Raw genomic sequence first — 70,931 nt, 5'->3', positions numbered from 1 at the left:
AGTCCCTTTCCTGGCTATATCGTTGGTGTCAAATGATCTGGTTTTCACAGCCTTCTGTGGTCAGGAATTCCACAATGTCACCACTCTCTAGTTAAAGACGTTTCATTTTATCTCCGTTCTGATGGGTTTTCACTTTGCTCTAAGCTTGTATCCTCCTGTGCAAACGTCCTCACAATTCTGTCTTATCCAGGTAATTCAGTATTCTGTAAGTTTCAATTTGGATCCCCCCTCATCCTTCTAATCTCCATCGAGTATAAACTCAGAGTCCTCCAACGTTCCTCGTGTTAAGCTTTTCATTTCTGGTGAACCTTCTCTTGACACACACCAAGGCTAATACATCCTTCCTGAGGTATGAGGCACAAAATACTGGAAATGTGGTCTGACCAGAGCCTTAGAAAGCCTCAGAAACCACACCATTATATCCTACTCCTCTCAAGATGAATGACAACATTGTATCTGTCTTCTTAACTACTGACTCAACCTGCAAGTTTATGTAAGGCGAATCCTGCACTTGGAATCCCAAGTCACTTTGTTGCTCAGATTTCTGAATTTTTTCCCATTTAGTAAATAGTCCATGCCTGTATTCTTCATACCAAAGTGCATGACCTCACACTGCCCCACATTGTATTCCATCTGCTACTCCTTTTCCCACTCTCTTAAACTGTCGAATTCTTTCTGCAGGCTCCCTGCCTCCTCAATACTATATGCCCGTCCACCTATCTTTGCATCATCTGTAAACGTAGTCAGAATGCCTTCTGTCCTCCCACTCAGATCATTAACCTATAAGGTGAAATGTTGTGGTCTCAACATTGGCTCTTGTGGAACACTGGTAGTCACCGGCTGCTATCCTGACAGGGACAATTTTATCCTCACTATGCCTCCTGCCAGACAGCCAACCTTTTATCCATGCTAGTACCTGGCCTCTGACACCATGGGTCCTTATCTTACTCAGCAGCCGCCTGTGCAGTACCATATCAGAGGCCTTCTGGAAGTTCAGATAGGTAACTGTCTCTGGTTCAACGCGTCGTTACCTCCTCAAAGAATTCTCATTATCCTGACAGAAATGTAGGTTATTGAAATGAGGAGCAATCAGAAGGAAATGATCATTCCTACAGATAAAGTGGAGATGTTCCTCAAAGCAGTTTCTGTTTGGCTCACTAATGTAAAGGAGACTGCACTGTGAGCAGCAATGACAGGAAACTGGATTGAAAGAGTACAACTGTAATGCTAATTTACCTTAAAGGTGTGTTTAGGGTCTTTGACAGTGAGGAGGGAAGAGGTGAATGGGCAAATGTTGCAGCTTCTGCATTTAAATGGGAATGTGCCATGGGGTTGTGAGGAAATGTTCGGGGTGATGGAGCGTGCCACAGAAGGAATACTCTCTGTGAAATACTGAAAGTGGATGGGAGTGGAAAATATGTTTGATAGTGCTGTCCTGCTGGAGGTGGTGGAAGTGGCAGAGGATGATTCTGTAAATGCAGCTTCTAGTGCAGTTGGAAGTGAGGGCAAGGGGAGATCTATCATTGTTCTGGGAAGGAGGGGATGGAGTGAGGGCAGAAGTGAGGGAGACGGCACAGTCACAGCTGAAGGCTCAGTCCATCAGAGTGAGGGCATTTCTAGTTTGAGAGTAAAGGATGTCATGTAGGAAGCTTCCCACTGGAATGTGACATCATTGAACAGAAATCACAGAGCCAGAAAAACTGACACAATGGAGTCACTCTCCATGTGTTCAGCCACATATGTAGGTTCCCCCTGAATGACTGAAAAGAGCCAGGCGTTTCAAATGCAGATTTATGTAATATATCTGGTCAAATACGGAGTGTGGAAATAGACACAGGTAAAGGTCAGCAGATGTGTTGGGGGGTGGGGGAACATTTAAGCAGGTACTGCTTAATAACGCTCAGCTATTATTGACTCTGGTCAAAACGAAGATGATGTGAAGATGTGAAGATGAACCACCCATGATACACAAAGGCTGTGAAGATACTAATCAATCACAAACTAAAGAATTCATATTGGTGAGTTCTAGCGTTGGCCACATTTGGAAAGTTTGCTTTTGGAACCAGAGCAGATTGTACAAAACAAAATACAAAGAAAAATATTCCAAAACTGGTAAGAAATATGAAAAAAAACTAACCACAAGAGTTTTCCCATATCGAATAAAAAACGTTCATGATGTGCGTGTGACCCTTAGAAGAAAGGCAGTAAAGAATATGTGGGACACCTGGAGGATGTGACTGGGGAACTGGTTTCAGGGAACAGGCAGAGAATTTAAAACAGTATTTTACATCGTTCCTCACAGGGGAAGGTACAAAGTGTTTCAATATTATAAACAAAATTGTAGTCAGATGAAGGTTTTGCACTGTCTCTAACAAAACGAACAAGGCTTTTCTCAAACAGAAAAGACCAAGGGTAAACACCTCATCAGTAATTCATAGCTTGCTTTTATAGAAGTGGTTACAGAGTGACTGGTAGCACTGTGTGAAATATTCCATCACTCTTGGGATTACAGGAGTGCTGCAGTGAAACTGGCGAAACTCCAAATTGGCGCCTGTCTTCAAGAAGAGAGTGAGTCTTCAAGTGTTTAGGTGCTCCCTTTGCCTGAATAGTGGAGCATATTTGAGAGGCTTAATGGCCTCATGATGCACTTTCGTTCTGAGTGATTTTTTTAAAAAAAGTAAAACTCTGCTCCTTCCTCTGATGCGTTACATACTGGGGGATGAATATTTTTCTCAAGTTGAATTGTTTTTAAAATTATCTGGAACATTGTACAAACGATATCATCCAGAGAATTATAGAAACTGTACTCATAACAACATTTTATAACCATGTGGGGGTATTGCGTAGGTGAGAGAGAGAGAGAGAGAAGGTGCTGGATTGCGGTGGTGAGAGTGATGGAGCCTTATTCTGGGGAAGGCTCTAACAGATATACAGTGAGTGTGAGAGAGTAGAGAGAATACGGTGACCCTTATCCTGACAGAGCGGGGAAGGTGCTTTTCCGGTGTTGCTGGACTTTTCTTCGGACCGTAGATACTTCACTGAGCTGGGTGGTGTGCTCAGACCATGCTCGGTGAGTCTGGTGGTGTGGCTCCCTCTGGGAAGAGAATTGTCCCCCTCTGTACTAGACCATTCACCAGGACTTCCGTGCCCCTGTCGACAAGCTGTGGTGTAATTTCCCAATCTGCCATGCTCGGGGTAAACTGTGCAGGGCAGCTCCAAACTGAGAAAGGTCAACCGTGTGCCCCTTGGCCTTTTAATGATGGCAGCAGTACCAGGGATCACTGAATATCCAGGGGCATCCGGGACATGGTGTGTACCTCCAGCCATGATGTGTGGGAGAATAGGGCTGGCATTGAATGAGAGGGACACCATGGCGTGATGTGGATAGTTAATGAGGTGAGTTCGATAAGATAACACCAGGAAACTAGCTCTGCCTTGTGCGGACATTCCTTCTGTCACACTCAATGAAAATGGCACTGAGACAAATTATTGTCAGATTCTGCCCAATGAGTCGAAGACTCTTCTGACCCTACTCCCAAATACAAAGCTGCAGGACAAATGCTTTTCCAAAACACTCCATCATCTTAACTTACACCAATATCCTGCTCACCCACCATTCCTGTAAACAGTGGCCGATATTGCAAGCTGCTATCGAAATGTTTTCCTTTCACAATTTTTAAACCTACCATCAGATCCTTCTCTGAAATTCTCTCTCAATCTCCCCCTGTCTTGTAACCAAGCTCCTCCCATTTGTTGGTATTTAAACTGATTCCCCCGCCATCTCTCTCTGGCAGTGAGTTTCACACCCACAGCACTCCCGTGTCATGCCACAATGGAGATATGGACCTGTAAATGGAGAGCTGCTGCACATCCTGTCACTTCCAGCATGAGCTGCAAGTTTCCCCTCGCTGGGCAGTGATCTAACACAGTGTTACTCAGCAATGCTGTGATTGGTGTACACTGCTGTGTATGCTGGGAAGGTAACTGCTCCACATTAATAGATAAATTCACTGCTATTCACTGCACAGCTCCCCATACTGCACAGATATCCAGTCCGTGTGTATAGAACAATGCCTTTGTATGTTCTGCACAGCACCCTGTGCTGAACAGATCATCTAGTACAAGTTTATAGATCAGTGCACTGTTGAACAGATAAGTCGTGAACTGGTGAGCTCTAAATAATGTTCGATCCTCGACGGATTGCTGAGTAGGACACTAGCCTGGTCTACGCAGTGCTTCATGCTGAGCAGGTATCTCATCTGGGCTTATACATGTCCGGGCTGGATCTGAGAGATGGATTAAGTATCTGACATAATTCCTGACATGATTATCACTCCTCCAGCTCGGCCCATTCCCCTGGTATATATGAGGTGCTGTGTTTGAGATAGAATTTACTTGATCAAATTATTCGTCATTAAGCAAAACACAATTTATTCGAAAACTGTTGATAAAAGACAACAACAAAAGGAAGAGGAACTTGCAATAACATAATTCTGTTGGAAGACTTAGCAGAATAATAGTTTATTTAACTACTATACAGTAACTGCTCCAATATGGCATCATCCAATAGCACACAAATGTCAAAAAACATATGCAGGAAACTGACATGCAGTTCCCCAATCCAGGAGGAAAGAACATTAAAAGACAGTTCCAAGAGAAATCACAGAGTCAATGTGTAGCACCCGGGAGAGATTTCCTGCCTTCCAACCCTGCTGAGACCCCAGGTAAAAAGGTAAAACTAAGAATCCTGGTTCTGTGAGAGTTTGACCATCACTCCACAGGACCAGTCCGCGGCTGCAAGAACACAAGGAATGGACTGTATCTACATCGTCTATGGCTCTGTAGGTGTCTCTCAAAAATGCATAAACCCACCTGAGCCGTTAAATGCTGGACAGACAAAAGTCAAAGTTAAACATAAATAAATAAAATGAAAAGATGCAGCAGGCCTGGTGATCAGATACAGACGGCCTCGGGAGACCAGCAATTCCTACACTACCAAAACACAGCAGAATCATCGAGCTTGTGATGGGAAAGAATCATCTCGCTCCCTCACCTCTAAGTTTACAACTGGAGATATGCCATTACACCAATAATCAGTGATATCAAAATCCCACCCAAACCAAGTATTATTGTGACATATCAGAGTTGCCGTGAAATGGGTTAACTGGAGCTGTTTGTTCAGTGACTGTGATTAATATCAGTCTTGCTGGACCTAACTGGGTCACTGGAGGATTTCCCTCGTTCCATAATGAGGGACTTATTTCACCTTGTTATGCCATAGTATTCGGGGTAGAGTCAACCTCAACAGGATTGGGATCAGCAGCTACAGAGAAAGAGAGAGAGAGATCAGAATCTGAGAACATTAGAATGTTCCAACAATGGATCAAAATCTGAGAACATTAGGCTGGAATGTTCCAACAATGAACAGGAGTTTATTCTCGGGTCTTTACTATCTTTCTCAGGATTGGCCGGAGTTATCTTTGCGGATACGATCAGTACTGTACATTATTCAAGCTGGGTACTATCCCATCCTCGCTATTATTGGTGTTCCTGGTAAGATTATCTCTGTCAATTCTATAAATGATGCTGAATGTTATTGCTATTCTGGTTGATTATATTTAACAAATACATAAACTTTCCGTCACAAACACCACTTCCTTCTCATGCATTTCCAAACTACGTACTCATAAACATCTGAGAAGGAATAAGACTGTTCGGAACCTTGACTCTCCTTTTTACCGTGAACTGTTTTATGTCTCCATATTCTCTCTGTCATCAAACCTGCCGACACCCACCTTCATAATATCCCCAATCTCCAGCTCTGCCTGAGTTCTGTTGCTGACTTCGCCATCATCTACCCCTCCATTAACGACAAATTTTATGGCTTCAGTTCTCTTCTGACCTCTCTTCCAGTTCCAAATAGTTTGACCACAAACATGTTCTTGTCTCTACAGTTACTTCACAACAGGGACTCTTAAATAGAGTAATAATGTCACATACGGTGTAATTCAGTGACACAGGATATGAATCCAGAAGCATTGCCTGAAATCCTACCACAGTCGATGACTAAATTTAAATTCCAATGGCAAAAATTGGAATGAAACCTAATTTCACACATGGTAACCATAAAACATCAGGATTTCTTTTCTTATTTTATTGATAACCTTCGGTAAAGAAACCCAACATGTTTGCCCTGTCTGAATTTAGTGTCACCTCAGACCCACAACAATATGGTTGCCTCCATATTGCCTTGACAAATGGCCGCGTGGTCAAGGGCAGTTGTGATGAACAACAAATGTTGCCCTTACCAGTGATGCTGGCATCCCGCGAAACAACATTAAAGGTGAAATAACCAAGGAAATGTGATTGCTGGCGATCTGAAATAAAATTCTCCACCGTCTGAAAGAATGTTGGAGAATCTCAGCAGGTATGGCAGTCTGTCGGAAGAAACACAAATACCGTTTCGAGTTCAGTAAACCTATAAAAACTGAATGCAACTGAGAAATAACATTATGATATCAGGGATGTTTGGAAGGGTGAGCGGGAGGTTTGTGTTGAGTGGATGATGTCCAGTGAGAGAGAGAGAAAGAGAGAGAGAAAGAGTGCGTGTGTGTGTGTGAGAGAGAGAGAAAGGTAAAACAAACAAAAGGATTGCTGACGATGGACTAGAAGGAAAACACAACGGGAAGTTATTCTAATATTTCCCCTTTTCACATATTCCTGAATATCTAATTTATTCTGGGATGTCCCTGCTTACTGTGAGTTATGTTCCCTCTATCTCTCGTCTCTGAGTGTGGTGATCAACTCCATCAGTAATACTTGTAGTTGCTGAGATATAGATAAACATAATGTTCCATTGTCAACTGCTTCTTTGGAGAGAGGAACTATTATTGTACGACTGTATGGAGATGTAAGAGCTTTCTCAGCCCGGAAGCGAAACTGAGGAGCCCGAGGCATTTTCAACACTGAGTGAATGCACTGTGGGTGTGGGGAATTGACTTGTTGCTGTCATCTAGAAAGTCAGTGGAGGTTCTGTGGATGGTGTTCTCAGGATTGTGATGTCAGCTACTGGGTTCATTCAGGGAGCCCCGAAGGTCTGTGGACCCCACTCTGAATACTGCATTTGCAGTGTGTCTGGGTCCATGGTAAACAAGTGGAGCTACGACTACAAAGAATGGAAGCTGTGTAAACAGGGAGGAGCAGGGCACTGTACTATACTCTCTGGGATTTCCAGGAACATTTGTCTAAGCTGCACCCATTCAGGTGAAAAGTGTAATACCAGCTTGTCTCAAAATTGAGGTTGTCACTGAGCTGTATCCCCTCCTTCATTATAACCTGTCGTCTCATACCAGGGACAGGAATGTGCTGGCACTCACGATGAATTAAACTGGATTGATACTGGAACTTTGCAGGCAGCAGTGGGTAATATATCCACCATCTCTGAAGTGCAGTCCTCCAATATATTCACGAGCTGACTGCAGCCATCTACCTGCTGAGAGGAATGCATTGTTTCCATTTCCACAGAGGAAGGTACAGAAACTAATTTCTAGAAATATTGGGGAAAAGAGTGACTGGTAAAAATGGGAAACTACAGGAAATCAGAATTAATTCAGAGTATGTTATTGAAAATCTAATTGAATTGAAGTTTCATAAGTTGCTGCATCTGATGAGCTCCATCCCAGAGTGATTGAGATGAGATCAGAGCTAGTGAAAGAATTACTGATTATTGGATGTAATTTTTTTTCAGATATTTGAGTTGTGTTGTTATTGGTTTATTATAATATTAAAAATCTCTTTTTAAATATTTTTTAAAATTAAAATGCTAACATTGATAGAATACCGTCCCAAAAAACTCTCATTAGAGAGATCATTCATGGTGGTTTATCCTGAGGATCACCACATCTCGGGTGATGGGGTGAGGCTGAGAGAATGTCCCCTTCATGGTTATCTCTGTCAGTGTGAGGAACTAAACCTGCGCTGTGGCCCTCCCTCTACATCACAAACCGGCCGTCCAGCCAACTGAGTGGGAGACTGTGTAACTGTTACAGACAGAAACAGTCACAGACAAAGGGAAAAAGAAATATTCATAATAAGGAAAGTGGTACAGTTCAGATAACGGTCAAGATAACGCCTGAGGGTAAAAATGTTCTCTGCTCGAATTTGTATTTGTAACAAGACGTGTTTAGAAGTTGTTTTTGGTTTAATATTATTAAGGTGAGTCAAGTGACTCTTATGTGTTGCACACTGGGACACTAACATTTTCCTGAAACTGGGAAATATTTGGTACATTATCTAGAACATTCTATAATCGGCATTCACCAGAATGTTCTATGACTGTGTGGGAGGTATTGCAAAGGACGGAGAGAGAGAGAGAGAAAGAGGGAGAGAGAGAAGGTGTTGTATGCAGTAGTGAGAGTGGGGGACCATGAGCCTTATTCGGGAGTAGTCGCAATCACAGATATACAGTGATTGTGAGGGAGCAGACAGAATACGGTGACCCTTATCCTGACAGAGCGGAGAAGGTTATTGATGCTTGTCCTGTATTGCTGGGCATTTCTTCAGAACTCAAATACTGCACTGAATTTGGTAGTGAGCACAGACCATGCTCGGTGGGGCTGGTTGTGTGGTACCCTCTGGGATGGAAACCCCCTCTGTACTCACCCATCCAATACACCCACCGTGCTCCGTCAACACACCATGGTGTAATTGCCCCTCATCTACCAATCTGCCATTTCCCTGCCTTTGCTCTGTATACATCTAATCCTTTCCTATCTGTGTATTTGTCCAATTGCCTTTTCAATGTTGTTAGTGTGCCCACTTCAACCACTTCCACTGGCAGCTCAGTCTAATTTGCCAGTTCACCTTGGATTCCATGCGATCTAACCTTCTAGAGCGGCCTATTATGTGGAACCTTATCAAAGGCCTTACTGAAATCCATATAGAATATGTCTACAACCCTGATCTCATCAACTTTCCTGGCCACTTCCTCAAAAATCTCGAACAAAATTTGTAAGGCATGATCTGCCACTCACAAAGCCATGCTGACTGCTCCAAGTCAAACTCTGTCTTTCCAAATGCATGCACATCTGATCTCTCAGAACCTTCTCAAGTGGTTTACCGAAAACAGGTGTGAAGCTTACTGGTCTATATTTCCTAGGCTTTTTTTTTTTGCAGCCCTTCTTGAATAAGGGCACAACATTTGCTACAGCCCAGGTTTCCGGGATCTTGGTCCCTAAGCTTTTTCTCTCGCCTCTTACAGTGCTCTCAGATTTATCTGGACAGAACCAAGAGATTTGTCTGACTTTGTGCGTTCTAATATGTCCAACAGCATCTCTATTGTGATATGGACTGTACCAAGATATCACAACTAACCTCCCAAAGGTCACAGGTCTTCATATATTTCTTCATGATAAACACAGAGGGGAAATTGAGGACTTCACCCATCTCTTGAGGTTTTATGCATGCATGCCGGTTTTGGATTTTAAAGCATCCTATTCTCTCTCTAGTTGCTCTTTATTTTTACTATACTGAATTTGGACTCACTCTAATCTTCTCAGCCAAGACTACCTCAGACCCCCTTATGGCCTTGCTGATATCCTTCTTCAGTAAACTCCTCTATCCCCTGTATACCTCCAGGGATTCCCTTGGTCCCAGCTGCCTGAACATGAGCCACGCCTCCTTTTTTCTGTTCAAAGCCTCAATATCTCTTGCCATCCAGAGTTCTCTCTTCCCGTCTCACATAACCTTCACCCTCACAGGAAAATGGAAACCTTGAACTCGAGCTATCTCACTTGTAAAGCCCTCCCACTTGCACGGAATCATTTTACCTGGAATCAACCAACTCCAATCATCCCCTGCAATCCCCTGTCTAACTCCAACCACATATGCCTTGCCCCAATTTAGAACTTGAAACTGTGGACCAGTTTTGTCCCTCCCATAACTATTTTAAAATTAATACAATTCTAAACACTTTTACCAAAATGCTCCCCCTACTTTATCTCCTTCACCTATCCTGCCCTATTTCCCAACAGTAGGTCGTGTTTGTCCCTTCCCGAGTACGATACTCTATATATTGATTGTGAAAACTTTGCTGAACACACTTAACAAATTACATTCCATCTAAGTTCTTAACCATCTGGAAGTCCCAGTCTATGTTAGGAAAATTAAAATCCAAATTGGGCAGTGATCTAACACAGTGTTACACAACAATGCAACAGCCTGGGTTTGTATATGAATGAACCAGTGGGGTCTGCACAGCTCCCCACGCTGGACATTTAGCCCAGGATTATAGATCCTGCATTGGTGTGGGCTGCACAGAGTTCCATTCTGGACATTGCTGGGTTGTATTCTGCAGTACGCCAGCCATATCTACACAGTGCTCCATCCTGAAAGTATAATGGACTGGCTGGTTATGTGAGTTGGATTGCGAATGTGAGAGTACTAAACATCTGGCTATATCTTTATTTTGTGTTTTCATTCTTGTTATTGGACCCATCAAATCCAGACTCATCCGGTTCGACCCGACCCTCTGGATGAGTCATGGTGACTGTTGTTGCAGCATCTGTGTCGGCAACATGACCAACAAATGGAGCAGAGGCTGTAGAGAGGACAGTCTCCGTAAAATGGGATGAGGGAATCACCATCAGATCAGCCGTGGTCTTAGTGAATGTTGGGGCAGGATTGTGTGGACCACGAATGCAACTTATTCATATATTTGTGTTTGTTCCAAGCAAACTCCCCTTCTCTCCCAGTGTCCCATACTGGTGGGGAGTGAGTACCCTCCTCCTGTTCCTGCGTAACAGGATCTTCAGTCCTCACTAGCCTCGAGATTTCCCTGTGTCCCAGTTTCGAGTGGTTGAGTGACTCCCTCCTGTTCCTGTGTCCCAATCTTGAGCAGTTGAGTGACTCCCTCCTGTCCCTGTGTCCCAATCTTGAGCAGTTGAGTGACTCCCTCCTGTTCCTCTGTCCCAATTTTGAGCAGTTGAGTGACTCCCTCCTGTTCCTCTGTCCCAATCTTGAGCAGTTGAGTGACTCCCTCCTGTTGCTGTGTCCCAATCTTGAGCAGTTGAGTGACTCCCTCCTGTTCCTCTGTCCCAATCTTGAGCAGTTGAGTGACTCCCTCCTGTTCCTCTCTCCCAATCTCGAGCAGTTGAGTGACTCCCTCCTGTTCCTCTGTCCCAATCTTGAGCAGTTGAGTGACTCCCTCCTGTTCCTCTGTCCCAATCTTGAGCAGTTGAGTGACTCCCTCCTGTTCCTCTGTACCAGTCTCGAGCAGTTGAGTGACTCCCTCCTGTTCCTCTGTCCCAATCTTGAGCAGTTGAGTGACTCCCTCCTGTTCCTCTGTCCCAATCTTGAGCAGTTGAGTGACTCCCTCCTGTTCCTCTGTACCAGTCTCGAGCAGTTGAGACTCCCTCCTGTTCCTCTGTCCCGATCTTGAGCAGTTGATTGACTCCCTCCTGTTCCTGTGTCCCAATATTGAGCAGTTGAGTGACTCCCTCCTGTTCCTGTGTCCCAATCTCGAGCAGTTCAGTGAGTCCCTCCTGTTCCTGTGTCCCAATCTCGAACAGTTGAGTGACTCCCTCCTATCCATGTGTCCCAGTCTCGAGCAGTTGAGTGACTGCCTCCTGTGGCTTTGTCCCAGTCTCGAGCAGTTGAGTGACTCCCTCCTTATCTTGTGTCCCAGTCTCGAGCAGGAGAATAACTGACTCCTGTTCCTGTGTCCCAGTCTTCAGCAGCTGAGTGACTACCCCCTGTGCCTGTGTCCCAATCTCGAGCAATTAAATGACTCCCTCCTGTTCCTGTGTCCCAGTCACGAGCAGTTGAGTGACTGCCTCCTAATCGAAGTTTTGTGAAAGTAGATGTCCTCCTCCTGCTTCTGAGTAACAGGCTCCAATAGCTCTGTACTCACCTGCTGCTCCCGTAGAATGGAGGTGAGGGACTGAATGGCCTCTTCACATTCTTTACAGCTTCTCTTGTCTAAAAGCTTTTCTCCTGTTTCTGTAAAACACCATCAAAATCTCAATGATTCATTTTTGTATTTGACTGTCAGTAGTTGAGCAAACCAGCTGACTGACAGAATTCAGAAGCTGAATAGCCCCCTCCTGTTCCCGTGTTAAACTCTCAAGAATCAATAGACTCTCAGAGATGTATAGCAAGGAAAAAGATCCTTCGGTCTGGTCATCTATACTAACCAAATATCCTAAATTAATCTCGTCTCCCTTGCCAGCGCTTGGCCCATCTCTCTCTAAACCCTTCCCATGCATGTATCCATCCAAATGCCTTTTTGAATGGTGTAACTGTACCTGCCCCCACCACCTCTTTTGGCTGTTCCATCCATACACACAGCAGACTCTGTGTGAAAATGTTGTCCCTCACGTTCCTTTTTAAATCTTTCTCCTCTCACCTTAAGCCATTATATTCTATATTTGGAATTGTCTATCCTGGGAAAATACATTGACTTTTTACTTTTTCTATGCCCCTCCTGATTTTATAAACTTCTTTAAGGTCCACCCTCAGCCTCAACACTTGAAAATAGCCCCAGCTTATTCAAACTCTCTCTTTAACTCTAACCCCCCAACACCTGCAACATTCTTTTAAATCTCTTCTGCATCCTTTCAAGTTTGATAACATCTTTCCGACAGCAGGTTGACCAGAATTAAAGGCAATATTACAAAAGTAGGCAAACCAATGTCCTGGACAGATGCAATATGTCATGCAAACGCATAGACACAAAGCACGCACCAATAAACTGAAGAACACCGAGTGCCTTCTTCACTGCGCTGCCGACCTGTGACAGCAATTTCAAGGAACGGAGAACCTGCACCACAAGGTGCCTCACAGTGCAGCGATCTGGGTTTAATTCCATCCTTGAATGACTGGCTGTGTGGAGTTTGCACATTTTCCCCGTGACTGTGTGAGTTTCCTCCGGATGCTATGTTTCCCTCCGACAGTATAACGATATACAGATAAGGGTAGGTTGGCAATCCTAAATTGTGCATAGTACCCTTGGATGTGAGGGCAAGGTGCATTAGCCATGGGAAATGCAAGCTGAGAGGGATAGGGTAGGGCTTTGTCCAGTGGGATACCGTTTCGAGGGACGGTGTGGCCTCGATGGGCCGAAGATCCTGTTTCCTAATTGTAGGGATTCTATAATTTCTATGGAGTTCTCCTTGATTGGCAATTTTCAACAGGATCCTACCTATATGTCTGGTCCTGATTTGTCTTGCCAAAATGCAACACCTCACATTTATCTAAAATAAACTCCATCTGCCACTCGTCAGCTCACCTAATTAAGTTCCCATTATATTCTGAGAGATCAGTCCTCACTGTCGACTACACCACCAAATTTGGAATTATCTACAACCTTACTGACAATACTTCATATACTCAAGTGCAAATGATTTGTATAAGTAACAAAAAGCAGTGGACCCACTATTGATCTTTGCGAGCAGTGCCACTGGTCACAGGTCTCCAAGTTTAATGAATAAATGCCAACTGTCACATCCTGACTCCGATATTCAAGAAAAGTTTGGATCTAAATGGCGAGCTGTCCCTGGATCCGAGGAAGTCTAACCTTGGTAACCAGTCTACCATGTAGAACATTTTGGTTTTCTTACTGAATTCCATGAAGACAACATCCACTGTCCTGCCTTCATCAATCATCTTCATCACTTCCTCAAAAGATTACACCGAGTCAGTTAGACGTGATCTCCAATGTACAAAGCCCTCTTCAGTCCTTGTCTTTCTAAATGCATACACATCGTTTCCTTCAAAATCTCCTCCAACAATTTAGTCACCATTGACGTCAGGCTCACCGATCTATAGTTACCTGGGTTTTCCTTAATTTCTGAAATAATGACACTATGTTAGCAAATCTCCACTCTTTTGCCACCTCACCTGTGGAAATCAATATTCCACATATATCAGCAAAAGGCTGAGCAATTTCTTTCCTAGCTTCCCACAATATTCTGGGATACAACTGATCAGGTCCCAGGGATTTGTTCACCTTTATGTGTTTTAAAATGTCCAACATCTCCTTGTAATATAGATACTTTTCAAGATATCACTATGTATTTCTTCATTCTCTCACTCTTGTAACCTCTTCTACATTAAATACTAGGAAACATACTTGTTTAGTATCCCTTCCATCTCCTATGGTTCCACACATACGTAGCCTTACTGATCTTTAAGGTGCCCTATTCTCTCCCCAGTTAATAATTTGCAATTAAAGGATGTGTAGAGTTGCTTCAATGCCTCGTTAACCCTATTTCTAAAGCCACCTCATGTCCACCTTTTTCTGGCCCAATTTCCACATTGACTATACACTTATTGCCCTTATACTCCTCTCGGGATTCACTTAATCTCAGCTCTGTTTACCTGACATATGCCTCCTTCCTTACCTTGACCAGAGCATCAATATATCTGGTCATCCAGCACTCCCTGCACCCACCAGACTTGCCCCTCTCACTGATGGGAACACGTTGGCTCTGGACTCACTGGATCCAAGTTTTGATGGCCTTGCATTTTCCAACCATCCCTTTACCTGTGAATAGGGTATTCCAATCAGCCTTTCACAGGGCTCGCCTAACACTTTCAAAATTGGCCTTGTTCAAAGTTAGAACTTTAATGTTTACATCAGGTCTTTCCTATTCCACAACTCGTTTAAAACTAATATTTATGTGTAACAGACTTGAAATGATAAATAAACATTTCCTCCCCTCTGGAATAGGCTCGAGAGGCTGAATGACCTCCTCCTGTCCCTCTGTAATAGACTGGACAGGCTGAATGACCTCCTCTTGTCCCTCTGTAATAGACTCAAGAGGATTCATGGCCTCCTCCTGTCCCTGTGTCGCAGATCCGAGACATTAAATGAGACAGCAACCCGTGGATTATTAGCAGCCGGTAAACTGGATCTGATGGAGGTCTATTCCTTCTCAGTTACAGAAACACAAACAACACTATTAACTCCAGGTGCCCTCTCAGTAACACTTCATACAGCTGCAGCGATGTATCTCATCGTTTTGAATTATTCTTTCGGCAAAATGGGCCAATATTCCAGCTTTCCACCTTTTCAAGTAGCAACAGGCTAGTATGGACTAAATGGCCTTCTCTTATCCCTCTGTAAGAGGCCCATAGGGACAGAATTACCTCGGCCTGTTCCTGAGCAGCAGTCTCAATGCTCTGTCTCAAGGTTATGAAAGGATTTGGCAACAGGCCATTAAAACCAGGAGTGTCCGCACACTGGTCAATAAGTACCGTACTTTGGGTTCAGGTATCGAGAAACTTGCCCACCCGATTTTCTTTTATGCAACCGATCTGTTATTTTATAACTGCCTCCTTTCATAAACAGAGTGGAACACATATAGACCCCTGCAGTGTCCTATTAATACTCTCATATACAAGTTAATAAAAAGATTTAAAAGATTTAAAGATTTATGGTCCATCCCTCAGCAACCCTCATCCATTCCATCCAAAACCAGTATAGGAAAAGTGTTGTTTTTAACAGGTTAACTGAGCCTATTTGTTCAGTAAGTGCGATTAATGCCAATCTCCATGGATTCTAATTATCCCAGTGGAGGGTTTCCATCTTTTAATGATAAATGTGCTCCGTTCAATGTGTTATCCCATAACATGAGCGGGAGCATCAAAGACAGCACTGATAGGGATCAGCAGATCTCGAGACAGGGGGAGGAGAGATCAGAATCTGAGAACATCAGACTGGAATGTTCCAAACATGGATCAGAATCTGGGAACATTAGACTGGAATATTCCAAACATGGATCAGAATCTGAGAACATTACACTGGAATGTGCCAACAATGGATCAGAATCTGGGAACATTAGACAGGAATATTCCAACAATATACAGGAGCTTATCCGATTATGTTTGGTATCTTTCTGCATTTGATTGGTCGTCATTATCATCGCAGATCTATTACGCTCTTCTCGTTATTCAATATTTTTATTATCCCTTCCTGGCTATCGTTGGTGTTCCTGGTGAGTGTCACTGTCCAGATTTTGTTTTCTATAAACCAGTTATGACTGTATTATTGTTCTTTCACATAGTCTACACATCTTGCCACTATTATTGTTCCTGTTGAATCTCTCAATCCAGATATTCACTCTACAGACCACACCACTACTAACTACATTAATGAACGTGTTCAATTATTGTCTCACTCTCTGCTCTGGCAGTGTTACTCATGGGTCTCTATGTTGATCTATTCAGTTTCAGGGGAGAACCACAATGCATCGTATCATTGACTTTGCTATTAAGAGCAGGGAGGTCACTCTCCACTGTTCTGGTTACAAACTCCACTTCCTTCCACTGTTTCCATCCCATCCTTGGCCAATATCTGCAGCTGAAGCAGACAAGTCACAACTGTGGGACATCTCTTTGACAATGAGCTGATTCTTGACACCATTCCCTGACCATTTCTAACTTGAAATACTCACCACTCCAGAATATATCTCACTGGTTTATTCCATCTGCTGTTTGAACCTTGAGCTATGATGTACAGGCTTAATGAAGTTAATAATCTGCTGCTGACGCTCCCGGCTTCAAACCTGCTGAAACAAATCTGATTCGAACTCACACCAAACTCCCATCCATCTGTCATTCATATGCACGCCGATGTATATTGCTGTTGTGTCTGGCAATGCCTTTATTTTAACATTCTCAAACACTTTATCTCATCTGTCCATGAAACTTCCCTCGTTCTGTATGTTGATTAACAAAAAGCCTGACGGTTGTTCGTATTTAAAATAGTTTCATCCATGTCTGTTCCTTCCCAAACAATGAGTTTCGCATTCAACCACACACACACACACACACACACACACAACCTTCCCATTGCAAGCAGTAATCTGATGCGAGGATAGTTAGCATATGATAGTAAAGTTTGCAATACTCTCATGCTGTGCAGATAGTGCAGTTTACTGAGCAACACACTAGCATGGTGTGCACAGCTCTCCATGCTGGCCTGTCATCTTGTCCCAGTTTATGTTGTTTGTGGTGTTCTGTCAAGCAGATTCAGAACTTGATGTAACAAACCATTTCCACTGATCTGACAATGCCTTTATTCAATGTTCTCATTCTTGTCATTTTACTCTCGAAGATCTCACTTCTCCAGTTAGTCCCACTGCCCTGTCTTTTTCCACATATTTCCACAACATCTTTTCAGTTAATTAACTGACTGTTTCTGACTTTAAAGTGAAGCTCTCGGTCCCTCTGTATCTTTCTCTGGCCTTGGGTTTTAGCTCCCTCGTGTATCGAGTGCTGGCATTGTGTAGCTCAGAAATACCGAAATGGTGTATCAAGCTGTTGTTCACTTCCTGGTATTTCCATGTGATGGTCGATGGACAGGGGTGTTTCACAAGTTATAAGACACATCCTTGTAACTTGGTCTGTACCTGTGGTTGTCCCTCTCAGGTGACCTTGCAATCAATAACACGAGGAAGCCCAATGAGTGAAGGGCCAGGCATCTAAATTGCCTGATAATGCAGTCACTTTTTTAAATAAAACGTTAGTTTCTCATTTCTTTTAGTAAGAGGTCTTAAAGGCCAAACTGCTGACTGAAAACAGCTCAAGTAAATAACTTCCGGGACTTTTAGGGTTTTTAATAAATAGTAGTAACAATGGCCAGCTAACACAGACCAGGCTTTCTAGTTTGTTTTTTCTTGTAGCTTTAACAATCACCGGGTGCTTGGGGTCCCAGAGTGGTTGGAAGTTTTAGTAAATTATCCCTAGCTGCTACTCTCTCTAAAGCCTCACTTGATGGTGTTTCCTCCTGGATTGGAGAACTGTATGCAAGAATGCATGTCTGAATTTTCCTTATTGCCAAGGGGTGCGTTTAGATGATGTTAATAGATTGAACAGGTCATTTGTAGAATGTACTGTATCCATTATTCGGTTAAGTTTTCCAATAGTTAAGTTATTCTAAATTCCTCTTCATTTTGTATGTATTTTCATTAGAGGATAGTGAGGTTGAGCAACCCTATGGTAGCCAAAGGCCTGATCAGGATCTGTTTAAATACATCCAGGCATTATCTAAATTGGATGAGAATTATGGGGGAGCCTTTTAATTTCATTTCAGAAAGTGGCTAAACAAGTGCAGCGGCCAGAGAACATGTGGATTTAGTTTATCCAAACAAAGCTGATAGGTATTTGCATCCCTATTGGAGGAGGTGAAGAAAACCATCTGAAGTGCATATGAGCTTGTGCCAGAAGCCGACAGTGTTTCAGGAATCTAAAATAGATTCCCTGGTTAAACACACGTTGTGTTTGAAAGAATCTAACAAATTACTTTTGAAAGGTGGGGAAGGGTATTAAAAACAGAGCAAACCTATGACACTCTGAGAGAGACTCTAATTTTGGAGAAGTTCAACAATTCACTTCCTGCAGTCATGAGAACTCATGTGGAAGGGCAGAGAGTAACAATGGCAAGATTAGAAATGGCTGATGATGATGATTGGGTTCAGAAATCAAAGTTTGGTTTCTGTGAGGGATTGAGAAGAATGTGTGAGATCTTCTTAAAACATATCCCTGTGAGAGTAAGGTTTACTGGTAAAGGGCAGGAGTAGCAGGTTACAGCATTAAGTGGTACAGAAGGATGAAATATTTTTATGCTGAGACATGAGGAGCTATGCCATTCAGAAGGACTATTGGAGAGATGAGAAGTGCTCCATTATGTAACGTGTGGTTGGAGTGTCCAGTGGAAACATCAACAGATTTATTCCACAATGGGGAAGGAGGCCTTGAGCTTGGTGTTGGCGTTACAACATTTCAGCATTTACATTGCGAATAACATACCTGAGACAAATCTTTATCACTGATCGTGACCCCTTAAAGTTTGTGGAGAAGTCTCGGGAGAAAAATACCAGTCTGTTTTTATTGAGTTTATTATTGCTGCTATTCAATTTGAAGTTATAAAGTTGACTGGGCGAGAAAAAGTAAGTTTTGACACGTTGTGGAGACTTAGACGAAGAAAGACAAAAGGCATTCTGTGGCAGAAGTAAATTGACTGAAATCGAAACGAGCTATGAACATTTGTATGCTTAGAGTCAATGTAATATATATTCATTCCAGTCTACTAATAGAGGAAGATTAGGAGGTCTAAAATGAATCCACCGTTGTATATTGATGGATCATTTTATTAAAGATGGAGTTGTGAGGATACTATCACTGTAAAAAGGTTATTGTCTCTTGGGTTTTTTTTTAAGAGAGCTTTTAAAGGCAGAGGTGAAGAACTGCTGTCTGAAAACAGTTTAAGTAAATAACTGAGAAAGCCTTTAGGTTTCATTAAAACGGTGGTAACAATGGAAGGGCAGTGGCCAGCTCTCCCACACCAGGTTTCCTCGTTTTGTTTTTAGCTGCAGCATCCAGAAGATGTTCGGGTCCCAGAAGCGTTGGGAGTTTCAATACATGATCCCCAGCTGCTTTTCTCTCTGATATCTCTGTTGATGTTGATTTCTCCTGGATCAGAAAACTGCATGTAAGGATCTGTATTTGAATATATCTTTGTGCCAAGAAGTGTATACCAAGAAGGTACGGTATCTATTGTTTGTGTAAGTGTTCCAACATATAAGCCATCCTGAAATGTTCTTTTCTTTGATTGAATTTTAACTAAACCATTTAAATAGATTAGATTTTGCTTAACGTCGAGTGGTTTGACCAGTCACAACATATCTGGAATGCACACTTCCCATCTATATTCAAAATAACGCAAGGTTTGGGTCTAAGCAGCCTTCTTAAAATATATTGCGGGAATCTGGTCTGGTCCACAACACTTATAGACGAGGGGTTTCCAACTGACTCCTGTTATTGAAAAGTTAGTGCAGCAGCTGGGGATGGTTTTCTGGAGGATGTGCTGTGAGCTGCCTCAGACATTCAGGGAGACCTGCGGATTTGCTGACCCAACTTTGGATGGAACCTGGGGACTGTAGTTACAACATCTGGGTCTGCAACATGAACAATACATGGAGCTGAGGTTGCAAAGAGGGGAAGCTTTGAAACCAGGCAGTGAGTGTGAGTGGGGAAAGGGATCTGTGTCCACCCCGGATTTTCCAGGAACAGCTTCCCAAGCTCCACTTAACCCAGGAGCAGAGTGTGAGAGGAAACTGATTGAACAAGGAGCTGGTCACAGAGCGGTGTCACTTTCTTTAACACGTCCTGCAGCTTCACACCAGGGGGAGGACGGTGCTGCCAGTGGCTGTTAGGGTCACAGTTTCATTCTGCTTCTATGTTCTGGAACTTTTCAAACAGGACTGGGTGACATATCCATCATCTCCCAGTATGTTGCCATCAATGTAACCATTCAGTGACGGAGGATATATATGGAGGATGAGGTAAATACATTGTTTCACCCTCAGCAGGGAACTGCTGGGTGTATCCAGTATAATGGGATTCCCGATGGTGTACCTGGCATCTGCGGAGTAGCCATGTCAATGGGGAGAGGTAGAGGAACTGAAGGAGCACTCTCTGTATTAATCTTGCAGCGTGCCCATCACAGTACATCATGTTGGTGAATACCCCGGTCCAAACAGCAACCACAGCCTCTTCATTCACAAGCAGGCAGCCATTCCCATCGTCTTCACATCTCCATGTAGAAAGGAATGAATGTATCTTGGATAAAGGCCATCCCCTTGATACACATTTGATAACAGCATCCCCCATCACCAACCAAACACTTCAAAGCATTCCATGTTTACGGAGAGCAATGGGGTCACTTGGAGCGTCAAGGAGCAGATGATCAGGGATGGAGCAAAACCTCCCATGTTTGAACAGGTCTGAGTGAACCCCCCAGTACACAGTGTCATTAATCCCTGTAATCCCTCTCCATTTCAGTAACATACTGCCTTCCATTATTCCAGTAAATGAAATGACAGTTATATCATGTTATATTGCAGCTGCCAAATTATTCGCCATTGCCTTTACCTCTCTGTATCTATCTGTAGACCCTCCACTCTCTCTTGATAATTTAATCTCTTGCTAACCACAGCAACATGACCAAACTCAGTATCTCGATATCTGTTCCATCCTCCTGATCATTGATATAGATTGTAAATAGTGGAGGACCCAGCACTGGTCACTGTGTGACTCCACTGGTGACGTTCTGTCAAACTGATTTAGAGTGATTTTTCCGGAGTGCCTGCTTGCTGTTTGATACATAATCCTCCCCCATTACTGTGTAACGCAGTCGTAAAGCTGAATATGAACAAGGAGCGTCAGTCAGGAGTCCAACCCTTCGAACCTGCTCCGCCATGGAATACAATCATGGCTGATGTCATCGTGGCCTTTGTTCCACTTTCCTGCCCTCTCTCGATCCTCAAACTCTAGTCTCTTATTGTAGATTGCGCCACATGAAAACATATCCACTCCACAGCTACACTTTCAATTATGATTAGCATTTTCCAGACCTCAATGAGCTCTCCTTTTATTCTTATGAACTCGAGAGTATAGGCCTGAACTGCTCAATTTCTCTTCATAAGACAAACACTTCAAATATGGAATCAATCTAATGAAGCTCTTCTGAATTGCTTCCAATGGAAATACCTCATTCTGCAGGACACCCAAACTGTACTCCAGTTGCAGCCTCACTAATGCCTTGCATAGCTACACCAACACTCCCTACCTTTCTACTCTATCCTTTTACAAATAAACGCTGAAGTTATGTTTGCATTTCTCATTACTTCAAGTACCTACAAGCAAGTTTTCTGTGATATGCAAGCAGGCACCCAGATCGCTCTGCACTGACGCACTTTGAAGTTTGTCTCCATTTAGATAATAATTTGCCTTTTTATTAGGCTGGCCAACTTGAATAACCCCACATTTATCCACTTTAATTTTCATTGCCAAATGTTGGCCCATTGACCCAACCTATCCATATAGTTTTTAAATCTCTTGCATCATCATTCCGAAGTAATTTCCCACCAATGTTAGTGTCATCTGAAAATGTAGCTATAGTGTTTTCTAGAGCTGAAAATGTGTTGCTGGAAAAGCGCAGTAGGTCAGGCAGTATCCAAGGAACAGGAGAATCGACGTTTCGGGCATCAGGCCTCCTGTTCCTTTGATGTTGCCTGACCTGCTGCGCTTTTCCAGCAACACATTTTCGGCTCTGATCTCCAGCATCTGCAGTCCTCACTTTCTCCTCCCTATAGTATTTTCTATCCCGTCAACCGAGTATTAATATCGATCACAAATGGTTGAAGCATGAGAACTGAAATCTATGGCACCCAACAAATTGCATTTTCCAATAGAAAATGACACAGTTAATTCATCTGACTGCATTTTGTTGGATAACCAATCCTCCATCCAAGCCAATAAATTACTCCTGTCTGATCTTACCACTCACTCTTTGGAGAAGGGACGTATCTGAATCCTTCACGAAGACCAGATATATTCCATTTCCAGGATTCCCACTATTCACCTTGTTTGCTACATCTTTAAATAAATCAAGAAAACACTTCAATCATGATTTATCCTTTGCAAAACCATGTTGACTCCGATGAATTGTGGTTTACGTTTGCAAATGTCCACAACAATGGATTTGAATAATTTGCCTTAAATTACAATACTTTATTGTTACATTTTACTCCCTAATGTATTCAGTTATTATAAGTTCTTCCCTTTCTAAAACCTTTACGTTTTCTTTGAATTCCTGTTTGATAGGCAAAAGGGTTTTAAGAGATGTGCTCCAATTGCTGCATAAGCGGGATGTGTGGCTGACTGGACTCATCATTCTGCTGGTGTACAAAATCGATGGGATGAAGTCTTTCTGGGGTTCCCATGTTGTCATCTCCAAGGCCAGAATGACCATCTCCTGTTGATGCGTTAGAAGGGTGGGGGATTATGGAACCTTCCCGTTGCTGTGTAACATTTTGAGGGTCTGATGGATCTTCTCATATTTCTCCATAATCGGTGGAGATACTGAACGGTCTCCTCATGTATCCCAGAGATGGGACCAAGGGAGTGATTGGTCTTCTCTTGTTCCCATACAACAGACACGTGTCTGAATTACCTCCTCCTTTCTCATGAAATAAGTCTCAGATAGTTTTATCCTTATCCAATTCTCTTGCAACAGACTCGGTGGGTCTGAATGGCCTCCTGTTATCCCAGTGTAACAAATCTCCAGTCACTGTGTGACCACTTTCAGTTCCTCTGTTACGGACTTGAGGTGGCTGAATGGACTGATCCTGTTGCTGTGTAACAGGATACTGGTGCAGCATGGCCTTCTCTGGGGCCAGTGTTATAGATTCAAGGGGCTGATTGGCCTCCTCCTGTCAATATACATTCGGCTCCAGGGGCTGAACACACTCATCCTCTTCTGGTGTAACAGTGTCAAAGGCCTGAACATCCTTCTGTTGTTCGTGTGTAACAGGCTGAAGAACGGAATGGATTCCTCCATTATCTGTGTAATTCTCTTCAGTTGTTCAATCCTTCCTATCATCTATGTTAAAATAAGATCTTCTTTCATTTTTGTAAACTCCAATGGCTATTGGATCAACCTGATCATCCTTTCGTTATAAGCTAGCACCTTCATTGCAGGAATCAGTTGAAGGAACCATCTCTGAGCTGCTTCAAATATAACAACATCCTTTCTTCATTGAAGACATTAAATCTGTACACACTACTCCAGATGTGATCTCACTAAGATCTTGTACAGCAGCAGCAACACTTTACCAGCCTGCTGTAAGGTTCCCACCCAGGTTAGAGCAGTCTCAGCTCTCTGGGGGAATACAGAGCATTTATGAACGATCATTGTCCTTCTCTACTCCACTAGGATAACGGGAGATCTGGAGAAAATGTCACAATGATGCTTAAGAAGATCATAAATGATGTGGCAAGATGATCTCTACCATTAATCTCCCCAAATCCCACGTCACTCAGATTCTACAGAATCTTGTAATGTGGAGTGTAAAAACAGCAAGGAGGATCAAAAATTGATGGGAGTTATATGTCAAAGTGAAAGCTGCAATACAAATTCTGGACATGTTATAAAACAGGAAAATGAGATATACACATTTGTGGGTACTGCGGTAATAATGTCCTGTTTACATTATATCTAAACTGCGTTAACCCAACTGAATGCTAATGCTGGGAAAAATGGATTTCACGAGCATGTGTTAGATGGTTGCATTAACATTTTGTCGAGCACGGAGCTAGAGATCGGGTTATTTAGAAATTGGTGTTGGATGATCAGAAAAGCTAATTGGAAACGTTGCTGTAAAGGACCTTTTGGGAACAGTGACCACAATGCATTGGTTTTCTTTTATGCTGTTTGAGTAAACGGTAGTTTTTGTTTTATTTGAAGTAACTGTTATAAATCTGAATCATGCAAGCCCTGAAGCTGTGAGGAGAAAGTGGGCACTGCAGCTGCTGGAGATCAGTGGCGCTGGAAAAGCACAGCCGGGCAACCTACTAGGAGCAGGGGCTTTGGCGTTTCGGGCACAACCCTTTATCAGGAATGAGGCTTCTGGGTCAAGGGAGCTGAGGGATAAATGAGAAGGGGGTGTGGCAGGAGGCAGTTAGCTAGGAATGCAATAGGTAGATGAACGCGGTGTTGAAAGTGATAGGTGATGAAGGGAGACAGAACGCCTCATCTACTGCATCCTTTAAACTCGGTGTGATCTTCTCTACATTGGCGAGACATACGTGGATCATTTCAGAGAACATCGCTGGAACAGCCACATTGACCAACTCCACCACCTTGTTGCTAAACACTTTAACTCTCCTTCCCACTCTGGCAAGGACATGAGAGCCCTTGGCCTCCTCCATCGCCAAACCCTAACCACCCGAAGCATGGATGAAGAAAGGTTCCTCTTCTACCTTGGGACCCTCCAACCACAGGGGATTAATGTAGGTTTCACCAGTTTCACCATTTCCCCTAACTCCACCTTATCCCAGTCCAATATTCCAACTCAGCACACTCCCCCTTTTGAACGTTCCTATGTGTTCATCTTCCTTCCCATCAATCTGGTCCACCCTCCTCTCCGACCTAACCCTTTCAATCTCACCTTTAACTACCTATTAGGTCAAAGGAGGCAGCTTAGAAAAATGCCAAGTGTTGTAGTAAGCTAGTGGATTCGGAGAAATGGAGGACCCAGCAACGGATGACCAAGAAACTGAGAAGGAAATCAAAAAGTGAAACAGCGTGCAAACAAAAGAAAACCATAAAGACCATAGTAAGTAAATGGTTTGGGAGAAATTATTGGGACTGAAAATAATGGTCATAGACAACACTAACATAGATTTATGAAATGGGAATTATGTTTCAGAAACTGACTGAGAGACAAATGAAAGAGAAGCAATAGATGTAAAACACGTGGATTTTCTGAAAAAAATGTTGATAAACCTCCCAGCCTAGTTTGCAAAATCAAACCTTAGTGGATTGGAGCGAATATATGGACAAGCTTCTAGTATGGGACAGCTGGCAGGAAACAGTGAATAGAAATAAATAGACAGGTGAAGCAACAACCTGACATTGTATTTAAGGTATGGTTCTGTGAGTATGACTATGTCCCTGACACCCATCACCTTCCCCGGATATCTCCTCTCTCACCAGCAGGATATACACAACGGAAATGGCGGCACAGTGGGATACAGTTGGAAGGGAATTGCTCTGGGATTCCTCAACAGTGACTGTATCCCATGAAGTCTCATGGCATTAGTTTACACATGGGAAAGGCAACTTCCTGCTGATTACCATGTAGCAGCCTCTCCCTACTGATGAGTCAGTACTCCTCCATGCTGAACAACACTTGGAGGAAGCACTGAGGGTTGCAAGGGCACAAAACGTACTTTAGGTGAGGGATTTCAATGTCCACCATCAAGAGTAGCTCAGCTGCAGCATTACTGATTGAGCTGGCCGTGTCCTAAAGGATATAACTGATAGACAGGGTCTACGGCAGGTGGTGAAGGAACCCAAAAGAGGGAAAAGCCATATTTGACCACAGCCTTACTAATCTGCCAGTTGCACAAGTATCTGTCCATGACAGTGTCGGATAAGAGTGACCACCGCATAGTCATTGTGGAGATAAAGTCACACCTTCACATTGTGAATAACCTCCATAATTCTGGGTGGCACTATCACCGTGCTAAATGGGACAGACTTCAAACAAATCTAGCAGCTCAAATCTGGGTTTCCATAACGTGTTGTGGGGCATCGATAGCAGCAGAATTGTACTCAACCACAACCTCATGGCCTGGCATATCCCCCTCACAACAATTACCATCAAGCCAGAGGATCAACTTTGATTCAATGGAGTGTGCAGGAGGGCAGGAGCAGCACCGGGCATACCTGAAAATGAGGTGTCTGCCTGTTGAAGCCACCAACCAGGACTGCTTGTGCACCAAACAGCACAAGCCGTAAGTGACAGTCAGGCTAAGTGATTCCACAAGGAATGGTTCAGGTCTCTGCAGTCCTTCCACTTCTAGTTGAGAATAGTTATGGACAATTAAACAAGTCATTGGAGAAGGAGATTCCACAAGTATCCCCATCCTTAATGATGGAAGAGCCCAGCACTTCAGTGCAAAAGATAACGTTTATGCATTCGCAATAATCTTCAGTCAGAAGTGCTGAGTGGATGATGCACCTCAGCCTCCTCCAGTGGTCCTCAGCAATTCAGTTACCAGTCATCACCCAATTTGGTTCAGTCCACGCGATATCCAGATTCAGTTGAAGACACTGGATACCCCAGAGGGTACATACTCTGACAACATTCTGGCTATAGTACTGAAAAGTTGTGCTCCAGACCTTGTCACTGTCCTAGCTAAGCTGTTCCAATACAGTTACAACAATGACATTTCCCCGATTACGTCGAAAATTACTCCAAGTATCTCCTGTATATAAAAAGCAGAACAAATCCAATCCGACCAAATACCACTCCATCAGTCTACTCTCGATCATCAGTAAAGTGGTGGAAGGTCTCAGTGCTTTCAAGCAGCAACCTGCTCAGCAATACCCTGGTCAATGATGTCCAGTTTGGGCTCCACCAGGGCCACTCAGCTCCTGACCTCATTACCGTGGTTCAAACATGGACAAAAGAGCTGACTTCCAGAGGTGGGGTGAGAGTGATAGCCCTTTAAAACAAGGCTGTCTTCGACCAAGTGAGGTATCAAGGGTCCTTAGCAAAACTGGAATCAATGGGTATCAGGGGCAAAACTCCCCACTGGTTAGAATCATACCTAACACGTAGGAAGATGGTCATGGTTGATAAAGGTCAATCAACTCAGCTCGAAGTCTGTAGGAGGCCCTCGGGCAGTTGCCTAGACCCTAACATCTTCCGGGCTGCTTGAGCAATGACCTTGCCTCCATTTTAAGGTCAGAAGTGGGGATGTTCTCCAATGATTGCACCATGTTCAGCAACATTTGTGGTTCTTCAGATACTGAAGCAGGCCATGTCCAAATGCGAAGAGATCTGGGACAGTGTCCAGGCTGACAAATGGCAAGTAATATTCACATCACACAAATGCCAGACCGTGAACATCACCACTAAAATACAATCTAACCTGCCCCTTGTCATTCAATGGTGTTACTGTCACTGAATCCATAGTGGACTCCAGCGGTTCAACAAGGCAGCTCACCACCACCTTCTCAAGGGACAACCAGGGACAGGCAATAAATGCTGGCCCAGCCAGTCACACCCAGATTCAGGAAATAAATATTATTTAAATAAAATAACAGAGGAAGGTTGCTAGGATATCACAGAGATCGGTGCTCAGGTCCCAGTTGTTCACAATACCCATTAAACATTTGGTTGCAGGAATCAAATACAATATATCCCAACCTGCTGATAGAACTAAAGGATGTTGGATTGTGAGTGGGTGAGGAGGTTGTAAAAAAGCTTCAAGGTGACTAAGACAAGAGGAGTGAATGGGTCAATACGTGGCAGATGGAGAGCAATGTGGGGAGAGGTGACAGTGTGCCCTTTGGTGGGAACAATAGACTGGAAGCCTATCGTTTGAAAAGGGATTGTTTGAAACATGTTGATCTACAAAGGGACGAATGCTCCTTTTTGTTGTTTCCTTCTGCGCAGCCTCCGAGGTCTCTGCAGCACAGTGAGGTCTGAACCCAGAAGGCAATACTGGGAATGGCATTGGCACGCTGTCCAGTGTACATAGAACGACCAAGTAGGGAACTGTAACAATGCAAAGGATCTGGATCTCCCTGTAGACCAGTCACTGAAAGCAATATTGCAGGATCAGAAAGCAGTTAGGAAGGTAAATGGGGTGTTGACCTTCATTTCAGGGGGATTTGAGTCCAGGAGTAAGGGTGTCTTACTACAGCTGTACAGAGCCTAAGTGAGACCCCATCTTGAACATTGTTCAATATTGTGTGCAGGTTTGGTCTCTGTACCTAATAAAGGGCAAACCTGACATTGAGGGAGAGCAGCGAAAGATGACCAGACCGATCTCTAGGATGACAGGCTTGCTGTGGGAGCAGAGTTTGGGAGCGACTGGGCCTGTATTCCATGGGGTTTAGGAAAATGGGAGGAGATCTCAGTGAGATATATAAAACTCTGACAGGGTGAGACAGAATGGAAGCAGGGATGATAATTCTCCAGGCTGTGATGTTTAAAACAAGGGGCCACAGTATTAGATACAGACAGGCTATTCTGCACTGAGATGACAATAAATGTCTGCCCTCAGAGACTGGAGAACCTGGGGAATGCTCTCGCACATGGAAACCAAGACACTGAATATAAATACAGATTTAGAGACAGTAAAGGGATGGTGGGAGAGCAGGAGTACGGTGTGGAAATAAAGGGTGAGGTAACATTGTATTTAATTGGGAGCAAACTCGATGGACCAAAGGGACTACTGCACTTCCTATTTTATAGCTTCCCAAGGTTAATCACATTAACGGATATATTCATTGTGTGGGATAAGTGCATTGTGGAGATGTTTGAACATCAACGACAATGAGGAAGGCTCAATGTGTTGTATGGCCTACTCCATTCCTGATGTTTCTGTGCAGTCTGTGGGAAAGCTGTTTAAATGCTGTCACAAGCTCTTAGATGTTAGGAAGGAGGTTTCTGCAGGGTCAACAGGACTGTGTTTCCCGTTCCCTTTTTCCGATACTGAGGCTGGGGCCGGGTTTTCTGTTCGGGTTTATCCTTTAAGACCTCAGAGCAGTTTGATACAATACAGTGTCTTGTTTGGCCGATTCAGAGATCTTTGAAAAGTTTTATCACAAGTATATGTGTCTGCAGTCACAGATAATCATAGATAATCATAGATAACAGCCTCCAGTCTGACAAGTATCCTTCCACTAAACCCTCTGCTTCCTACCATCAAGCCAACTGTGTATCCAATTGGCCAGTTCACCCAGCATTCCACGTGATGTAACCTTCCAGAGCAGCCTGCCATGTGGAAACTTATCAAAGGCCTTACTGAAATCCATGGAGACTACGTCTACCACTCTGTCCTCGTCAACCTTCCTCATAACTTCATCAAAGAACTCGAACAAATTTGGGAAGCATGATCTCCCACTCACAAGTCTATGCTGACTGCTCTGAATCAAACCCTGTGTAAGTAATGGGTGCAGACAATGGTATGCTGTCCTTCATTGTAAGATGATTCGAGTACATAAGTAAAGCCATTTTCCTGCTGTTGTAGAGCCTTGCTGAGAGAGCATTGGGGCACTCTGTACAGATTTGATCTCCTTTGTAAGGAATAGTCTCCTTACCACAGACACCAGTGATGGTAATAGGAGGATAGAGTAAAGAAGCTGAGTGTTTAATCTGTAGAGCTATGAGAGACGAAGAAATGGTGATGCTGAAACACGAGGAGTGGCAGCGATCACTTATTTCCAAAAGAGACATTGATAGGGTGAGAAATTCCATACTTTGCCCAGGATTGATTGGTTTGATTTATTGTCACGTGTACCTCAGTACAGGGAAGCACTTTATTTATGAGCAGTGGGGGCAGGTCACAGTAAGCATGGCCAGACAGATCATAGGGTGGAAATAGACTTGGACAGAGTAAGGCACACGGGATACACTAAACAGGACGTGCACTAGACAAGGTCAACATGAACAAGATCAGCATGATTTGAACTTAGAGAGTCCATTCATCAGTCTAACGTGTCCTTCCTAATAGTTTATCTGCCTAAATTAACTGTGCAGTCGGCGAGTGAACCCGTACTGAACGTCAGGTTGCTCACAATCCCCAACTGCAGCCACAATCCCTTCCATCTGAAACAGGTAGCTTTTCTCAACAGCTTCCGCCCTGCACAGAGAACACCAGGCTGGCACCTCAGAGATGAAAGGTGCCTTCTTGAGACTTCACACAAGACATAAGGCTTCCCTCCTCACCACGAGAAAACCACGTTAAAGTCCCACGTGTGTATCATAAGCAACGGCGCCAGGAGGAACAACATAGAGCAGTCTGTCTGTGCAGCCTCTGCCCCATTTGTTCATCATGTTAGAGCATCATTCAGGAGACAGTGAGGACTACCGATGCTGGAGATCAGAGTACAGCGTCGATTGCTGGAAAAGCACAGCAGGTCAGGCAGCATCCGAGGAGCTGGAGAATCGATGTTTCGGGCATAAGCCATTCATCAGGAATCAGCATCAATTACCTCATTCTGCCCCTGTGTAAGTACGTTGAGGGGGGAATGGCCTCTTCTGTTCCTGGGAAAGTGACTGAAGGAGCTGAATGGCCTCATCCCATTGCTGTGGAAGTGACCCAAGGGTCTGAATGGCTTCGTCCTCGTCCGATTGGACAGGGTCAAGGGCCGGATTGGCTTACCCCTGGTTCTTTTTGAAAGCTCAATGTACTGACAAGTGTGATGATGCTGCAGCTTTAAGAGGTTATTTTGTCCGGGTTTCTTTTAAGAGAGAGATTGAACAACCATTACCAAGCTGGCTAGTTAAGACCACTCGAGTAAACAACGAGAGAGGCCTTGTGTTTATTTTAATGCAGCCTGAATGGGTGTGGCCAGCTCTCACAGATTAGGATCTCTGGGTTTTGGTTTCTCAGTAACATCAGAAACCATTGGGGTCTCCACAGAGTTGGAAGCTACAGTGAAATTATCCTGGTTGCTACCCTCTCTGAAATTTCTCTTGATGCTGTTTTTAAGTCCTGGATTGAAGAAATGTTTGTGACATTCTGTGTCTGAATATTCCTTTTTGCCAAGGGCTGTGTTTATGTGATTTTCCGATATTGGAACAGTTCATTAGTAATAGTTCATAGGTCTATTATACTGTTAACTTGTCCAATAGAATTAAGTTATTCTAGATTCCTCTTTCTTTGCTTTCATTTTATCTTTCGTGTTTCAATAAATGGTGTTTTGCTTCACACCAAGTACTTTGACCAGTCACATTGCGTCTGGAACAGACACCTTACATTTCCATTAAAATAAAAAAAGAGTCTAGGCTACCGCCTTCAAATATTTTCCAGGCGCTCTGGTGTGGTCCATCACACTAGACTCCTTCTCTTTCTGAGTAATAGGCTGGAGGCACTGAATGGGCTGTCCCTGTTCTTCTCCAATAGTGTCAATGGGCTGAATGGCTTCCTCATATTCCTGTGAAACCAGCGTGAGATGTTGAATGAACTCTTATTTTACTGTGGCAATGTGCAGTGTCAGGCTGTGCTTTTACATGAATGTTACAGCACTTTAACAGCACAAGTCTCAATGGAGTCTGGGTCTTGTTGCACATGGACACAGACTAGTTCAGGAGCTGACGGGGGACAAAATGTTCTGAACATTGTGGAATGTTCGGTGACCATCCCCACTTCTGATCTTATGGTGGGGAGTGTGAGGGTGGGGAGACATTGATGAGGCAGCTGAATCTGTTTGTGAACGGGATGCTACCCTGAGGATCTCGCACAGAGGTGACCCAGGACTGAGATGATGACCATCTTCCTTTGTGCCATGTTTGACTCCAAACAGTGGAGTAGTTACTCTGATTCCCATTAAGTCCAGTTTTGTTAAGGTCCTTGATGTCAACAGAAGGGAACCACTGCCTTGATATCAGGGCCAGTCATTTTAACCTGAACCCTTGTCTCAACTTCTTTTGTTCATATCAATAGGCCATGGTATAGGAGCAACAAGTGCTTCTTTCAAACAGGTGGGATTGAATGTCAGGATTTCACTTCTCAGGAGTGTTCTGGGAGCTAGATGACTGAAAGTATTTGAAGGGGAGGTCGATGGATATTGACCTGTCAGAGAGGTGAGGGTTATGAAGAATAATGTATGAAAGAGGAATTGAGACCAGGAGTAGATCAGTCATGATCTTAGTGAAGGGCAAGGCAGGTTTGGGGAGTGAACGACCTGCCCCTGTTTCTGATGTTCTCCCATTCTGTTACTGGAGAGTTAGTGGGTGTTATTTTCATGGATGTTCTGGTATTGCATATTTCAGTCAGGAAGAGCAGATGATTTTGTGAGCCATCTCTGAGTGAGGTATATGGGCTGTATTCACAGTGAATCTGGGTCTACAACGTGACCAACAACTGAAGCACAAGTTGCAGATAGGGGAAGCTCTGTGAAGAGAGATGAGGGGACTCTTTCATACCTGTGCCTGGATTTTCCAATTACTTTTCCCAAATCATTTCAAAGCATGTGTGACAGTCTTGAGAGGCTGAATGGTCTCCTCTGTTTCTATGCACCAGGTTATAGGAGTAAGTTGCCTCCAACTGTCCCTGTCTAACAGGTATGAGGGGCTGAATGGAACACAGAAACATGGGACTGAGGAACAGGAGTGGGCCATTAGATATTTTGACCCTTCTCCACCAGGAACTAAGATTGTGGCTGATCAGGTTGTGGACTCAGCCCCACTTTCCTGTCTGTATCCCAATATCCGTGACTCACTTCTCTGTCAAATATTTAGTAATGCAGCTTTCAATCAATTAGAACATAGAGGCACAATAAACTTCCAGTGAAGAGAATTCCCACTTGAAAGGTCCTTTCAGAATTTTTCTTCATCCCTCTTATAGAATCAGAGAGTCATGCAGAACAGAAACAGACCCGTTAGTCCAATCTGTTCACTCCGATCAGATATCAAATCTGATCTCGTCCCATTTGCCGGCATTTGGCAAATATCCCTCCTCTCAGATACTTTTAAATTTTGCGATTGTAACCGCCTTCAGCACTTCCTCTGACAGCAATTTCTGTACACACACCACTCTCTTTGTGAAACATTTATCTTCAGGTCCCTTCCAAATCATTCGCCCTTTCCCCTTCAACCTCTGCCCTCTTGTTCTGGACTGCCCTATCCTGGAGAACAGAACGTGGCTGTTCAGAATATCCATGCCTCTGATGGTTTTATAAACCTCTATAGTGTCACCCTTCAACCTCTGACACTCCAGGGGGTAACACCTCAACCTAACCAGCCTCTCCCTAAAGCACAAACCTCCAGTCCTGGAATTTCCGTGTAAGTCATTTCTGCAGAAAACCAACTTGTACGCAGTATTCTTAAAGTAGCCTCACCAACATCCTGCACAGATGCAACATACCACCACAACTCCTATACTCAATACTCTGACTGATTACGGCAAATGTGCCAAATGTTTTCTGCACCACACTGTCGACCTGCGACTCAACTTTCAAGGAACAATGTACCTGCAGCCCTGTGTCCCTTTGTTTCAGAACACTCCCCAGTACCTGACCATGAAGTGTATAATGTCTGCCCTGATTTGCCTTCCCAAAATGCAAAGCTTCATATTTCTCTAAATTAAACCTCATCTGTTACTCCTTGTCCTTTTGTCCCATCTAATTGCGGTCTTGTTGTACTCTGAGATAATCTACTACACCACCTTTCTGATGTCATCTGTAACCTTACTAACTATTGCCCCAATATTCACATCTAAATCCTTTACATAAATGATGAAATGCTGTGAACTCAGTACTGATTCTTACACCAGACTGCTGCTCATAAGCCTCCAGTCTGAAAAATATCCCTCTTCATTCAAGCCATTTGTGACTAGCTTCTTCTGTATCTTATGTGACTGAAACTTACTAATCTGTCTACCAATCAGAATGAAATACTAGCTATGAAGACAGGCTGAGTAGGTTAGGTTTATTTTCACTAGATAAAAGGAGATTGAAGGGGGACCTGATTAAGGTTTATAAAATCATCAAGAGTATAGCCAGGGTGGACAGACACAAGCTTTTTTCCAGATTGAAGGATTCAATAAGGAGAGGTCGTGCTTTCAAAGTGAGAGGTGGAAAGTTTAAGTAGGATACACGTGGTAAGTACGTCACACAGATGGTGGTGGACATTTGGAACGCGTTGCCAGCAGAGGTGGTAGAGGCAGGCACGGTAGATTCATTTAAGATGCGTCTGGACAGATGCATGAGTAGGTGGGGAGCAGAGGGATACAGATGGTTAGGAATTGACCGACAGATTTAGACAGTACATTTGGATCGGCTCAGGCTTGGAGGGAGAAGGGCCTGTTCCTGGGCTGTAAATTTTCATTGGTCTTTGTTCTTTAAATGAACACCTTGCTGAAGTCCATACAGACAATGTCTACCAAATTGCCTTCATCAATCTTCTTTGTCACCTCTTCAAAAACTCAATCAAATTAATGAGACATGATTTCCCATGCAGAAAGCCACGTTGTCTACTCCGATCAGCACTTGCCTTCCCAAATGTATGTAAATGCTATTGCTCAGAATCCCCTCCAACAACTTACCCACCACTGACATCAGGCTCACCGGTCTATAGTCTCCGGCCTTTTGGGCCACTGTTTCCTTTTCTAGTCCCACTCCTACACTGCTCACAACAAATGTTAAATGTAACCTGTTCGGTGATATGGCCGATCATCTCGGTCTCAGACTGGGTCAGTGTCAGTTTTAGGAACAAGTCAGGCTAGTTTCTTTAATCTGCTAAAACAACACGTTTATGATCCAGAGCAATGTTACTCAAACTATGATGGAAAGTTGAATGCCAAACTGTTTGGGTATTGCAATTATATAATCAATATTTCCGTTTCTAAAAATGCTGACACACACACACACACTCTCTGCAATTTTAACTTGACAGAACTTGGTCCAAATATTATTGGAACTCATGACAAAGGAACAATTGTGAGATTGTCCAAAACCTTATTCTGCTTTTGAAGATATTGTACTCACACAAGCTGCTAGCAATTGGATTTCATCCTGGGAGAGTTTGGAAATGGCTGAATTCCCATTGCTTTAGGCAGTGAGTAGATTCCAGTGAATTCTGGTTCGGCATCATCCAAAGGGTAGCACGGTGGTTAGCACTGCTACCTCACAGCACCAGGGACTTGGGTTCGATTCCAGCCTTGGGTGACTGTCTGTGTGGAGTTTGCACATTCTCCCCTTGTCCGTGTGAGCTTCTAATGGGTGATCCAGTTTCCGACCACAAACTGTGTAGGTTCGGTGGATTGGTCATGCTAAATTGTCTGCAGATTTCATGGTTATGTGCAATAGTCAGGGGTAAATATAAGGAAATGGGTTGGGAAGATTGGTATGGACTTGTTGGGTCGAAGGGCCTGTTTGATTCCATAAAAATAAGAATGGTAACGATGACTGTAGAGTTTTTTTTAGCTCGCGCACATTGCTGTGATGAGGAACAATGAAGGAGAGAGAGTGCAATCGGCCGTTCCTTCTCAGGAAGATTACATTTTCTCCCTCTCTGAGTTGAATCACACAGTAATGTCATCCTCTCCCAAACTGAACCATGTGATGTCTCCTTGTGCATTGTCCAAAATATTTCTCCATCACATTCCCTGTTCCATGTAGGTGCAAATTTTCTGTTGTCATACACAGTGCCATATCCTTCGCAGAAAATGGTCTCGGTCAATTTGAAGATATGTTTATATGTCCCTGCGTCATTAAAAAATAAAAATGTTTAATTTATTCAGAATACCTGTGTTAAACTGAATGCATTTTTTCAAGAAATACAGAAATTGTTGGAAAGGCTCGCAGGGTCTCTCAGTACCCAGTACATCCACCACTTCCTCTGGCAGCTCATTCATTACGCACACCACCCTCTGTGTGAAATGGTGCCCTTTAGGCCTCCTCAAAACCTTTCCCCTCTCACTTTCCACCAAAACCCTCTAGTTTTGGACGCCCCTAAACTGGGGAATAACCCCTGACTACTCACCCTATCCATGACCATTCTGATTTTATAAACCTTTACTGCTGCAAAATGTGACTCCAATCAACACGAATGGCTGTACTTTCAGTCATCCTGGGCCTAAATTCTGAAGTGCAATACTGACACCTCTTCCTTCTCCATCAAGTCACAATTCTAAATCCATTTTAATCAGTTTGTTCAGCTGTATCCTGAGACACTTCTGTGGGCTTTACACCTAGACGTTTGTGCCCGGAGGCAGGGACACTAGTATCACTCGACAATACCCATAAAGCTGTAACAGTATTCTCCTGTGTGTTTGTTCATCAGCCTGTCCTGACTTGCTGGGACATACCTCTGCAACAGGCAGAACTTTAATCCAGGCCTTCTAGCCCAGAGCTAGGAACACTACCACACAAGTTCAGGAATTGGAATCAAATCCAGAGCCCGGCTCAGAGACAGAGACACTACCCACTACACTACCATACCCAGATGTTGGGTCATATTTTAGTGCCCACTTTCAGCTCTGTGTGGATTTATTATAATCAGGTTACCATTACTGAACTACACAAAACGCTTTGTATTGTTAAACAAATGCAAGATATTTGTCTCAACTGTAGGATATTGTGGGTACGTGCTGTGCCATTGAAATTAACTATGATCAGCTTTAATTGCTATGATCTGTAGTCTGCAATATTAAGGAAAGAAATCCTGCAGACACACTCTGCCCAATGAAGGGTCTCAAATAGATATTTATTACTGAACACCAGAGATGAAGGAAGAGCTTAATTTCTGACCCCAAAACACCGATCACTCTTACCCAACTCTTACGTGTGACTCCCCTTTTCCTAAAACCATGAAGTGACACCAGGCTGCCGATTACTGTCCAGCCTCTCCTCCCCACTGACTGTGTCAGCAATCTGTCCCTCCTCCCCCTAACCACACAAGGCAACCCAAGCTCAGGGTCTTTGTGACAATCAAGGCCGTAGTGTGCAGGCCTCCTGGAGAGGGATGGGCATTTTAAAATTGAAGGGGGAGGGGGAGGTGGCAGTAATATCACACACTGGGCTGAGGGGTGGCTGATGGAGTTTAGTTTGGATTAATGCGAGGTATTGGATTTGGTAAATCAAACAAGAGCAGGATCTATACAATTAAAAGTAGAGCCTTTGGCAGTGCTGTAGTACAGAAATCTAGGCCCTCAGGTTTAATTCTTTAAAATGTGTATCTCATATAGATAGTGTGGTTAAGAAGGTGTTTAACACACATGTCTTCAGAGGACAGACCTTTGAGTATCGGAATTGGGATGTCATGTTGAGGTTGTACAGGACATTGGTGAGACCTCTGTGTCCAGCCTGGTCATCCTGCCCGCTCATTCCATAGGCACACCACCCTCTGGGTGAAAAAGCTGCCCCTGAGGTTACTTTTAACTGTTTCCCCTCTCACCTTAACCCTATGTCCTCTAGTTTTGGACTCCCCGTACCCTTAGAAAATACCTTGACGATTCACTTTGATATTACTGACGTTGATATTATTAAGCTGGAGAGGATTGAGAAGAGATTAACCTGGATGTTGTTGGGAAAGGAGGGAGTGAGCAATAAGGAGAGGCTGGATAGGCTGGGACTTTTTTCATTGAAGACTATGAGATTAAGCAGTAACTTTACAGAGAGTTACAGAGATGCTGAAGGGCTGATCTCTTTTCTCTAGAGTTGGGGATTCAAAACTGAGGGATTTTTAAGGTGCGAGGAAAAAGATTTACAAAAGTCATGAGAGGTAATTATTTTAGACAGAAGCTGGCTTGTGTGTGGAATGAACTTCCAGACAAAGTGGTGAAAGTAGTGACAGTTACAACATTTAAAGGACATTTAGATCAGTCCATGGATAAGACATTAGTTTGGATGGTGCTGTGAGCAGCTGCCCTCTCCCTCCCCATCTCTGAATCAATCCCTGTTGGTTTTCACCCTTTGCCAATGCCTGTACAGTGGCGTGTGGAGGCCAGCAGAGGGTGGCATTGCATCACTTTAAGCACCACAGAGACTGCCAGACCTGCCCCACACAGACACACAGATACACACACGGGGATGGTTAGGACACGGCGTGAAACTCATCTGGTAACTTAAATGAAACATTAAAAATGCTCAATTCGCCTCGTAAACTGTTAAAATATGAGGGACAGAGAACACCCAAATTCCAGTGTTTAAATAAAAACATCAATTTATTTTTTCACTATGAAAATGAACATTTTACATGAACTATTCACAACTCTGGGACTCTCTTTCTCTTAACTGCTTATTACCTGACTCCAGCTCTATAGCAATATACTGTTTCAGGGTCTGCCATCCTCTCATACCACAGGTGCTTGTAAGGTCTCAGTTCAGAACAGCATTCCCTCTCTCTTGAAGGTACAATACACACTTTCAACTCCATCACATTATACCCTGATGAATATCGATAAGTGGGACCTATCCAGATTTCTCTTGTTCTGTGGTTTGTCAATATTTCATTCGCTCCGTCTGGTGTGTGTCAGGACTTTTGTTGCTCCATTGACAGCATGTTATTATTAGACTCTGTCCATATCAATATATCAGCATTTCACTTGCTCACACTCGTGCATGTGGGGCAGGATTTTAGTTGTTTCATGGGGACTGTGATGCTATGAGAATCTCAATGTTTGTAGATAAGACCAAACTGGAAGAATTGTAAAGTCTATGGAGGAGAGTGTGGAACTCTAAGAGGACAATCACACGTTGGTGCAGTGTTCAGGTTTATGGCAGATGGGGATCAATGCAAAGCAGTGTGAGGTGAAAGACAAATAAAGACAGTTTAAAACAGGCCGTACCGTTATAAAGGGGGTGCAGGAGCAGATGTCCCTGCGTGTATATGAGCACAGATTGTTGAAGAAATCAGGTCAAGTGAGGAGAGCAGTAAATATCACAGATTAGTTTCAGTTTCTGAGCTGTTTACAGGGGGAGGTGTAGGAGGGAGTCTCGGTGCTCCCTTCCTGGGAGGTGGTGGTGACGATGTGTTGTGAGCCCACCCTCCTGCCCACCGAGACCGTGGGGATTCCATTTTGACCAGCTCGACAGAAAAGGGAGATGGCATCAGGGCCACGGCTTCTAAGTTGTGGCGGGGGGCAACGGAGCTGCCAGTGGGTTTAAAGTGAGAATTGTCCTTCACTGAACATTGCTCCTTACTCGGTCGGTGGGACGTGGATGTTTCAGAATCTCCATACGAGGCATCCCGGTCCTCTCCAGCTCCTACCAGGGTAATTCCCACATGGTAGGGGGAGGGCGTGAGGGAAAGGATATTGGGCACTCCACCATCCAGCTTGGCCCTTTCTGTCCTATTCCAGGCTGGTGGTGGTGACGATGTGTTGTGAGCCCACCATCCTGGAATGGGAGGGTGGGAGTGGGTGGCCCTGCTGTTCGTGTTAGTGTAGATGGGGAGGGGGTCATGGTGAGGTGTCCAGAGGGAGTCAGTCCACAGTGTTGTATCCATGCAGTGTTATTAATGTGGGGGTGAAGTGGAGGGCGGGCGGAGAGAGAGGGAGAGAGAGAGACAGAGAGAGACAGAGACAGAGAGAGAAGGTGCAGCATGCGACAGTGAGAGTGGTGGACCATAAGCCTTGTTTGGGAGTCGGTGCTATAACAGATATACAGTGAGTGTGAGGGAGCAGAGAGAATACAGTGACCATTACCCTGACTGAGTGGGGAAGGTTATTGATGCTTGTCCTGTATTGCTGGACATTTCTTCAGACCGCAGATACTGCACTGAGCTGAGTGGGGAGCTCAGACCATAATCGGTGGTTCTGGTTGTGTAGCCCCTCTGGGAAGAGAATGGTCCCCCTCTGTACTAGCCCATCCACCAGGACCTCCGTACCCCAGTTGAAAAACCGTGGTGTAATTGTCCCTTATCTGCCATGCTCGGTGTAAACTGTGCAGGGCAGCTCCAAACTGAGAAAGCTCAACCGTGTGCCCATTGGCCTTTTAAAGATGACATCAGTGTCAGGGATCACGGAATATCCATGGGCATCTGGGTGATGGTGTGTACCTCCAGCCGTGAAGGACTCCATTTACAAAGCTGTGGAACAAATGCTCATCCAAAACTCTCCATCATCTGACCTCACACCAATATCCCTTTTTCCCATCTTTCCTGGAAGACAGGCTCTTGTTACAAGATGTATTCAAAGTGTCTACATTTCAGCAATCTGAAACCTGGGAACAACTCCTTCCATGACACTGTCTCTCAGTCTCCCCCTCTCTGTCTATACCCCAAATCCCTCCCATGTGGTGATATTTAAGCTGATTCCCCCGCCTGGTCTCTCTGGCAGTGATGTTCACACCCACAGCACCCCCTTGTCAGGGCAACAATGGGGATATGGAGCTGGAAATCGATGGGAGCTGCACATCCTGTCAGTTCCAGAACGGGCTGCAAGTTTCCCCACATTGGGCAGGGATCTAACACAGTGTTACTGAGCAACGCACTGGGGTGGGGGTACACAGTCCTACATGCTGGGAAGGTTACAGCTCCGGGGTTACAGATCAATGCACTGGGGTGGGGTACACAGTCCTACATGCTGGGAATGTAACTGCTCCTGGTTTACAGATCAATGCACTGGGGTGGTGTACACAGTTCTACATGCAGGGAGGGTAACTGCTCCTGGGTTATAGATCAATGCACTGGGGTGGTATACACAGCTCTACATTCTGGGAGGGTAACTGCTCCTGGGTTACAGATCAATGCACTGGGGTGGGGTACACAGTCCTACATTTTGGGAGGGTAACTGCTCCTGGGTTACAGATCAATGTACTGGGGTGGTGTACACAGTCCTACATGCTGGGAGGGTAACTGCCCCTGGGTTACAGATCAATGCACTGGGGTGGGGTACACAGTCCTACATGCTGGGAGGGTAACTGCCCCTGGGTTACAGATCAATGCACTGGGGTGGTGTACACAGTCCTACATGCTGGGAGGGTAACTGCTCCTGGGTTACAGATCAATGCACTGGGGTGGTGTACACAGTCCGACATGCTGGGAGGGTAACTGCTCCTGGTTTGCAAATTAATTCACGGGTGATGACTGCACAGTTTCCTGTGCTGGTCAGTCATTCTGGTTGAGGTTTATACATACTGCAATGATGTCTTTTGTGTAGCTCCTTATGCTGGATTGATATTTGCTTCAGGTTCACACATTTGTGTCCTGCTGTGGTCTGCACAGCTCCCAGTGCTGGACAGATATCTAGTCCAGGGTTATAGATCAATGCACTGCTGTGGTCTGCATAGCTCACCGTCCTGGACAGATATCTAGTCCGGGTTTATAGAACAATGCTCTGCTGTGGTCTGCACAGCTCCCCGTCCTGGACAGATATCTAGTCCAGGTTTATAGATCAATGCACTGCTGTGGTCTGCACAGCTCCCCGGCCTGTACAGATATCTAGTCTGGGTTTATAGATCAATGCATTGCTGTGGTCTGCACAGCTCCCCGTCCTGGACAGATATCTAGTCTGGGTTTATAGATCAATGCACTGCTGTGGTCTGCACAGCTCCCAGTGCTGGACAGATATCTAGTCCGGGTTTATAGACCAATACGCTGCTGTGGTCTTCGCAGCGTTCCACCCTGAACAGATTGCTGGATTGCACTGACCAGTGTAATGAATGAATCTGGACAGATTGCTGGGTTGTACTGAGCAGTACACTGGCCGGGTCTGCACAGTGTTCCACGGTGAACAGATATCTCCTCTGGGTGTATGGTGTCTGGGCTGGTTCTGTGAGGTGGATTGAGAATGTGGTATATCTAACCATTTCAGCTGATCTGGCAATGCCTTTAGTTCCCATTCCTGTGATTGGACGCTCCGTCTCACACCCCATTAATGTTACAGTGTGTCCAGGCACAGTACATCGTGTTGGTGGGGTGGGGAGGGGGGAAAGGTCATGGACAGGTCAAGGGGTTCCCTGGAACGTTCTGTCCCCGACATTCTATAACTGACATTCCCCGGAACGTTCTGTCCCTGACATTCTATAACTGACATTACCCAGAACGTTCTGTCCCCAACATTCTATAACTGACATTCCCCGGAACGTTCTGTCCCCAACATTCTATAACTGACATTTCCCGGAACGTTCTGTCCCTGACATTCTATAACTGACATTACCCAGAACGTTCTGTCCCCAACATTCTATAACTGACATTTCCCGGAACGTTCTGTCCCTGACATTGTTTGTGAACGGCCGGACGTCAGTGATTTGAACAAACCATAAGATCCCGAGGGAAGAGATCCCATTCCAGGGAGAAGGAGACACTGTTCCGAAGGATCCTCAGGCAGTAAAAGGGGTGAATACGTTTTCCCTGCGTTTCCATTTCTCCACGACACAGGATCGACCACAATTTAGAACAAAATACAGGAATTCCCAAACTCCGTTTGTCTTCAGGAAACTGGGAGAGAATCCTTCAGGACAGCAACGTTTCCACCCTCCGTATAAGGAACTGGGAAGGAGTGACCTGTGTCTGCTCTCGAGGGATCGAGTGTGTGGGAATGTTCTAGAAACCATCTGTCCTTATGGATGTGTCTCTGTGTGTTTGGGGAGGGAGGGTTTCTTGTGGTTTCTGTCACATTTTTGTCAGTAATTCCGACCTTCCCATTTGTTATTCCAGCTCCAATTATTTTAATAATTCCCTGAATACAGGGACAAACTTGAAAATCTCACTGGGTCCCCGATCAAACGGGTCCCTTTGCCTCCAGGCTGATGGATAATGGGTTTGTTTTCCTTCCTCACAGTTAACGTAGTGACCATCTACGTCCTGCTTTATAAAGATTGTGGATTGTCTCCATGTGTCAGACGTTACCTGGGGGCCATGGCAGCGGCGGATCTCCTGGTCATTATCCTCGACCTGATCCTGAGACACATTCCCATTGTTTATTGGGAACAGTTTTATTTCCTGAGGGACTCCGTCCCCGTGTGTAATATCCACGCCGTCCTGCTTTATGCAGCCACTGACTGCTCTGTCTGGTTCACCGTCACTTTCACCTTTGATCGGTTTGTGGCCATTTGTTGCCAGAAGCTGAAAAGTAAATATTGCAGTGAGAAAACGGCGGCTGTGGTTCTGGGAGCAGTGACTGTGCTGAGCTGTTTAAAGAACATTTCCTGGTATTTTATGTTCACGGCTCAGTATTTGCTGGAGAACACCCCCAGGTTTTGTGATGTAACAGAAGCTGTTCTAGTCTCCATTGTCTGGGTCACAATCGAGTTCCTCCACCACATTCTAACCCCGTGTGTCCCATTTCTCCTGATTCTGCTGCTCAATGTTCTCACCGTCAGACACATTTTAGTGACCAGCAGAGCCCGCAGGAGACTCCGCGCTCACACCAATGGGGACGCTCAGTCTGACACTGAAATGAGAAACCGAAAAAAATCCATCATTTTACTGTTTGTGATCTCGGCCAATTTCATCCTGTTATGGTCAACGTTAATGCTGTATTCTATATGGAACCGGATGTGGAATATTGGGTATTACTCTGTGTATCTCCATCCCTTTGTGCAGGAATTGGGCTTCATGCTGCAGCTCCTCAGTTGCTGCACAAACACCGCGATTTATGCCGTGACCCAGACTAAGTTCAGGCAGCAGCTGAAGAATGTGCTGAAATATCCCTTCACCCAAATCAATCCATCCATCAAATTCCCTCATTAATCAATCCATCCGGGATTTTCTCATTTCAGTTCAGTGTTTCAGCGATGAAGCAGCCTGTCGCTATGGTAACAGACTGAGGGTAGCGCTGGTTTGTCCATCCTTATCCCACAGGGGGGGTTACAGGGAAACATTTCAATGTTTCTCACAACTCAGGGGCCAGTGAGAAAAGGCACCATCCTACTGACTGTATCCATCAATTCCATTTGTAACCAATAAAAATGTTGATTAAAGCGTGCCGAGCAGCAGAGTGACCGATGTTGTTGTGTGTCTTTGTGTTGGAGAAGCTGAGCTGGAGAGAGACAGACTCAGCCCCAAGTCCTGGTCCTCAGGGAAGGGGAGGGCACCGCGCCCTGAGCTCAGGAGCTGGGTTTAACTCCCTCTGTCCCACCACTGCAGCCTCTCCCCTACTCTTTCTCCTCAATTCTTTCTGTCGCTCTCTCGTTCAGCACACACACTCTTTTTCAACCCTCTCCCTCATCCCCCTCTCTCTCGCACACACCTACCCCCCAACCCTGGTTTCTCCACCTGCCTCCACTCTTCCCTCTCACCCCCCTCTCTCTCACTCCCACAACTCCATCTCTATTTTCCCCACCTCCCACATCTCACACGCAGCCTCACCCCAGTGTCTGGGTCAGAGGGAGAGGGAAGGACCAGGGAGACAGAGTATGTCAGAGAGATAAAGGGAGGGAGAGAGATTCAGTCAGAGGGAAAGAGGGAGCTGGGAGGAGAGAGACACCGAGGGAGGTGGAGAGAGAGAGTTAGGGTGAGGGAGAGAGAGGGAGAGAGGGAGGGATGGATGGAGGGAGAGGGAGAGGGGAGAGAGAGGTGAGAGCGGGAGGGTGTGAGAGAGAGGGGAATGGGGCGAGAGAGAGAGGGAGGGAGGGAAGGGATAGAGAGGGAGCATGCGTAAGAGAGGGAGGGGGTGAGAGAGAAAGAGGGAGGGGGAGAGAGAGAGGGAGAGATAGGGCCGAGAGAGGGAGGGGACAGGTGAGAGACAGAAGGAGGGAGGGGGCTGAGAGAGAGAGAGCGAGAGAGGGGGCGAGAGAGAGAGAGAGAGCGAGAGAGGGGGCGAGAGAGAGAGAGAGCAAGAGAGAGAGAGAGCGAGAGAGAGAGGGCGAGAGAGAGAGAGAGAGGGCAAGAGAGAGAGAGAGAGAGAGCGAGAGAGAGAGGGCGAGAGAGAGAGAGAGCGCGAGAGAGAGAGGGCGAGAGAGAGAGAGGGGAGCGAGAGAGGGCGAGAGAGAGAGAGGGGGGGGCGAGAGAGAGAGAGAGGGGGAGAGATGGGGCGAGAGAGAGGGGGCGAGAGAGAGAGGGCGAGAGAGAGAGAGGGCGAGAGAGAGAGAGGGCGAGAGAGAGGGAGAGAGAGAGAGAGGGAGCGAGAGAGAGAGAGAGCGAGAGAGGGAGGAGAGAGGGCGAGAGAGAGAGAGAGAGGGCGCGAGAGAGGGCGAGAGAGAGAGAGAGAGACAGGGGGGTCGAGAGAGAGAGAGAGGGGGCGAGAGAGAGAGAGGGCGAGAGAGTGAGAGAGGGCGAGAGAGAGAGAGAGGTCGAGAGAGAGAGTGGGCGAGAGAGAGACTGAGACAGAGGGGGGGCGAGAGAGAGAGAGAGAGAGAGAGAGGGTCGAGATAGGGCGAGAGAGAGAGAGAGAGGGGGGCGAGAGAGAGATAGGACGAGTGAGAGAGAGAGGGTGGGCGAGAGAGGGCGAGAGAGAGGGGGCGAGAGAGGATGAGAGAGTGGGGGGCGAGAGAGCGAGAGACAGACAGAGGGGGGCGAGAGAGAGAGAGAGAGAGAGGGCAAGAGAGAGAGAGGGCGAGAGAGAGAGAGAGATAGGGCGAGAGAGAAAGGGCGAGAGACAGTGTGAGAGAGAAAGAGAGGGCGAGAGAGAGAGAGAGAGAGAGACGGGGGGTCGAGAGAGAGAGAGAGGGCGAGAGAGTGAGAGAGGGCGAGAGAGAGAGAGGTTGAGAGAGAGAGTGGGCGAGAGAGAGGGAGAGAGAGAGAGAGGGAGCGAGAGAGAGAGAGCGAGAGAGAGAGGAGAGAGGGCGAGAGAGAGAGAGAGGGCACGAGAGAGGGCGAGAGAGAGAGAGAGAGGGGGGGCGAGAGAGACAGAGAGGGGGGCGAGATAGGGCGAGAGACAGAGTGGGGGCGAGAGGGGGCGAGAGAGAGAGAGGGGGGTGAGAGAGAGAGAGAGAGAGAGGGGCGAGAGAGAGAGAGAGGGCGAGAGAGAGAGAGAGAGAGAGAAGCAGAGGGGGCGAGAGAGAGAGGGCGAGAGAGAGGGGGGCGAGAGAGGACGAGAGAGAGAGGGAGAGAGAGGGGGGGCATGAGAGAGAGAGAGAGAGGGCGACAGAGAGAGAGAGGGGGCGAGAGAGAGAGAGAAAGGGGGCGAGAGAGAGAGAGAGACAGAGAGAGAGAGGGCGAGAGAGAGAGAGGGGGGAGAGAGAGAGAGGGAGAGAGAGGGGGGCGAGAGAGAGAGAGAGGGGCGAGTGACGGCGAGAGAGAGAGGGGGGCGAGAGAGAGATAGGGCAAGAGAGAGAGAGAGGGGGGGCGAGAGAGGGCGAGAGAGAGGGGGCGAGAGAGAGAGAGAGAGAGAAAGAGAGGGGGGCGAGAAAGAGAGAGGTGGGGGCGAGAAAGGGCGAGAGAGAGAGGGGGAGAGATAGGGCAAGAGAGAGGGGGGGGCGAGAGAGAGGGAGAGACAGAGGGGGGGTGAGAGAGGGTGAGAGAGAGAGAGAGAGAGAAAGACAGAGAGAGAGAGGGCGAGAGAGAGAGAGAGGGAGAGAGAGAGAGAGCAAGGGGACGAGAGAGAGAGATAGAGAGGGCGAGAGAGGGCAAGAGAGAGGGCGAGAGAGGGCAAGAGAGAGGGCGAGAGAGAGAGAGAGAGGGCGAGAGAGAGAGGGCGAGAGAGAGAGAGTGGGCGAGAGAGAGAGAGAGAGGGGCGAGAGAGAGAGGGTGAGAGAGAGGGGGGGGCGAGAGAGAGAGAGGGGGCAAGAGAGAGAGAGAGAGGGGGCGAGAGAGAGAGAGAGAAGGGGAGCTAGAGAGAGAGGGGGCGTGAGAGAGAGAGAGAGAGAGTGGGCGAGAGAGAGAGAGAGAGAGGGCAAGAGAGAGAGAGAGAGAGGGCGAGAGAGACAGAGAGAGGGCGAGAGGGCGAGAGTGAGAGAGTGGGCGAGTGGGCGAGAGAGAGAGACGGTGCGAGAGAGAGAGAGAGTAGGCGAGAGAGAGAGGGGGGGCAAGAGAGAGAGAGAGGGCGAGAGAGACAGAGAGAGGGCGAGAGAGAGAGAGAGGGCGAGTGGGCGAGAGAGAGAGAGGTTGCGAGAGAGAGAGAGAGACAGAGAGAGAGAGAGTGGGCGAGAGAGAGAGGGTGAGAGAGGGGGGGCGAGAGAGGGCAAGAGAGAGGGCGAGAGAGAGAGGGCGAGAGAGAGAGAGGGGGCAAGAGAGAGAGAGAGAGGGGGGCGAGAGAGAGAGAGAGAATGGGAGCTAGAGAGAGAGGGGGCGTGAGAGAGAGAGAGAGTGGGCGAGAGTGAGAGAGAGAGAGGGCAAGAGAGAGAGAGAGAGGGCGAGAGAGACAGAGAGAGGGCGAGAGGGCGAGAGTGAGAGAGAGGGCGAGTGGGCGAGAGAGAGAGACGGTGCAAGAGAGAGAGAGAGGGCGAGAGAGAGAGAGAGAGGGCGAGTGGGCGAGAGAGAGAGAGGTTGCGAGACAGAGAGAGAGAGACAGAGTGAGGGCGAGAGGGCGAGAGAGAGAGAGAGAGAGGGGGCGAGAAGGTGAGAGAGAGAGAGGGTGCGAGAGAGAGAGAGAGAGAGAAAGAAAGAGAGTGAGAGAGAGAGAGGGTGAGAGAGAGAGGGCGAGAGAGAGAGGGCGAAAGAGAGAGAGGGCGAGTGAGAGAGGGCGAGTGAGAGAGAGGGCGAGTGAGAGAGGGTGAGAGAGAGAGAGGGAGAGGGGGCGAGAGAGAGAGAGAGAGAGAGAGGGCGAGTGAGAGAGAGGGCGAGAGAGACGGCGAGAGAGAGATGGCGAGAGAGTGAGAGTGAGAGGTGGCGAGAAAGAGAGAGGGAGAGGGGGCGAGAGAGAGAGGGGGGGAAGGGGGTGAGAGAGGGAAAGGGAGGGGGCGAGAGAGCGAAAGGGAGGGGGTGAGAGAGGGAAAGGGAGGGGGCAAGAGAGGGAGGGGGCAAGTGAGAGAGAGAGGGAGGGGGGCAAGAGAGAGAGAGGGAGGGGGGCAAGAGAGAGAGAGAGGGAGGGGGGCTAGAGAGAGAGAGGGAGGGGGGCGAGAGAGAGAGAGGGAGGGTGTGAGAGAGAGAGAGGGAAGGCCGAGAGAGGGAGGCGGCAGATGAGAGAGAGAGGCAGGGGGCGAGTGTAAGAGAAGGGGCGAGAGAGAGGGAGGGGGTGAGAGAGAGGAAGGGGAGCGAGACAGAGGGAGGGGGACGAGATAGAGGGAGGGAGGGTGAGAGAGAGAGGGAGGGGGCAAGAGAGAGCGGGCGGGGGGCAAGAGAGAGAGAGGGAGGGGTGAGAGAGAGAGGGAGGGGGTGAGAGGGAGGGAGTGGGTGAGAGAGAAAGGGGAGGGGAGCGAGATAGAGAGGGAAGAGAGAGAGACAGAGGGAGGGAGGCGAGAGAGAGAGGGAGGGGGGCGAGAGAGAGAGAGAGGGAGGGGGGTGAGAGAGAGAGAGGGAGGGGGGCAAGAGAGAGAGAGGGAGGGGGCGAGAGAGAGAGGGAGGGGGGTGAGAGAGACATGGAGGGGGCGAGAGAGAGAGGGAGGGGGGTGAGAGAGACATGGAGGGGGCGAGAGAGATGGAGGGAGAGGGCGAGAGGGAGAATGACGGCGTGGACGAGTGAGAGGGAGGGGGTGAGTGTGAGAGAGAGAGAGGGGGCAAGAGACTGGCACGGAGGGGCCGAGAGAGTGAGAGAGGGAGGGGGAGAGAGAGTGGAGGTGAGAGAGAGGGAGAGGTGTGAGAGAGGGGGGTGCAAAAGAGGGGGCGAGTGACAGAGGGCGGGTGGCGAGAGAGAGAGAGGGAGGGGGTGAGAGAGGTAGGGAGGGGATGGGAGAGAGAGATAGAGACAGAGAGAGGGAAGTGCAAGAGAGAGGGAGGGGGAGGGCGGAGGCGAGAGAGGGGGAAAGAGAGAGAGAGGGCTAGAGAGAGAGAGATGGAGGGGGCAAGGGAGAGATTGGATCGAGAGAGAGTGGAGGTGAGAGAGAGAGGGAGGGGGGCGAGAGAGAGAGAGAGATAGAGGGCGAGAGACAGAGGGAGGGGTCGAGAGAGGGAAGGGGAGGGGTTGAGAGAGGGAGGGGTAGCGAGAGAGAGAGAGCGAGAGGCAAGAGAGAGGGAGGGGGTGTGTGTGTGAGAGAGAGAGAGTGAGAGAGAGAGAGGGAGGGAGAGAGAGTCAGGTGAGAGAGAGAGAGAGAGTCAGGTCAGAGAGAGAGAGAGAGGGGCAGGTGAGAGAGAGAGAGAGGGGGAGGGAGGCGAGATAGAGAAGGAGGGGGGTTGAGAGAGAGGGAAGGGGCAAGAGAGAGAGGGAGGGGCTAGAGAGAGGGAGGGGTCGAGAGAGAGAGGGAGGTGAGCGAGAGAGAGAAGGAGGGGGGCGAGAGAGAAAAGGAGGGGGCGAGAGAGGGGGGTGCGAGAGAGAGGGAGTAGGGCAAGAGAGAGAGGGAGGGGGGCGAGACAGAGAGGAGGTGAGAGAAAGAGAAAGGGGCGAGAGAGAGAGAGCGAGGGGGTGAGACTGAGCGCGGGAGGGGCATGAGAGAGAGAGGGATGGGGGGGCGAGAGAGAGAGAGAGAGGGCGAGAGAGAGGGCGAGAGAGAGAGGGTGAGAGAGTGAGAGGGAGAGGTGGCGTGAAAGAGAGAGGGAGAGGGGGCGAGAGAGAGAGAGAGGGGGAGGGGGTGAGAGAGGGAAAGGGAGGGGGCGAGAGAGCGAAAGGGAACGGGCGAGAGAGGGAAAGGGAGGGGGCAAGAGAGGGAGGTGGCAAGTGAGAGAGAGAGGGAGGGGGGCAAGAGAGAGAGAGGGAGGGGGGCAAGAGAGAGAGAGAGGGAGGGGGGCTAGAGAGAGAGAGGGAGGGGGGCAAGAGAGAGAGAGGGAGGGGGTGAGAGAGAGAGAGGGAAGGCCGAGAGAGGGAGGCGGCAGATGAGAGAGAGAGGCAGGGGGCGAGTGTAAGAGAAGGGGCGAGAGAGAGGGAGGGGGTGAGAGAGAGGAAGGGGAGCGAGACAGAGGGAGGGGGACGAGATAGAGGGAGGGAGGGCGAGAGAGAGAGAGTGAGAGAGAGAGAGAGGGTGAGAGGAAGGGAGGGGGTGAGAGAGAGAGGGAGGGGGCAAGAGAGAGAGCGCGGGGGGCAAGAGAGAGAGAGAGAGAGGGAGGGGGTGAGAGAGAGAGGGAGGGGGTGAGAGGGAGGGAGGGGGTGAGAGAGAGAGGGGGAGGGGAGCGAGATAGAGAGGGGAGAGAGAGAGAGGGAGGGGGGCGAGAGAGAGAGAGAGGGGTGCAAGAGAGAGAGAGAGGGAGGGGGGCGAGAGAGAGAGAGGGAGGGGGGCAAGAGAGAGAGAGGGAGGGGGCGAGAGAGAGAGAGGGAGGGGTGAGAGAGAGAGGGAGGGGGTGAGAGGGAGGGAGTGGGTGAGAGAGAAAGGGGAGGGGAGCGAGATAGAGAGGGAAGAGAGAGAGACAGAGGGAGGGAGGCGAGAGAGAGAGGGAGGGGGGCGAGAGAGAGAGAGGGAGGGGGGTGAGAGAGAGAGAGGGAGGGGGGCAAGAGAGAGAGAGGGAGGGGGCGAGAGAGAGAGAGAGAGAGGGAGGGGGTGAGAGAGAGAGGGAGGGGGTGAGAGGGAGGGAGGGGGTGAGAGAGAGAGGGGGAGGGGAGCGAGATAGAGAGGGGAGAGAGAGAGAGGGAGGGGGGCGAGAGAGAGAGAGAGGGGTGCAAGAGAGAGAGAGAGGGAGGGGGGCGAGAGAGAGAGAGGGAGGGGGCAAGAGAGAGAGAGGGAGGGGGCGAGAGAGAGAGAGGGAGGGGGCGAGAGAGAGAGGGAGGGCGGTGAGAGAGACATGGAGGGGGCGAGAGAGATGGAGGGAGAGGGCGAGAGGGAGAACGAGGGCGTGAACGAGTGAGATGGAGGGGGTGAGAGTGAGAGAGAGGGGGCAAGAGACTGGCTGGGAGGGGGCGAGAGAGTGAGAGAGGGAGGGGGGAGAGAGAGAGTGGAGGTGAGAGAGAGGGAGAGGTGTGAGAGAGGGGGGTGCAAAAGAGGGGGCGAGTGACAGAGGGCGGGTGGCGACAGAGAGAGAGTGAGGGGGTTGAGAGAGGTAGGGAGGGGACGGGAGAGAGAGATAGAGACAGAGAGAGGGAGGTGCAAGAGAGTGGGGGGGTCGAGAGAGGGGGGAAGAGAGAGAGAGAGGACTAGAGAGAGAGAGATGGAGGGGGCGAGGGAGAGATTGGATTGAGAGAGAGAGAGTGGAGGTGAGAGAGAGAGGGAGGGGGGCGAGAGAGAGAGAGAGAGAGATAGAGGGCGTGAGAGAGAGAGGGAGGGGTCGAGAGAGAGAGGGAGGGGGCGAGAGAGGGAGGGGGAGGGGGTGAGAGAGGGAGGGGTAGCGAGAGAGAGAGCGAGAGGCAAGAGAGAGGGAGGGGGTGTGTGTGTGAGAGAGAGAGAGAGTGAGAGAGAGGGAGGGAGAGAGAGTCAGGTGAGAGAGAGAGCGAGAGTCAGGTGAGAGAAAGAGAGGGGCAGGTGAGAGAGAGAGAGGGGGAGGGAGGCGAGATAGAGAAGGAGGGGGCTTGTGCGAGAGGGAGGGGGCAAGAGAGAGAGGGAGGGGCTAGAGAGAGGGAGGGGGCGAGAGAGAGAGGGAGGTGAGCAAGAGAGAGAAGGAGGGGGGCGAGAGAGAAAAGGAGGGGTCGAGAGAGGGGGGTGCGAGAGAGAGGGAGTAGGGCAAGAGAGAGAGGGAGGGGGGCGAGACAGAGAGGAGGTGAGAGAAAGAGAAAGGGTCGAGAGAGAGAGAGCGAGGGGGTGAGACTGAGCGCGGGAGGGGCACGAGAGAGAGAGGGGTGGGGGCGAGAGAGAGAGGGAGGGAGGCGAGAGAGAGAGGAGGGAGCGAGAGTGAGAGAAAGAGAGAGAGGGAGGGGGCGAGAGGGGGAGAGAGGAGGGGTGGGGCGCAAGAGAGAGAGAGAGAGCGAGAGAGGGAGAGAGAGAGGGAGAGGGTGTGTGAGAGAGAGGCGGGTGAGAGAGAGAGAGAGAGACAAAGGGGGTGAGAGAGAGTGGAGGGGGCGAGAGAGAGAGAGAGAGAGAGGGAAGTGGCGAGAGAGAGAGAGGGAGGGGAGGGGGCGGGCGATTGGGAGAGGGGGGGTGAGAGAGAAATGGAGGGTGTGAGAGAGAGGAAGGGAGCGGGAGGAGTGAGAGAGAGAGAGAAGAGAGAGAAAGAGAAAGACAGGGGGACAGAGAGAGAGAGACAGAGACAGAGACAGAGAGAGAGAGACAAAGAGAGAGAGAGAGAGAGACAGAGACAGAGACAGAGAGAGTCAGAGAGAGAGAGAGGTGAGAGGGAAAGAGAGAGGGATGGGTTGAGAGAGAGAGAGAGAGGGAGGGGGCGATAGAGAGAGGGAGGGGGAGCGATAGAGGGAGGGGGGCGAGAGAGAGGGAGGGGGGCAGGAGAGAGAGGGAGGGGGGCGAGAGAGAGAGGGAGGGGGGTGAGAGAGAGAGGGAGGGGGGCGAGAGAGAGACGGAGGGGGCGGGCGAGTGAGAGAGGGAAAGGGGTAAGAGAGAAATGGGGGGCAAGAGAGAGGGGGGCGAGAGAGAGAGGGGGCGAGAGAGAGAGCGGGGCGAGAGAGAGAGAGAGAGATAGAGGGAGAGAGAGAGGCGAGAGGGCTTAAGACGGGCTGAGAGAGAGAGGGATGGGGTGAGAGAGAGAGAGGGGAGGAAGCGAGAGAGGAAGAGGAAGGGGACGAGAGAGAGAGGGAGAGGGCGAGAGAGAGAGAGGGAGGGGGCGAGAGAGAGAGAGGGAGGGACGAGAGAGAGAGTGGAGGTGATAGAGAGGGCGGAGAGTGTGAGAGAGAGCGGGAGGGGTGTGAGAGAGAGAGAGGGAGGGTGAAGAGAGAGAGGAAGGGGGGCGAGAGAGAGAGGGAGGGGGCAAGAGAGAGAGGGAGGGGGAGAGCGAGAGAGAGAGAGGGTGTGAGAGACGGAGATGGGCAGGGAGGGTGCGAGCGGGAGAGAGAGAGAGAGAGAGTCGGGCCGAGAGACAGAGAAGGGAGGGATTGAGAGAGAGAGGGGGAGGGTGTGTGTGAGAGGAGAGAGAGTGGGGGGGTGAGAGAGAGAGGGTGAGGGGACTAGAGAGAGAGGGAGGTGGCGAGAGAGATGGGCGGGGGGGCGAGAGAGAGACAGGGAGGGGGGCGAGAGTGAGAGAGGGAGGGGGGCGAGAGAGAGGAGGGGCGAGAGAGGGGGGACCGGGGGGCGAGAGAGAGGGAGAGAGAGGGAGGGGGTGAGAGAGAAAGGGAGGGGTGGTGAGAGAGAGAGAGAGGGAGGAGGCGTTGGAGGCGTTAGAGGGGGAGGGGGTGAGAGAGAAAGGTGGGGGGTGAGTGAGAGAGAGGGGGCGAGAATGAGAGGGTCGGTGAGAGAGAGATGGAGTGGGCGAGAGAGAGTGGGGGGCGAGAGAGAGAGAGGGAGGGGGCGAGAGAGAGAGGGAGGGAGTGAGAGAGAGGGAGGGAGCGAGAGAGAGAGGGAGGGAGCGAGCGACCGAGAGGGAAGTAGAGGGCAAGAGAGAGGGAGGGGGCGAGAGAGAGGGAGGGACGCGAGAGAGAAAGGAGGGGTGAGGGTGGTGAGAGATAGATACAAAGAGAGAGGGGGCGAGAGAGAGAGGGATGGATGTGAGAGAGAGAGAGGGACGGTGCGAGTGCGAGAGAGGGAGGGGACAAGAGAGAGAGTGGGAGGTGGCAAGAGAGAGAGTGGGGGGTGGCAAGAGAGAGAGTGGGGGGTGGCAAGAAAGAGAGTGGAGGGTGAGACGGGGAGAGGTGAGTGGGGTGTGAGAGAGAGGGGAGGGATGAGAGACAGAGGGAGGGGTGCGAGAGAGAAAAGGAGGGGTGAGCAAGAGGGGGAGGGAGCGAGAGAGAAAGGTGGGGTTAAAAGAGAGATGGGGCGAGAATGAGAGGGAGGCTGAGAGAGAGATGGAGGGTGTGAGAGTGAGAGGGAGGGGGTGAGAGAGAGACAGGTGGAGGGTGCGAGAGAGAGAGAGAGAGAGGGAGGGCGAGAAAGAGAGGGGGAGTGAGGCCAGAGAGAGACGGATGAGGTGAGAGAAAAAGAGGGAGGGGGCAAGAGAGAGAGGGAGGGGGACAGAGAGAAGGAGGGGGCTAGAGGGAGGGGGCGAGAGAGCGAGACGGAGGGGGGCGAGAGAGCGAGAGGGAGGGGGGCGAGAGAGAGAGGGAGGGGGCGAGAGAGAGAGAGAGGGGGAGGGGGCGAGAGAGAGAGAGGGGTCGAGAGAGAGAAAGAGAGGGAGGGGGCGACAGAGAGAGAGAGGGGAGGGGGGCGAGAGAGATAGAGAGGGAGGGGCGAGAGAGAGAGTGGGAGGGGGCGAGAGAGAGAGAGAAAGAGAGAGAAGGGTGGAGGTGAGAGAGAGAGAGGGAGGGGGCGAGAGAGGGGAGAGGTGTTGAGAGAAAGAGAAAGGGGGCGAGAGTGAGTGGGAGAGAGGCGAGAGAGAGAGGGAGAGAGGGGTCAGAGAGGGAGAGAGTGGGAGGTGGCGAGGGAGAGGGATGGCTGCAAGAGAGAGAGGGGGCACGTGCGAGGGGAGAGGGGGGAGGTCGACTAGAGAGGGGGGGCGAGAGAGAGAGAGAGGGAGGGGTCGAGATAGAGGGCGGGGGCGAGAGAGAGGCGAAGGGAGCGAGAGCGAGAGAGGGAGGGGGTGAGATTGTGAGAGGGAGCGGGCGAGAGCGCGAGAAGGAGGGGGTCAGAAATGGGGAGGGAGAGAGAGAGGGAGGATGGCTAGAGTGAGAGACACGGGCCAAAAGGAGAGAGGGAGGGTGTGAGAGAGAGAGAGGGAGGGTGCGAGAGCGAGGGTGGGAGGTGGCAAGAGAGAGAGTGGGGTTGAGACAGGGGAGAGGTGAGCGGGGTGTGAGAGAGAGAGAAGGAGGGGACGAGAGAGAGAGGGAGGGGTGCGAGAGAGAAAAGGAGGGGGTGAGAGAGAGCGGGGGAGGGGCGAGAGAGAAAGGTGGGGGGTAAGAGAGATAGGGGGCGAGAATGAGAGCGGGGCTGAGAGAGAGATGGAGGGAGCGAGAGAGAGTGGGAGGGGGTGTGAGAGAGGGAGGAGGCAATACAGATTGCAGGAGGTGGCGAGAGAGAGAGGGAGGGGGTGAGAGAGAGGGAAGTGGGTGAGAGAGGGGGGATGGAGGGGGCAAGAGAGAGGGAAGGTGCGAGAGAGAGAGGGAGTGAGGTGAGGGAGAGAGTGAGGGTGTGAGAGAGAGAGACAGAGAGAGACAGAGAGAGACAGAGGAGAGAGAGAGAGAGAGAGAGACAGAGAGAGAGGGAGAGGTGTTTAAAGAAAGAGAAAGGGGGCGAGAGAGAGTGAGTGGGGGACGAGAGAGAGATGAGGGGAGGAGGGGCGAGAGAGAGATAGAGAGAGAGGGGCAAAAGAGAGAGGGAGGGGGCGAGAGAGCGAGAGGGAGAGGGAGAGAGAGAGGGAGTGAGGCGAGAGAGACAGGGATGAGGCGAGAGAAAGAGGGAGACAGTGAGAGAAAGAGGGAGGGAGCAAGAGAGAGAGGGAAGGGGGAGAGATAGAGTGAGGAGTGAGAGAGAGGGAGGGGGCGAGAGAGAGAGGGCGGGGGTGAGAGAGCGAGAGGGAGGGGGCGAGAGAGAGAGGGAGGGGGCGAGAGAGAGAGGGAGGTGGCGAGGAGAGCGAGAGGAAGGGGGGGAGAGAGAGAGGGAGGGTGAGAGAGAGTGAGAGGGAGCGTGCGAGAGAGAGAGAGATGCAGGGGGCGAGAGAGAGAGAAAGGGAGGGGATGAGGAGAGAGGGGGAGTGGGTGAGAGGTAGAGGGGGAGGGGGCAAGAAAGAGAGGGAGGGGGCAAGAGAGAGAGAGAGGGAGCGGGTGTGAGAAGGAGAAGGAGGGGGGTGAGAGAGAGAGAGGGAGGGAAGCGAGAGGAGAGGGAGGTGATGAGAGAGAGACAGGGAGGGGGCGAGAGGGAGAGAGGGGGTTGGGGGCGAGAGAGAGAGGGGGAGGGGCGAGAGAGAAAGGTGGGGGTGAGAGAGAGAGAGTGGGGGTGAGAATGACAGGTGGGGTAAGAGAGAGAGACAGGGGGTCGAGAGAGAGATGGAGGGTGCGAGTGTGAGAGGGAGGGGGTGAGAGAGAGACAGGGGGAGGGTGCGAGAGAGAGAGAGAGAGAGAGAGGGAGGGCGAGAAAGAGAGGGGGAGTGAGGCCAGAGAGAGACTGATGTGGCGAGAGAAAAAGAGGGAGCGGGCAAGAGAGAGAGGCAGGGGGACAGAGAGAAGGAGGGGCTAGAGGGAGGGGGCGAGAGAGTGAGAGGGAGGGGGCGAGAGAGAGGGAGGGAGCGAGAGAGAGAGAGAGGGAGGGGCCGAGAGAGAGAGGGGGCGAGAGAGAGAAAGAGAGGGAGGGGGCGAGAGAGAGAGAGAGGGAGGGGGCGAGAGAGATAGAGAGGGAGGGGGTGAGAGAGAGAGAGGGAGGGGGGCGAGAGGGACAGAGTCGGGCCGAGAGACAGAGAAGGGATGGATTGAGAGAGAGAGGGAGTGGGTGAGAGAGAGAAAGTGTGAGGGAGTGAGGGGCTAGAGAGAGGGTGAGGGGGCTAGAGAGAGAGGGAGGTGGCAAGAGAGAGGGGCATGGGGGCTAGAGAGAGAGGGAGGTGGCAAGAGGGGGGCAGGGGTGGTGAGAAAGAGAGAGGAGGGGTGAGAGAGGGGGCAGGAGGCGGCGAGAGAGAGAGAGAGATGGAGGGGCGAGAGAGAGAGAGAGATGGAGGGGGCGAGAGAGAGAGAGAGATGGAGGGGTGAGAGAGAGAGAGATGGAGGGGGCGAGAGAGAGAGAGATGGAGGGGGGGCGAGAGAGAGAGAGATGGAGGGGGCGAGAGAGAGAGAGAGAGAGATGGAGGTGGCGAGACAGAGAGACAGAGATCGAGGTGGCGAGAGAGAGAGAGAGAGAGAGAGATGGAGGGGGAGAGAGAGAGAGAAAGATGGAGGGGGCGAGAGAGAGAGATAGAGGGGGCGAGAGAGAGAGAGATGGAGGGAGCGAGAGAGAGAATGAGAGAGAGAGAGAGATGGAGGTGGCGGGAGAGAGAGAGAGATGGAGGGGGCGAGAGAGAGAGAGATGGAGGGGGCGACAGAGAGAGAGAGAGAGATGGAGGTGGCGAGAGAGAGATCGAGGTGGCGAGAGAGAGATAAATGGATGGGGCAAGAGAGAGAGAGAGATGGAGGCGGTGAGAGAGAGAGAAATGGAGGGGGTGAGAGAGAGAGAGATGGAGGCGGCGAGAGAGAGAGAGATGAAGGGGCTGAGAGAGAGAGAGAGATGGAGGGGGCGAGAGAGAGAGAGAGAGATTGAGGGGGTGAGAGAGAGAGAGAGATGGAGGGGGCTAGAGAGAGAGATTGAGGGGTCGAGAGAGAGAGAGATGGAGGGGGCGAGAGAGAGAGAGAGAGATGGAGGGGGCGAGAGAGAGAGAGGAGAGATGGAGGGGGCGAGAGAGAGAGAGAGAGTGAGAGAGATGGAGGTGGCGAGAGAGAGATCGAGGTGGCGAGAGAGAGATAAATGGATGGGGCAAGAGAGAGAGAGATGGAGGGGGCGAGAGAGAGAGATGGAGGTGGCGAGAGAGAGAGAGAGAGATGGAGGGGGCGAGAGAGAGAGAGAGATTGAGGGGGTGAGAGACAGAGAGAGATGGAGGGGGCTAGAGAGAGAGATTGAGGGGTCGAGAGAGAGAGAGAGAGATGGAGGGGTTGTGAGAGAGAGAGAGAGAGAGAGATGGAGGGGTGAGAGAGAGAGAGATGGAGGGGGTGAGAGAGAGAGATGAAGGGGGTGAGAGAGAGAGAGATGGAGGGGGCGAGAGAAAGAGAGAGATGGAGGGGGCGAGAGAGAGAGAGAGAGAAAGATGGAGGGGCGAGAGAGAGAGAGAGAGAAAGATGGAGGGTACGAGAGAGAGAGAGGGATAGAGGGGGCGAGAGAGAGATGGAGGGGGCGAGAGAGAGAGAGAGAGATGGAGGTGGCGAGAGAGAGAGAGATTGAGGGGGTGAGAAAGAGAGAGAGAGATGGAGGGGGCGAGAGAGAGAGAGAGAGAGGTGGAGGGGGCGAGAGAGAGAGAGAGAGATGGAGGGGACGAGAGAGAGAGAGAGATGGAGGGGGCAAGAGAGAGAGATGGAGGGGGCGAGAGAGAGAGAGAGAGATGGAGGGGGCGAGAGAGAGAGAGATGGAGGGGGCGAGAGAGAGAGAAATGGAGGGGGCAAGAGAGAGAGAGAAAGATGGAGGGGGCTAGAGAGAGGGAGAGATGAAGGAGGCGAAAGAGAGAGAGAGAGAAAGATGGAGGGGGCGAGAGAGAGAGAGGGAGAAAGATGGAGGGAGCGAGAGAGAGAGAGATGGAGGGGGCGGGAGAGAGAGAGACAGATGGAGGGGGTGAGTGAGAGAGAGATGGAGGTGGCGAGAGAGAGAGAGAGAAAGATGGAAGGTGCGAGAGAGAGAGATAGTGGGGGCGAGAGAGTGAGAGATGGAGGGGGCGAAAGAGAGAGAGAGAGAGATGGAGGGGGCGAGAGAGAGAGAGAGAGAGAGATGGAGGGGGCGAGAGAGAGAGAGAGAGATGGAGGGGGCGAGAGAGAGAGAGATGGAGGGGGCGAGAGAGAGAGAGAGATGGAGGGGGCGAGAGAGAGAGAGAACTGGAGGGCGCGAGAGAGAGAGAGAGAGATGGAGGGGGCGAGAGAGAGAGAGAGAGAGAGATGGAGGTTGTGTGAGAGAGAGAGAGAGAGATGGAGGGGGTGAGAGAGAGATAGAGATGGACGGGGCGAGAGAGAGAGAGAGAGATGGAGGGGGCGAGAGAGAGAGAGAGATGGTGGGGGCGAGAGAGAGAGAGAGGGAGAGAGGGAGGGGGCGAGAGAGAGAGAGAGCGATGGAGGGGGCGAGAGAGAGAGAGAGAGATGGAGGGGCGAGAGAGAGAGAGATGGAGGGGGCGATAGAGAGAGAGAGAGATGGAGGGGGCTAGAGAGAGAGAGAGATGGAGGGGGCGAGAGAGAGAGAGAGATGGAGGGGGCGAGAGAGAGAGAGATGGAGGGGGCGAGAGAGAGAGAGTTGAAGGGGGTGAGAGAGAGAGAGAGATGGAGGGGGTGAGAGACAGAGAGATGGAGGGGGCGAGAGAGAGAGAGATTTGGAGGAGGCGAGAGAGGGGGGATGGTGGGGGCAAGAGAGAGAGACGGTGCAAGAGAGAGAGGGAGTGAAGCGAGGGAGAGAGGGAGGGTGCGAGAGAGGGAGAGAGATGGAGGGGGCGAGAGAGAGAGATGAAGAGGGCGAGAGAGAGAGAGATAGAGGGGGTGAGAGAGAGAGAGATGGAGGGGGCGAGAGAGAGAGAGAGATGGAGGGGGCGAGAGAGAGATAGAGATGGTGGGGGCGAAAGAGAGAGAGAGAGGGAGGGGGAGAGAGGGGGAGGGGGAGGGGGCGAGAGATCGAGAGGGAGTGGGCGAGAGAGAGAGAGCGGGTCTGGGCGAGAGAGAGAGAGGGAGGGTGCGAGGGAGATAGGAATGGGGCGAGAGAGAGAGGGAGGGGGTGAGAGAGAGAGAGAGATAGAGGGAGCGAGAGAGAGAGAGAGATGGAGGGGGCGAGAGAGAGAGAGAGAGAGAGATGGAGGGGGCGAGAGAGAGAGAGAGATTGAGGGGGCGAGAGAGAGAGAGAGATGGAGGGGGCGAGAGAGAGAGAGCTAGAGAGGGAGGGGGCGAGAGGGGGAGGGGTAGGGGGCGAGAGATCGAGAGGTAGTGGGCGAGAGAGAGAGAGAGGGGGTCGGGGCGAGAGAGAGAGAGGGAGGGTGCGAGGGAGAGAGGGATGGGGCGAGAGAGAGAGGGAGGGGTGAGAGAGAGAGAGAGGGGGAGGGGGCGAGTGAGAGAGAGAAAAAGATGGAGGGGGCGAGAGAGAGAGAGAAAGATGAAGGGTGCGAGAGAGAGAGAGATAGAGGGAGCGAGAGAGAGAGAGAGATGGAGGGGGCGAGAGAGAGAGAGAGATGGAGGGGGCGAGAGAGAGGGAGAGAGATGGAGGGGGCGAGGGAGAGAGAGAGATGGAGGGGGCGAGAGAGAGAAGAGATGGAGGGGGCGAGAGAGAGAGAGAGATGGAGGGAGCGAGAGAGAGAGAGATGGAGGGTGTGAGAGAGAGAGAGAGATGAAGGGGGTGAGAGAGAGAGATGGAGGGGCGAGAGAGAGAGAGATGAAGGGGGCAAGAAAGAGAGAGAGATGGAGGGGGCGAGAGAGGGCGGATGGTGGGGGCAAGAGAGAGAGACGGTGCAAGAGAGAGAGGGAGTGAGGCGAGAGAGAGAGGGAGGGTGCGAGAGAGGGAGAGAGACAGAGAGACAGAGAGAGAGAGACAGAGAGAGAGACAGAGAGAGACAGAGAGACAGAGAGAGAGAGAGAGACAGAGAGACAGAGAGAGTGAGACAGAGAGAGAGAGAAACAGAGAGACAGAGAGAGAGAGACAGACAGAGAGAGACAGGGAGAGACAGAGAGACAGAGAGAGAGAGAGAGACGGAGAGAGAGAGAGAGAGGTGTTGAGAGAAACAGAAAGTGGGCGAGAGAGAGTGAGCGGGGGACGAGAGAGAGATGAGGGGAGGAGGGGGCGAGAGAGCGAGAGGGAGGGGGCGAGGGAGAGAGAGAGGGAGGGGGTGAGAGACAGAGAGAGGGGGAGGGTGCGAGAGAGAGAGAGGGAGGGCGAGAGAGAGAGAGGGAGTGAAGCCAGAGAGAGAGGGATGAGGTGAGAAAAAGTGGGAGGGGGCAAGAGGGAGAGAGGGAGGGGGCGAGAGAGCAAGAGGGAGTGGGCGAGAGAGAGAGGGGGGGCGAGGGATAGAGGGAGGGGGCGAGAGAGTGAGAGGAAGTGGGTAAGAGAGAGAGGGAGGGTGAGAGAGTGAGAGAGGGAGTGTGCTAGAGAGAGAGAGGCAGTGGGCGAGAGAGAGAGACGGAGGGGTTGAGAGAGAGAGGGGGAGTGGGTGAGAGATAGAGGGGGAGGGGTGAGAGAGCGAGAGGGAGGGGGAGAGAGAGAGAGAGGGAGGGGGCGAGAGAGGGAGGGCGCGAGAGAAGGAGGGGGCGAGGGGGCGGGAGAGCGAGAGGGAGGGGGCGAGAGGGGGAGGAGGAGGGGGCGAGAGAGCAAGAGGGAGGGGCTGAGAAAGGGAGATGGGGGCGAGAGAGAGAGAGGGAGGGGGCGAGAGAGGGAGGCGGCGAGGGGGCGAGAGAGTGAGAGGGAAGGGGCGAGAGGGGGAGGGGGATGGGGAGAGCGCGAGAGGGAGGGGGCGAGAGAGAGAGAGAGCGATGGAGGGGGCGAGAGAGAGAGAGAGAGAGATCCAGGTGCGAGAGAGAGAGAGAGAGAGAGATGGAGGGGGCGAGAGAGAGAGAGAGAGTGATGGAGGTGGCTAGAGAGAGAGAGAGAGATGGAGGGGGGCGAGAGAGAGAGAGAGATGGAGGGGGGTGAGAGAGAGAGAGATGGAGGGGGCGAGAGACAGAGAGATGGAGGGGGCGAGAGAGAGAGATGGAGGGGGCGAGTGAGAGAGAGAGAGATGGAGGGGGCGAGAGAGAGAGAGAGATGGAGGAGGCGAGAGAGGGGGGATGGTGGGGGCAAGAGAGTGAGACGGTGCAAGAGAGAGAGGGAGTGAGGCGAGGGAGAGAGGGAGGGTGCGAGAGAGGGAGAGAGATGGAGGGGGCGAGAGAGAGAGATGAAGAGGGCGAGAGAGAGAGAGATGGAGGGGGCGAGAGAGAGAGAGATGGAGGGGGCGAGAGAGAGAGAGATGGAGGGGGCGACAGAGAGAGAGAGAAGGAGGGGGCGAGAGAGAGAGAGAGAGGGAGGGGGCGAGAGGGGGAGGGGGAGGGGGCGAGAGATCGAGAGGGAGGGGCCGAGAGAGCGAGAGGGAGGGGCGAGAGAGAGAGAGAGGGGTTCGGGGCGAGAGAGAGAGAGGGAGGGTGCGAGGGAGCGAGGGATGGGGCGAGAGACAGAGGGAGGGGGCGAGAGAGAGAGAGATGGAGGGGGCGAGAGAGAGAGATGAAGAGGGCGAGAGAGAGAGAGATGGAGGGGGCGAGAGAGAGAGAGATGGAGGGGGCGAGAGAAAGAGAGATGGAGGGGGCGAGAGTCGGAGGGGGAGGGGGCGAGAGATCGAGAGGGAGGGACCGAGAGAGCGAGAGGGAGGTGGCGAGAGAGAGAGAGGGGTTCGGGGCGAGAGAGAGAGAGGGAGGGTGCGAGGGAGCGAGGGATGGGGCGAGAGACAGAGGGAGGGTGCGAGAGAGAGTGAGAGATGGAGGGGGCGAGAGAGAGAGAGAGATGGAGGGGGCGAGAGAGAGAGAGAGAGGGAGGAGGCGAGAGGGGGAGGGGGAGGGGGCGAGAGAGAAAGGTGGGGTTAAAAGAGAGATGGGGCGAGAATGAGAGGGAGGCTGAGAGAGAGATGGAGGGTGTGAGAGTGAGAGGGAGGGGGTGAGAGAGAGACAGGTGGAGGGTGCGAGAGAGAGAGAGAGAGGGAGGGCGAGAAAGAGAGGGGGAGTGAGGCCAGAGAGAGACGGATGAGGTGAGAGAAAAAGAGGGAGGGGGCAAGAGAGAGAGGGAGGGGGACAGAGAGAAGGAGGGGCTAGAGGGAGGGGGCGAGAGAGCGAGACGGAGGGGGCGAGAGAGCGAGAGGGAGGGGGCGAGAGAGAGAGGGAGGGGGCGAGAGAGAGAGAGAGGGGGAGGGGGCGAGAGAGAGAGAGGGGGCGAGAGAGAGAAAGAGAGGGAGGGGGCGACAGAGAGAGAGAGGGAGGGGGCGAGAGAGATAGAGAGGGAGGGGGCGAGAGAGAGAGAGTGGGAGGGGGCGAGAGAGAGAGAGAAGGGTGGAGGTGAGAGAGAGAGAGGGAGGGGGCGAGAGAGGGGGCGAGGTGTTGAGAGAAAGAGAAAGGGGGCGAGAGTGAGTGGGAGAGAGGCGAGAGAGAGAGGGAGAGAGGGGGTCAGAGAGGGAGAGAGTGGGAGATGGCGAGGGAGAGGGATGGCTGCAAGAGAGAGAGGGGGCACGTGCGAGGGAGAGGGGGAGGTCGACTAGAGAGGGGGGGCGAGAGAGAGAGAGAGGGAGGGGTCGAGATAGAGGGCGGGGGCGAGAGAGAGGCGGAGGGAGCGAGAGCGAGAGAGGGAGGGGGTGAGATTGTGAGAGGGAGGGGGCGAGAGCGCGAGAAGGAGGGGGTCAGAGATGGGGAGGGAGAGAGAGAGGGAGGGATGGCTAGAGTGAGAGACACGGGCCAAAAGAGAGAGGGAGGGGGTGAGAGAGAGAGAGGGAGGGTGCGAGAGCGAGAGTGGGAGGTGGCAAGAGAGAGAGTGGGGTTGAGACAGGGGAGAGGTGAGCGGGGTGTGAGAGAGAGAGAAGGAGGGGACGAGAGAGAGAGGGAGGGGTGCGAGAGAGAAAAGGAGGGGGTGAGAGAGAGCGGGGGAGGGGCGAGAGAGAAAGGTGGGGGGTAAGAGAGATAGGGGGCGAGAATGAGAGCGGGGCTGAGAGAGAGATGGAGGGAGCGAGAGAGAGTGGGAGGGGGTGTGAGAGAGGGAGGAGGCAATACAGATTGCAGGAGGTGGCGAGAGAGAGAGGGAGGGGGTGAGAGAGAGGGAAGTGGGTGAGAGAGGGGGGATGGAGGGGGCAAGAGAGAGGGAAGGTGCGAGAGAGAGAGGGAGTGAGGTGAGGGAGAGAGTGAGGGTGTGAGAGAGAGAGACAGAGAGAGACAGAGAGATACAGAGAGAGAGAGAGAGAGAGACAGAGAGAGAGAGAGAGGTGTTTAAAGAAAGAGAAAGGGGGCGAGAGAGAGTGAGTGGGGGACGAGAGAGAGATGAGGGGAGGAGGGGCGAGAGAGAGATAGAGAGAGAGGGGCAAAAGAGAGAGGGAGGGGGCGAGAGAGCGAGAGGGAGAGGGAGAGAGAGAGGGAGTGAGGCGAGAGAGACAGGGATGAGGCGAGAGAAAGAGGGAGACAGTGAGAGAAAGAGGGAGGGAGCAAGAGAGAGAGGGAAGGGGGAGAGATAGAGTGAGGAGTGAGAGAGAGGGAGGGGGCGAGAGAGAGAGGGCGGGGGTGAGAGAGCGAGAGGGAGGGGGCGAGAGAGAGAGGGAGGGGGCGAGAGAGAGAGGGAGGGGGCGAGAGAGCGAGAGGAAGGGGGGAGAGAGAGAGGGAGGGTGAGAGAGTGAGAGGGAGCGTGCGAGAGAGAGAGAGATGTAGGGGGCGAGAGAGAGAGAAAGGGAGGGGATGAGAGAGAGAGGGGGAGTGGGTGAGAGGTAGAGGGGGAGGGGGCAAGAAAGAGAGGGAGGGGGCAAGAGAGAGAGAGAGGGAGCGGGTGTGAGAAGGAGAAGGAGGGGGTGAGAGAGAGAGAGGGAGGGAAGCGAGAGAGAGAGGGAGGTGATGAGAGAGAGACAGGGAGGGGGCGAGAGAGAGAGGGGGAGGGGCGAGAGAGAAAGGTGGGGGTGAGAGAGAGAGAGTGGGGGTGAGAATGACAGGTGGGGTAAGAGAGAGAGGGAGGGGGTCGAGAGAGAGATGGAGGGTGCGAGTGTGAGAGGGAGGGGGTGAGAGAGAGACAGGGGGAGGGTGCGAGAGAGAGAGAGAGAGAGAGAGAGGGAGGGCGAGAAAGAGAGGGGGAGTGAGGCCAGAGAGAGACTGATGTGGCGAGAGAAAAAGAGGGAGCGGGCAAGAGAGAGAGGCAGGGGGACAGAGAGAAGGAGGGGCTAGAGAGAGGGGGCGAGAGAGTGAGAGGGAGGGGGCGAGAGAGAGGGAGGGAGCGAGAGAGAGAGAGAGGGAGGGGCCGAGAGAGAGAGGGGGCGAGAGAGAGAAAGAGAGGGAGGGGCGAGAGAGAGAGAGAGGGAGGGGGCGAGAGAGATAGAGAGGGAGGGGGTGAGAGAGAGAGAGGGAGGGGGGCCAGAGGGACAGAGTCGGGCCGAGAGACAGAGAAGGGATGGATTGAGAGAGAGAGGGAGTGGGTGAGAGAGAGAAAGTGTGAGGGAGTGAGGGGCTAGAGAGAGGGTGAGGGGGCTAGAGAGAGAGGGAGGTGGCAAGAGAGAGGGGCATGGGGGCTAGAGAGAGAGGGAGGTGGCAAGAGGGGGGCAGGGGTGGTGAGAAAGAGAGAGGAGGGGTGAGAGAGGGGGCAGGAGGCGGCGAGAGAGAGAGAGAGATGGAGGGGGGCGAGAGAGAGAGAGATGGAGGGGGTGAGAGAGAGAGAGATGGAGGGGGCGAGAGAGAGAGAGAGATGGAGGGGGCGAGAGAGAGAGAGAGATGGAGGGGGCGAGAGAGAGAGAGAGAGAGATGGAGGTGGCGAGACAGAGAGAGAGAGATCGAGGTGGCGAGAGAGAGAGAGAGTGAGAGAGATGGAGGGGGAGAGAGAGAGAGAAAGATGGAGGGGGCGAGAGAGAGAGATAGAGGGGGCGAGAGAGAGAGAGATGGAGGGAGCGAGAGAGAGAGTGAGAGAGAGAGAGAGATGGAGGTGGCGGGAGAGAGAGAGAGATGGAGGGGGCGAGAGAGAGAGAGATGGAGGGGGCGAGAGAGAGAGAGAGAGATGGAGGGGCGACAGAGAGAGAGAGAGAGATGGAGGTGGCGAGAGAGAGATCGAGGTGGCGAGAGAGAGATAAATGGATGGGGCAAGAGAGAGAGAGAGATGGAGGCGGTGAGAGAGAGAGAAATGGAGGGGGTGAGAGAGAGAGAGATGGTGGCGGCGAGAGAGAGAGAGATGAAGGGGCTGAGAGAGAGAGAGAGATGGAGGGGGCGAGAGAGAGAGAGAGAGATTGAGGGGGTGAGAGAGAGAGAGAGATGGAGGGGGCTAGAGAGAGAGATTGAGGGGTCGAGAGAGAGAGAGATGGAGGGGGCGAGAGAGAGAGAGAGAGATGGAGGGGGCGAGAGAGAGAGAGAGAGTGAGAGAGATGGAGGTGGCGAGAGAGAGATCGAGGTGGCGAGAGAGAGATAAATGGATGGGGCAAGAGAGAGAGAGATGGAGGGGGCGAGAGAGAGAGATGGAGGTGGCGAGAGAGAGAGAGAGAGATGGAGGGGGCGAGAGAGAGAGAGAGATTGAGGGGGTGAGAGACAGAGAGAGATGGAGGGGGCTAGAGAGAGAGATTGAGGGGTCGAGAGAGAGAGAGAGAGATGGAGGGGTTGTGAGAGAGAGAGAGAGAGAGAGATGGAGGGGTGAGAGAGAGAGAGATGGAGGGGGTGAGAGAGAGAGATGAAGGGGGTGAGAGAGAGAGAGATGGAGGGGGCGAGAGAAAGAGAGAGATGGAGGGGGCGAGAGAGAGAGAGAGAGAAAGATGGAGGGGCGAGAGAGAGAGAGAGAGAAAGATGGAGGGTACGAGAGAGAGAGAGGGATAGAGGGGGCGAGAGAGAGATGGAGGGGGCGAGAGAGAGAGAGAGAGATGGAGGTGGCGAGAGAGAGAGAGATTGAGGGGGTGAGAAAGAGAGAGAGAGATGGAGGGGGCGAGAGAGAGAGAGAGAGAGGTGGAGGGGGCGAGAGAGAGAGAGAGAGATGGAGGGGACGAGAGAGAGAGAGAGATGGAGGGGGCAAGAGAGAGAGATGGAGGGGGCGAGAGAGAGAGAGAGAGATGGAGGGGGCGAGAGAGAGAGAGATGGAGGGGGCGAGAGAGAGAGAAATGGAGGGGGCAAGAGAGAGAGAGAAAGATGGAGGGGGCTAGAGAGAGGGAGAGATGAAGGAGGCGAAAGAGAGAGAGAGAGAAAGATGGAGGGGGCGAGAGAGAGAGAGGGAGAAAGATGGAGGGAGCGAGAGAGAGAGAGATGGAGGGGGCGGGAGAGAGAGAGACAGATGGAGGGGGTGAGTGAGAGAGAGATGGAGGTGGCGAGAGAGAGAGAGAGAAAGATGGAAGGTGCGAGAGAGAGAGATAGTGGGGGCGAGAGAGTGAGAGATGGAGGGGGCGAAAGAGAGAGAGAGAGAGATGGAGGGGGCGAGAGAGAGAGAGAGAGAGAGATGGAGGGGGCGAGAGAGAGAGAGAGAGATGGAGGGGGCGAGAGAGAGAGAGATGGAGGGGGCGAGAGAGAGAGAGATGGAGGGGGCGAGAGAGAGAGAGAACTGGAGGGCGCGAGAGAGAGAGAGAGAGATGGAGGGGGCGAGAGAGAGAGAGAGAGAGAGATGGAGGTTGTGAGAGAGAGAGAGAGAGAGATGGAGGGGGTGAGAGAGAGATAGAGATGGACGGGGCGAGAGAGAGAGAGAGAGATGGAGGGGGCGAGAGAGAGAGAGAGATGGTGGGGGCGAGAGAGAGAGAGAGGGAGAGAGGGAGGGGGCGAGAGAGAGAGAGAGCGATGGAGGGGGCGAGAGAGAGAGAGAGAGATGGAGGGGCGAGAGAGAGAGAGATGGAGGGGGCGATAGAGAGAGAGAGAGATGGAGGGGGCTAGAGAGAGAGAGAGATGGAGGGGGCGAGAGAGAGAGAGAGATGGAGGGGGCGAGAGAGAGAGAGATGGAGGGGGCGAGAGAGAGAGAGTTGAAGGGGGTGAGAGAGAGAGAGAGATGGAGGGGGTGAGAGACAGAGAGATGGAGGGGGCGAGAGAGAGAGAGATTTGGAGGAGGCGAGAGAGGGGGGATGGTGGGGGCAAGAGAGAGAGACGGTGCAAGAGAGAGAGGGAGTGAAGCGAGGGAGAGAGGGAGGGTGCGAGAGAGGGAGAGAGATGGAGGGGGCGAGAGAGAGAGATGAAGAGGGCGAGAGAGAGAGAGATAGAGGGGGTGAGAGAGAGAGAGATGGAGGGGGCGAGAGAGAGAGAGAGATGGAGGGGGCGAGAGAGAGATAGAGATGGTGGGGGCGAAAGAGAGAGAGAGAGGGAGGGGGAGAGAGGGGGAGGGGGAGGGGGCGAGAGATCGAGAGGGAGTGGGCGAGAGAGAGAGAGCGGGTCTGGGCGAGAGAGAGAGAGGGAGGGTGCGAGGGAGATAGGAATGGGGCGAGAGAGAGAGGGAGGGGGTGAGAGAGAGAGAGGGGGTGAGGGGCGAGTGAGAGAGAGAGAAAAAGATGGAGGGGACGAGAGAGAGAGAGAGAAAGATGAAGGGTGCGAGAGAGAGAGAGAGATAGAGGGAGCGAGAGAGAGAGAGAGATGGAGGGGGCGAGAGAGAGAGAGAGAGAGAGATGGAGGGGGCGAGAGAGAGAGAGAGATTGAGGGGGCGAGAGAGAGAGAGAGATGGAGGGGGCGAGAGAGAGAGAGCTAGAGAGGGAGGGGGCGAGAGGGGGAGGGGTAGGGGGCGAGAGATCGAGAGGTAGTGGGCGAGAGAGAGAGAGAGGGGGTCGGGGCGAGAGAGAGAGAGGGAGGGTGCGAGGGAGAGAGGGATGGGGCGAGAGAGAGAGGGAGGGGTGAGAGAGAGAGAGAGGGGGAGGGGGCGAGTGAGAGAGAGAGAAAAAGATGGAGGGGGCGAGAGAGAGAGAGAAAGATGAAGGGTGCGAGAGAGAGAGAGATAGAGGGAGCGAGAGAGAGAGAGAGATGGAGGGGGCGAGAGAGAGAGAGAGATGGAGGGGGCGAGAGAGAGGGAGAGAGATGGAGGGGGCGAGGGAGAGAGAGAGATGGAGGGGGCGAGAGAGAGAAGAGATGGAGGGGGCGAGAGAGAGAGAGAGATGGAGGGAGCGAGAGAGAGAGAGATGGAGGGTGTGAGAGAGAGAGAGAGATGAAGGGGGTGAGAGAGAGAGATGGAGGGGCGAGAGAGAGAGAGATGAAGGGGGCAAGAAAGAGAGAGAGATGGAGGGGGCGAGAGAGGGCGGATGGTGGGGGCAAGAGAGAGAGACGGTGCAAGAGAGAGAGGGAGTGAGGCGAGAGAGAGAGGGAGGGTGCGAGAGAGGGAGAGAGACAGAGAGACAGAGAGAGAGAGACAGAGAGAGAGAGACAGAGAGAGACAGAGAGACAGAGAGAGAGAGAGAGACAGAGAGACAGAGAGAGTGAGACAGAGAGAGAGAGAAACAGAGAGACAGAGAGAGAGAGACAGACAGAGAGAGACAGGGAGAGACAGAGAGACAGAGAGAGAGAGAGAGACGGAGAGAGAGAGAGAGAGGTGTTGAGAGAAACAGAAAGTGGGCGAGAGAGAGTGAGCGGGGGACGAGAGAGAGATGAGGGGAGGAGGGGGCGAGAGAGCGAGAGGGAGGGGGCGAGGGAGAGAGAGAGGGAGGGGGTGAGAGACAGAGAGAGGGGGAGGGTGCGAGAGAGAGAGAGGGAGGGCGAGAGAGAGAGAGGGAGTGAAGCCAGAGAGAGAGGGATGAGGTGAGAAAAAGTGGGAGGGGGCAAGAGGGAGAGAGGGAGGGGGCGAGAGAGCAAGAGGGAGTGGGCGAGAGAGAGAGGGGGGGCGAGGGATAGAGGGAGGGGGCGAGAGAGTGAGAGGAAGTGGGTAAGAGAGAGAGGGAGGGTGAGAGAGTGAGAGAGGGAGTGTGCTAGAGAGAGAGAGGCAGTGGGCGAGAGAGAGAGACGGAGGGGTTGAGAGAGAGAGGGGGAGTGGGTGAGAGATAGAGGGGGAGGGGTGAGAGAGCGAGAGGGAGGGGGAGAGAGAGAGAGAGGGAGGGGGCGAGAGAGGGAGGGCGCGAGAGAAGGAGGGGGCGAGGGGGCGGGAGAGCGAGAGGGAGGGGGCGAGAGGGGGAGGAGGAGGGGGCGAGAGAGCAAGAGGGAGGGGCTGAGAAAGGGAGATGGGGGCGAGAGAGAGAGAGGGAGGGGGCGAGAGAGGGAGGCGGCGAGGGGGCGAGAGAGTGAGAGGGAAGGGGCGAGAGGGGGAGGGGGATGGGGAGAGCGCGAGAGGGAGGGGGCGAGAGAGAGAGAGAGCGATGGAGGGGGCGAGAGAGAGAGAGAGAGAGATCCAGGTGCGAGAGAGAGAGAGAGAGAGAGATGGAGGGGGCGAGAGAGAGAGAGAGAGTGATGGAGGTGGCTAGAGAGAGAGAGAGAGATGGAGGGGGGCGAGAGAGAGAGAGAGATGGAGGGGGGTGAGAGAGAGAGAGATGGAGGGGGCGAGAGACAGAGAGATGGAGGGGGCGAGAGAGAGAGATGGAGGGGGCGAGTGAGAGAGAGAGAGATGGAGGGGGCGAGAGAGAGAGAGAGATGGAGGAGGCGAGAGAGGGGGGATGGTGGGGGCAAGAGAGTGAGACGGTGCAAGAGAGAGAGGGAGTGAGGCGAGGGAGAGAGGGAGGGTGCGAGAGAGGGAGAGAGATGGAGGGGGCGAGAGAGAGAGATGAAGAGGGCGAGAGAGAGAGAGATGGAGGGGGCGAGAGAGAGAGAGATGGAGGGGGCGAGAGAGAGAGAGATGGAGGGGGCGACAGAGAGAGAGAGAAGGAGGGGGCGAGAGAGAGAGAGAGAGGGAGGGGGCGAGAGGGGGAGGGGGAGGGGGCGAGAGATCGAGAGGGAGGGGCCGAGAGAGCGAGAGGGAGGGGCGAGAGAGAGAGAGAGGGGTTCGGGGCGAGAGAGAGAGAGGGAGGGTGCGAGGGAGCGAGGGATGGGGCGAGAGACAGAGGGAGGGGGCGAGAGAGAGAGAGATGGAGGGGGCGAGAGAGAGAGATGAAGAGGGCGAGAGAGAGAGAGATGGAGGGGGCGAGAGAGAGAGAGATGGAGGGGGCGAGAGAAAGAGAGATGGAGGGGGCGAGAGTCGGAGGGGGAGGGGGCGAGAGATCGAGAGGGAGGGACCGAGAGAGCGAGAGGGAGGTGGCGAGAGAGAGAGAGGGGTTCGGGGCGAGAGAGAGAGAGGGAGGGTGCGAGGGAGCGAGGGATGGGGCGAGAGACAGAGGGAGGGTGCGAGAGAGAGTGAGAGATGGAGGGGGCGAGAGAGAGAGAGAGATGGAGGGGGCGAGAGAGAGAGAGAGAGGGAGGAGGCGAGAGGGGGAGGGGGAGGGGGCGAGAGATCGAGAGGGAGGGGCCGAGAGAGCGAGAGGGAGGGGGCGAGAGAGAGGGGATCGGGGCGAGAGATAGAGAGGGAGGGTGCGAGGGAGCGAGGGATGGGGCGAGAGACAGAGGGAGGGGGTGAGAGAGAGAGAGGGGGAGGGGGCGAGTGAGAGAGAGAGAGAAAAAGATGGAGGGGGCGAGAGGGAGAGAGAGAAAGATGAAGGGTGCGAGAGAGAGAGAGAGATAGAGGGAACGAGAGAGAGAGAGAGAGATGGAGGGGGCGAGAGAGAGAGAGAGAGAGATGGAGGGGGCGAGAGAGA

This window comes from Chiloscyllium punctatum, chromosome 14, assembly GCF_047496795.1.
Source record: "Chiloscyllium punctatum isolate Juve2018m chromosome 14, sChiPun1.3, whole genome shotgun sequence".
Taxonomy (NCBI): domain Eukaryota; kingdom Metazoa; phylum Chordata; class Chondrichthyes; order Orectolobiformes; family Hemiscylliidae; genus Chiloscyllium; species Chiloscyllium punctatum.
The sequence above is the reverse complement of the archived record's forward strand: the minus strand, read 5'-3'. Positions refer to the sequence as shown.